This window comes from Ochotona curzoniae, unplaced genomic scaffold (assembly GCF_017591425.1).
Source record: "Ochotona curzoniae isolate NIBS_2020 unplaced genomic scaffold, NIBS_Ocur_1.0 contig_3520, whole genome shotgun sequence".
Lineage (NCBI taxonomy): Eukaryota > Metazoa > Chordata > Mammalia > Lagomorpha > Ochotonidae > Ochotona > Ochotona curzoniae.
In genome coordinates, this window is record NW_024465894.1 from 12281901 (window position 1) to 12351774 (window position 69874).

The window sequence follows — 69874 nt, forward strand, 5'->3', positions numbered from 1 at the left end:
ATCATCAACATTCTCTCAGATCTCGGTAGGATGCAGAGATGTTTGCGTTGTGGCTGAGTCCTCAGCCTGCCCTCAATGATGCTTCTGTGTATTCAGCCATGTCTTAGTAGGAGGATAAGCTACCCCATGAGTAAAGTCTACTGTGGACCCAGCCCCAAAGTGATTCAAAAAAGACTCAAGATGACCAAAGTAATTACCAGGAAGTGCAACTGCAGAAAATCACAAAAACTCAAACAGCCAACAACAAAATCTACCCAATGTCCAGCATCCAATCAAAAATTTTTAGACAGTCCAAAAAAACAGAAGATTGTGACCCATAATTAGGAGAACAATCAATATAAATCCAAAAATGACAGAGATGCTAGAACAGGGAATCAATACATTAAGGTAAAACATTTATAGCCCTATATTTAAAAGAGAGAGATAATCCTTCTAAGCAGAGGCAGCCATAACCATGACTTGGAAAACAAGACAAGGATTGTGTCATGGCCCCCATTGCCGCCTCCTAATGGGAGTGCTTATGCCAGATGCATCCTGAGCAACTGTGGGTGACAGAGACAATGCTTTCTGTTCAAGGAGCACACAGGAGGCCAGTGTTATTGGAGCAGTATGAGCAAGGGCCAAAGGGGAGAAGTGAGAGAAAGGTAATAGCCAGACAGACTACATGAGCCCTGAGGGTCTGGAGGAGGAAGGTCACTTTGATTCTGATTTGAGCTAAGAAAACTCATGGTTCTTCCAGACGTTGATGGAAGATGAAGAGGATATTATGAGCATGGAATTGGAAGACCAAGCAGAAAACCTGTTCAGTTGTCCAGACACAAGATGCTAAGAAGCCTGAGCAGAGACAGGGCCTGAAAGTCTGGGGTTAGAAGCTTTCAGAGTGGCCTCTTGCAGGAAACATGGCAGAAGTGGAGATAGATAAGACTAAGGTCCACAGGAGTAGGAGGACTCCAGCCTCCTGCTGCAGGCCCAGGAAAGTGCCGAGGAGAAGGTGTAGAGAATCAGAGTGGGGGCATGGAGACACCACAGTGGATCTGACGCACCTGTGGGGGATATAGCCAATGGTGGCTCAGGGTCTGTGACTCCTGGGAAAGGGAACAGGAGGCATGTCTGGACTGCAGCAGGTACATGGACGGCACACAGAATGCAGAAGATGAAGCTCAGGAAGGAGTGTGAAGAATGAGAGGGAGGAAGGAGAGGAAGAAGGATGACAGAGATGGAAAACCCTGTCCCCAGAGTTAACAAGCATGCCATGGAAAGCCAGCGAGATGGGTATCAGGTGCAGAGTCCACAGAAGTAATAGCAAGGATGTAAGCCATCCATGACTACCCCCCACCTGCCAAACACACACACACAGAGAACAGGGGCAGATACACAGATACACACAGATACACAAGCCAAGCAAATTGACTATGTCTTCTCTGGAAAGCTGGAGAGAGCACGGCAGAGCAAGATGAAGACAGAGGCGAGTGGGGACACTGAGAAAGGAGCTCAGCAAGAGTCACAGCCTGGCAGCAGCCCCTGCCCTGCACACAGCCTCATGAGAGTGAGCCAGCCCAGTCCCAAACGCTGGAGGAGGATCAGCATCTTAAATGGAAGGCAGAAGAAGGGTGGGCCCCAGGCATAAGAGTTAAAAGCCATCCACTCTTTGTAGACGAGTGAAAATGGAGGAAAACTCCAAGTAAGAGGTGCTCACGCGAGTCCCAGGATGAGACCCAGATGCATACACAACTGTAACAGGAGTCGATCTAGAGGCAGATTAGGCAGTGATCTCAGGGGCAGCCTGGAACTGCATCACAGAGGCAAGAACTTGCCTGCATCCTGGCTGAGCAGGTGAAAGGCCCTTGCCACTGCAGCCAGGGCCAGCTCAGGCAAAGGCCGGGAGGACACAGGAGCCTGAGCCTGCCTGCCCTGCTAGGTGGTGGGGAGGGGAGTACGCCATGGCTGTTGTGGGGTCAGAGGAGCCTCTGGGAGTGTGAGGTTTTGGCACGATCTAGAAAGCCTCGCAGCCGTACCCATGGGCTTGAACTTCACCAGAAGGTCAGGGAATAAGGCCAGCAAAGGCTCCACCAGAGTGAACGGGAGGCGGGGGAGAGGGACAAGCCTGGGAATGGAGATGCAGAGCCTGAGGGGGGGGGCAGGAGCTCCAGGCGAGGTGGGAAGGCAGAGCAGGGTGGCATGGAACCTGATCCGTTCACTTGGGGTTAGAGAAGAGACAACCCACTTGAGAAGGTGGTGGGAGTCTGCAGATGTGCACAGAAGCTCCTGTCCCCTAGTGCTGGGGTGGGGTGGGGGGACACTAACATATAAATCCCAGGTCAGGAAAGAGCTTTGTGTCCAAGAAGGTCGCTGGCTGGCACCAGATATCCTGGAAGGAAGACTGAGCCTCAGGAGCACCAATCCTGCTGCATGGAGGAGGCTGCAGCGAGGCCACCCAAGGGTTGGGAAGAAAGTCAGAAGCTCCCATGTCCTGGGAGAAGACAGGGTCCTGAAGCAAGGTGGGCACCCACAACCAGGACTCCCGTCAAGCCAGGGGAAGTGAAGAGGAAAAGAAGCCATTGGGACAAGCTCAGATGCCATTGGTTCCCTCCCATCCCCTCTCTATCCACCGCCTGCCTTGACTCGTTGGCAGGAAGCAGAAATAAGGAGCCATGGATGGCAACCCAGGTCCTTGGCCACCTGCAGCCCATGAAAGAATCTGCAATTGAGTTCTGGGTTCCTGGTTCCCACCTAGCCCCACTCTGGCTGTTGCAGCCATTTGCAGAGGGAACCAGCACCTGGAAACTCTCTTTCTTTCCTCTGCCTTCCAAATAAAAATGAATAAATAAGAAAACAAAACCTTGAAACCCCCAGCGCGATGGCGCAGTGGTTAAGGTCCTTGCCTTGCACGCCCGGGATCCCATATGAGTGCCGGTTCTAATCCTGGCAGCCCCGCTTCCCATCCAGCTCCCTGCTTGTGGCCTGGGAAAGCAGTCAAGGACGGCCCAAAGCTTTGGGACCCTGCACCCGCGTGGGAGACTCAGAAGAGGTTCCTGGCTTCAGATCGGCATAGCATCGGCCGTTGTGCTCACTTGGGGAGTGAATCATTGGACGGAAGATCTTCCTCTTTGTCTCTCCTCTCCATATATCCGCCTTTCCAATAAAAATAAAATAAATCTTAAAAAAAAAAAAACCTTGAAACCAGAAAGGGCTGTGGGAGACTGATGTGGGGCATCCCTGAGGTCCAGATGAGCTGGGGCAGCCAGATCAGCTGCTGGGCATGGATGGGCTGGGGCTGAGTGAATACAGCAGCAACTGAGCCCAGAGGTCATGCCCAGCTGCTCCATGGGTGGACAGAGAGGACACAGCTAGAGAGGGGCACCTGACATCATCTCCCACACTGGGGAGAAGGGATGGGATGGCTGTCCTTGGCGCTCACAGTCTGCCATGGGAAGAGAGAGCAGTGCAAAGGAGAGGTGGTAGAGCCATATCAGCCAAGTCAGCAGCAGTGTGAGGCAGAGTTGGGGGCAGGAGGGGAGAGCGGGGCTGGAGGTAGAGGGTCAGCAGGGCTCAGAAGAGAACAGGGATGCACCTGGCTGCAAGGCCTGGAGGATCCAGAGGTTGAGGCAAGTGGATACCTGGAGTGGGTACCTGACAGGAGGCCAAGAGGCTCATGGGAAGAGGGGGTGAGAGGGACAGCCCTGAGTAACACTGGTAGGAGAGGTGGAGCGAAGAGGCAGGAGCCTGATCAGGAGGTCAATCAGACCACACACCTGCACGTGCAGTGTACACTCACGTGATGCACACTGGGAAGCTTTGGGAGTCCCCATCATCCTCATCCCATGGACAAAGACAGAGGATTCTCCTCCCCACAGCCCCAAGGAAGCAGCTATGGACTGGCAGTAGCTGCCCACGATACTGCCGGGCACCCCATGGATGTCGGTCGGTTGGCTGGGTGGATGGATGGATGGCGAATGGAGGGATGGAGGCAGTGGGCTCCTCCAGCCACACTGTGTTTGCAGCAGGGGCTGAGGCAATGGGGGCTCCAGCAGCCCCTCTGAGGGAAAAGCTGGTAGGAAGGGGAACAGATGGACTGTGGGTGGTTACTCAGGAGTAGTCAGAGACTACCCAGGGCTCCTGGCATTGGCACCGCCCCGGGAAGGCAGTGACAGCCCTGGGAAGACAGTGACATCGCACGTTAATGAGAACAGGAAGGGGGAGTGGAGAGGATGCGTGGAGTTGGAGGCACCTGGCAGGGGGTACTTGATTCCCCAGGCTCCAAACGTGCGGCTTGCAACAGAATGTGGTGGTGGGTGTTTTGTGGAGCGGAATGGGCCTGGAGTGTCCTGGCAGTCAACAGATGAACCTGTGCAGGGAGCAGGTGTCAAGAAGGACAAGGGGAGAGGGGACAGATGGACAGATACTGGCCCTGGAGTCGGCAGGGCATTATGTGGTGGGACTCAGGCCATGCCGCAGAGAGACGTGACTCCTGTACACACTGATACACAGAGAGAGAGAGATTGAGACTCTATTAGCACCAGACAGAGAAAGAGAGAGCCAAAGGGGAAAGAGCAGGTGCACGCGCACACACACACACACGCGCCGGGAGCAGGAGTGACGCACAAACTCACAGCCAAATTCAATAAGACTCCTCTGGAGAGCAGGAGGGTGTGTGGCTGAGCGAGATGAAGGCAGAGGCAGGGTTGGAGGAAATCAATAGCAAAGTTAAGAAATAAACTGAAGAGAAGCAGGCGGGTCCTTGAGGGAGGGGAGAGGGTAGCCAGTGCGCAGAAGCAGGCACTGCCGGAAGCTGGGGCACAGAAGGGAGGACAAAACTACCTTGGAACCCAAAACAGGGGGCACAACCATGACCCACATGTCCACCCAGAGGCAGACACGACCCATAGCCCTCGGAACAGAGGCTGCATCTGCAGAGGGGGAGGAGAACAGAGGATGCAACGAGCAAGGCAAAGACGGAGTCAGGAGAGGATGCTCAGACGGACAGAGAAGCCAGTATCTAGGCACCACCACAGGGCCCGGAAGGAAAGGCTGAGGCAGAGTGGGTGCTGGGCATGTGGGTCCATGGTAATTTGGCCTGTCCTGATGGAAGTGAGGGATTGACCCGGCATCCGCCCACAGTCACTGTGCAACTCTGCCCCGAAACAGGGTGGGGCCGGCTGAAAAGCAGGTGTATCCTGTGAGGGGCTGGGCAGCTGGAGCTCTGGGGATAGCACCCCGCTGGTCGTTTGTGTGGGATGCATGCTATTGCCAAGGTCCGTTTCAGGCTGCCCGTGGGGGACCTTAGCCCTCCCCGCCAGCCTGGACCCCACCTGCCTTAGATGTACCACAGGGGACAGGGTACCAGGACCCCACAAAAGCTGGTGGAAATAAGGCAATGCCCCAGGGAAAGCAGAGACGTACCCCCCTGCCCCTGGATGGTTCAGGAAACCAGGGGCTGAGTGTCTGGAAGCTGTCCCTGGCTCCAGCATCGGGGGCAGCTCGCTGGAGGGCCAAGAGAAGGGTCACTGAGATGCCTCAGGGACAGACTCTTGTCCCCCACACACAGGCACACACATGTGCACACATAGACATGCCCTGAACACACACAACACAGTGATGTGCAGGTGACAGAGCAGGTGCAGTGGGAAGTGGGCAGACCTGTCACATGGCCAGCAGTGCAGTGAGAATGGGGCTGTCTTCCCACGGACCCTGAGGCCCAGGTCAGATGGATGGTCCAGGCATTAGAAATCTGATGACAGAGCTGACAGGAACTAGCAATCAGTGTGGGCAGGGGCTACTGAGCAGCTCCTTGGAGGGAGACTTTCCAGGAAGGGGGACAGATGGGTAGTGGGTGGCAGGAGTGAGGGGAATGAGAGATGACTCGGGCCCCTGGCTGCGAGGCCCAAGTGGTGGTGATGCTTGGTGCTAATGAGAGTGATGGGAGAGGAGGTCCAGGGCTGTGTGCAGGAACCCCGCCCATGGGAGCCCACAGGCAATGGCAGGAGGGGAGAAATGAGAGGAATCTGCAATGGGAGGACTCTGGGTGTGGGCACAGAGAAGGACCCAGGATCTCATGCAGGGAGCTGGTGAAGATGCCAGAAGACCTGAGCACGAGGAGTCAGGAAGAGGGAGTGGGTGGGACAGACACGGAGAGCCCAGGACCAGCTCAGGGAGAGCAAGGTGAGGATGGACAGACAGGAGGTGGCTACAGAATCGCTGAGGACTGCACAGAGCCTGGAGCCCGTTCAGGACTGATACATGAGCGCCTGTACATGCACACACAAACACACAGTAGGACCTGGAAAAGGGAAAGACTCTACAAGCCTGAGAAAAAGAGGAGGCGGAGGGGTGGCTTTGTGTGCGCAAGCACACACGCGCAAGCACACACACGCAAACACACACACACACACACACAAAGCAAGGATGACACAGAGACTCAGAGCAAAATTAAATAATGCTTCTCAGGAGAGTTGGGACAAGCACGACTAAGCGGACGATCCAGACAGCAGCGAGACGCTGTGTAAATTAAAGTCAGAATATTAGAAAGAGGGGGAAGGGCAGATAGAGAATTGGGTCCCAGGCCGACAGGCACACAGTCTAACACACAGTCAGTTCTGCCAGCATGAGCGGTGCCTGACGGGATGGGGGAAGGAGAGAGGAAAGGCCACCCAAGAGAAAGTCCCCTGAAATGATCCTGCTTGGTGGGCAGCATCAACACCTGATGGGGTCATGATGCCCACCCAGGGGGAAGAACGTGCCAGATACACCCAAGAGCTGGGGACAAGTACAGCAAGAAGGGGCTGGGAGAGACGGAGGAGAAAGCCAGAGAATGAGGCAAGGACAGAGAGTCAGATAAACCCACAAGTGGATATAGGTGCCTCTGGACCCCGGAGAAGGGAGCCAGAGGATGAGGGGCAGGTGCACACTGCAATGTCATCTGTGATGGCGAAAGTAGAGATAACCAGGCGCCCCCCACACGCACACTAGGGAGAGAGAGCTCAATAAATACCCCTCATCCTCTCTGAAGACCCTCCCAACAGCAGAGGGAAAAGCTAAGAGCCATGGGGGGCGTTGGGGGAGAAAAGGAGACCCTCAGACAGCAGTGGGAGGAGGAAGTCCACTGGAGAACACCACACTGTGCCACACGCTGTTTCCTTTAACAGCAAGAGTAACACTACTCCCACATCAAGCCCCCCCAAGCATATACTGCGCAAGTGCCCCCATTTCCGATGGCTCGCTTGTGAATGTTTGCATCTCGACTTTTTATTTTGCAGCCTCGCCGAACTCAATAGTGCCAGGAGGCATTTCTGCAGATTCTTTAGCAGTTTCAATGTAGACAATCATGCCACCTGCTAATGGAGACAGTTTCTTTCTTTCCAGTCTGTATTTTCACTCCCTCCTTTCTCTCGCCTTCCTGCACCAGTTCAGACTCCAGCATGATGCTGAACGGTGACAATGGATCTCCAGGCCATGCACTTCCTGATTCCTAGGGAAGCAGTCTTTCAACAGGAGGAAATGTTCTCCGCCATTGTATAGAGTGTGTATGCTGTGTGTGTGTGTGTGCGTGAGTGCATATGCCATGTGTGTGGGAGATGGGCTAATTTTCTCCACTAATTCAATAACTAATTTCCCTGTTGGAAAAGCGAAGAATGGATGGAAGGAAGGAGTGAGCAGAAGCGACTTCAGTCTTACCTCACATATGATGTTTGAATCTTTTAACAAGGTAATATTTTTGTATGTCAGAGGTGAGATTAAAGTCATGTTTTGTAGGAAAAAAAAAGAGAGAGGATAGAAAGGGGCAATAGAAAACTCAGAAGAAGAGGGATCAAATGACAGCTACATCATACACCTGTCCATCTCAATAGTTCTTAAGAGGCCTGGGAGGGGCTGGGAAGCAGCCATGTGTTCCACAGCGAGTAGAAGCTGGTGAAACATTCCCTCTGCAGGGAGCCAAAGGTGGACAGAGGACAAAGATGAAGTCGGGCATCACGGTGGGTACTGAGGATGTGAGGGCACCAGGGCTAAGGCAAAGCTTCCCCAACCAGCTCTTCTGGGAGTGGAGGGAGGGAAGAGACCAGAGGGGTGGGGGTGAGGACATTTCCAAGCTGGGAGGAACAGGGGAAGGAGGGCCAGGGGGACCATTGCAAAGCAATGATATTGACCATGAGGATGGAGAGGATCTAGCCGGAAAGCTCGAGAGACATGGAAGGGAGAATCGGCAGGAAGGATTTGGAATTTCTGATCTTGCATGAACTAAGCCTGTTATGGGACATCTGAAGTGTTGCCAGGCATCCAGAGCGAGGGTTGCAAGGGGTGGCAGATCTATACGAGAGGTCACATGCATGGCGCAAGGAGGGGTTGGAAGCCCCTAATTCAGGCAGTGTGGTTGGCGAGTTGATGGAAGAAGGGTAGGAGCAAAAGGGCAGAGCAGTTCTGGAAGGCTGGAAGGTAAAAGAAAGCATGACATGGTGGCTTAGGCAGATAACACGGATGTACCTCCCCAAGCACATGTCAGCATGGTGGTGCAAGGGATGCAGAACTGTACGGAGCCCCTGGCCCCCATCTTTCAGGGCAGCAGTAGCCTGGTCTGGACTCAGTGGCTACAGGATGCAACCTGGGATTTGGGGCCCATGTCCTCCACAGCGTCTCAGTGCTCAAGGAGGGTTTGTTCATGGATACGTAAGTAAGTGGATGGGTGGTGAAAGAATGAATGGATGAGTGGACAGGTGTATGGATGGATGATAATGGACAGGTGGATGCGATGATCTGGGTTTCCATCTAGCTCTGAGCTGATACCAGGGTGAATAAGACAGCAAGAATAGGAAAACTGCTAAGCAGCTTCTGCAGAAAGCTTCTACAGGCAGAACAGATGGACTGGAGGCGGCAGGAGAATGAGGACTAGGGGCTGACTCGGGGCTCCTGGCTGCAGACCCAAGCAGGCAGTGACACTCAACGCTAATGAGAACAAGGAAAAAGAAAAAAACACATTAAAGGTGCGGAAAGGAAGTGGTGAGCTTGTTATATATTCTGGGTTTACAGTGCCAAGGCCTGCTCGGGCCTTTGAGTTGCCAGCTTATGAGCTTGAAGGCAGGCTGGCCTGCAGAGCTGGCAGCAGCTAGGGTGTGGAGAGCAGATTCCATAAAAGAGGACTGGAGGATGCACACGGGGGCCCCAAGGTGTGAGCTCGCAGGCACTCTCTCTCTCTTACACACACACACACACACTCTGGACCAGTCCAGGGCCTTCAGGAAGTAGGTGTTTAATCAGCCTCATGTGGGTAAATCAACAAAGAGATGGACAAAGTATGAATGACAGTGACCCAAAGACCGGGAGCTGCCTCAGCCCAAACCCCAGAGAAAAGATGCAAGAGACCATCAAATGCACAAACACACACACACGGAGTGTGTAAGGCTCAGAGACGCACAATGAAAACTCCCCAAGGCCCTCTGGGGCTCAGCACAACGGTTCAATTGACTAATCCTCCCCTTTCAAGCACTGGGATCCCATATGGGCACCAGTTCACATCCTGGCCACTCCACCTCTCACCCACCTCCCTGCTTGTGGCCTGGGAAAGCAGTAGAGATTGGCCTTAGGACCCTGCACCCACATGGAAGACTTTGAAGAAGTTCCTGAGCCCACCCCCAGCCATTACAAGCCATTTTGGGGAGAGAATCAGCAGATGAAAGATTCTCTCCCTCTCTCTCTCCCCCAAACTCCCTATCTCTCTCTGTAACTCAGGCTGTTAAAATACTGGCTGAGGCAGGTGTTCAGGACATAGTTAAGATGCCACTTAGGATCCTTGAAGTGCATGTTGGAGTGCCTGGGTTCAAGTCCCAGCTCCATCCATTCCAGCTTCCCACACTCTGGGAGGCAACACCCTGGGAAGCAGCAGGTACTAGCTCAAGTATGTGGGTCCTTGCTAGCCATATGGGAGACCCAGACTGAGTTTCGGGCTCGCAGCTTCAGTCTGGCCCAGCTCCAGCTCTTATAAGCATTTGGGGAATAAACCCACTAATAAGAAAATTGTGTGTGTGTGAGTGTGTGTGTGTCCACGTGCACAAATGTGTGTTTCTCTATGCCTTTCAAAACAACTTTTTTAGAGCAACTCTAAAATTAATTTTCAGCTCCTGATATGGACACTTCTTTTAACACACACACACATAGAGGAAGTGAGAGATGAGAAATGGGACCCATAGGTAAGTAGCAAAGACATGGATACCACACACACAAAACATAAAACACCTTACTGAGTGGGCCAGAACCGTCTATGAAGGATGGGTAGATGGTTGGATGGGTGGATTCATAGATGGCTAAAAGTTGGGCTAGTGGATGGGTGAATGGGTGGGTGTGGCTGAGTGGCTGGCTAGATGGATAGATGGATGAGTAGGTGGATGGATGAATGGATGGAAGGAAGGAAGGAAGGAAGGGTAGGTTGTAGTAGAAGGAAATGAAAACAAAACCTGATAAGGACACATACTCATGCATATCACACACCTGCACATCTGACAATCACATCCACCAGAAGATATTTAAAGATGCAATAATTTAATAAAATAATATATTAACAAATAAATGAGTGAGTGAAGTAAACCAGAAATCACACCAAAACCCAGTGAGAGACAGAAATCTGACCATCAGTGAGGGAGAGGAATTGGCCCAGCAGTTTGGACACCTGTGCTCCACATCAAAGCACCTGGACCAACACCCGGTTCCTCTCCGGACACCAGCTTCCTGCCAACACGGACTCCAGTGGCAATACTGGGAAGCCTAGACTGCAATTCCACCTGCCTGTTGAGCCCTAGCCATTGCAGGTATTTGGGGAGTAAATTAGAGGTTGAGGGCAAGCACTCTCTCTCTCCTTCATAAATAAATAAAGGAAAAATTTGAAAAGGAAAAGAAATATGAGCCACATCGGAATGGCCCACTCACAAACAGCAGGCCTAACTCAGGAGAGCTATAGGGGACAACCAAGAGCTGGAAACAAATGAAAAAGGAAGCAGAAAAGCAACTGGATGCCAGTTCTAGTCCTGGTTGGTCCACTTCTGATTAAGCTTTCTGATTATGACCTGAGAAAGCAGCAGAGGATGCCCCCAAAGCCTTGGGTGCCTGCACCTGTAAGGGAGAACCAGAAGAAACTCCTGGTTCTTGGCTCCAGCCATTGCAGGGAGCGGGAGTTGGGGGTGTCATGACCAAGAGCACACAAGAGAGGCTAGAAGTCAGCCCAGGACATCTAACGCCAGAGCACGAAGGGAGTGATGGCACTAAGGAGACAGGGCTACCCGAGGGCAGGAAGAACCTCAGGGCCCCTTGGGACATGGGCAGGAGCCCACGCAGCTCTCCAGAAGGAGGGCTCCGGGCAAAGGGCCTGGCAGGTGCCAAGGCCCCAAGCTGAGAGCAGCATGTGGCACTTAAGGAAAGCTAGAGCAGAGAGCCAGGAGGTGAGGAGGTTGCAGATGCGGGTACCAGTGAAGTGAGTGCTTGGGATATGGTCTCCGCCATCGGATACCCCTAGAGAATTGGGACACAGGGAGGACAGCGGGAGGGGAAGGAACAGAAGAGCAGGTTAGGCATGCCAGCCCTGTCCCCCTACAGGTTCACTGATGGAAGAAAAGCCACCCCACAGCTCCCCCATGAAGTCAGCACAGGCAGAAAAGCCACGAGGAGCTGGGCGGAGGAGTTCCAGGAACACGTACACACAGACGCAAGCTTGCCACAAGCTCTTACGCATGCACACACCAAAGCAGCGGAAGAAAGCTCGAGAAAGATTCCCAGGCAAAGAGGGAGGGAGCTGAGGAGAGCAGGAGCAGCAAGGCGAGACCCCGACACCTCCCAGGGGTTCTAGGGTGACATTCGCACCACCACATCCTCGTGGAAAACCAGAGCCAGGGCTACAGCACACACACGTGCCTGCTCACGACAAGCACAGACCCTGACAGAAGCCCCAGGAGAGGGGATGCAAAGAAGGCAGAGGAGCGGGAGGGGCGGATGTGAGCCCAGCAACAGGTGCAAGTGGTGGCCAGAGGGAAGAGGAGACTGGGACAGCCCTAGGGTGCCCTGGGAGAGCAAGAAGCACATAGGGTCCCTCAGACCAAGCTCAGCATGCAGAGAGATGCAGCCAGTCCGGTACCACCTCACACATACCCCTATGAAGTACTGCACGTAGGACAAACCCACAGACAGGCACGCACCCAGACAGATACACTGAGGGCCAGACAGACAGCTGCCTCACAGCAAGAAGGTGCGGCAGGGCCCAAGCCACAGGGCACCAGCAGCCAGGGCCAAGAGCAGAGGGACCATTTGCCACAGCACTCAGGGGGCCCAGGGGAGTGGCCTAGGAGAGAAAGTCACGTGGGGAGTCTGAGCTGGGCAGTGGGGCTCTGAGGAGGCTTGCTTGTGGCTTGCAGCAGAAAGGAGGCCCCTGGTGTGTTCCTGCACTGTGTCCCAGAGACAGGTGTGCAGGGAGACCTGGAACTCAGGCCTGGGAAACCCCATCAGACCCCTCCAAAAGGAGAGGTCCAGAGGCAGGGTTGCCAGGCTTGGGTGGAAAGGGAGATGAGGTTGAGGCAGAAGGAGTCTCCAGGCAGATGCCAAGAGCTGGTGACTTAGAACAATGGTTGAGGTCGTGATGACGGGCACTGCAGGGGCCCCACACAAGATGCAGTTGGACACAGAGCGAGGAGGTTCAGACATGTGGACAACTCAGGGACCTGGAGGGTGCTGGTGGGGAGGGTGGTCCTGGTGGTGGGTGGGCTCAGCCCCAGGATGTGGGCTGAAGTGCTCAAGGCTGACGGCTTGTCTGGGAGGCAGCATCCCTGCAAAGGGGGTAGGTAGAGACTAGGAGAGGGCAGGAGGAGGGAGCAAGGCCAGACAGGGCTGGGGTGGCCAGGCCCCACCCACCCTCCGAGATAGCAGTGACATGGGTGGGGGGCAGAGAGAAACAGGGCTGGGTTCACCTGCAAACTTCAGATGGAAGCTCCCAGGATGGGAGAGAGAAGGAGGCAGACAGAGGTGGGCGAGCAGGGGAGACACACACACACACACAGAGCACTGCAGTGACGCAGAGAACAGAAGCAGAATTCAATAAGGACTCGGAGAGGGAGCGGGAGAGGAGAGAGTAGAGGGATGGGGTGGGAGCCAGGCACACACAGAGAGCACACACACCGTCTTAAGGAGGAATTCACTCATGGTTGCCGGAGGGAACAAAGAGCAGGGGCTGACAGGAGCCAAGCGCGGCTGAGCAAGGCCTGGGACCGACAGACAGACCGTTCATTGGCTGGATACAAAACAATGATCATACACAGGGCTGGGGGCTGCGGAGGTGCAGTGAAGGCAGACAGCACTCAGGGAGGCCTCCACTTCAGCCTATGTGTCCTGTGCCATTCACATGATGTGCACACACACCTGTGTGTGTGTGTGTGTGTGTGTGTGTGTGTGCGCACGCTGCACTGTGTACATCATCCTCCCACATGTAAAATAAAACAGAAGAGGAAAGGCAAGATGACAGGGCTGGAAATGGGCACCTGCCGAAGGCACCCAGGTAACAGGTGACCCTGACAAACACCTAAAGGAAAAAAAAACTTGGCCAGGAGCAAAAGGCAACTTCTGGGGTTGAGGGCAGGATGGGGTGAGCCCCAGGGAGACCGAACAAGCTGGGGATTCACAGGGCAGGGCCACCTGCGGCAGATGGAGGTAAACTCACAGGCAAGGGGCTGGAGTCTAGGGTGGGACTGGGCACTGAGAGAGCCCAGCAGGAGAGGGGCGATGGGGATGCTCAGGGAAGAGCTGGGGGTGAGGGTGACAAAAGGACCCAGTGAGAATTCGGGTGGATAGACGGATGGATGGACAGATGCTCAGACAGCCCCGTGGTCATCCACACATGAGCAATGGTGTGTGCGGCCTCAGAGGCAGCACAGGGAGAGACAGGGTCAAGCAGGCCTGGAAAACTCCAGATGAAGCCAGGGAGGGAATGGGAAGTAGAGGTTAGGGAGTAAGAAGGCCTCTCTGTCTCCCTCCCCCTGTGAATCCCTCTATCTCCCTGTCTCTCCCCATCCCCTTCCTCTCTCTCTCTCTCTCTCTCTCACATGCACCACTCACATGGCTCACACTCCCCTGCAGGTTATCGACCAAAGTACGGAGGCGAGAAGCCCAGGGCAGGAGCCGAGGTCTGGGTGAAGTGGCAGAAAGGCGGAGCCCTGACAGAGACAGTGGCCACCCTCAAAGCTACCCACACAGAGCCAGGGGAGCCCTCAGCAACGCCTAGAGGCGGGAAACTGCAGCCAAGAAGGAGGGAGAGGTGCACACACGTGACACACAAACATGCCTGCACACACACATGTGCAAGCACAGGCAGGTAACACACACATGCACTCAACACACTCAAGCATGCACACACAGGGGATTGAATGAAAGAAGGGGCAGGCCCAGGGTCTCAGAGTGAATACAAAAGCCAAGGCCAGCAGGGAGCTGTGCCACCTGTGCTTCTATCCCCCTGCCACTGCCCGCCCACCAGCCACACACACACACAGAGGCCTGCAGGAGCAGCTAACTGCTTGGTGGTGAGTGTTTTCAGAGCAGGCATGGGAGGGGAAAGCAAACAATTCCACAGCCAGCGGTAGTGACCCTGAAAGCTGGAGGTGGTGCTGCCCACCCCCTGCGATCACTGAGGCATGGAGGGGGATAGCACAAACGCTGGGTGAGGGTGAGTGGGAGGTGGAGTGACGGCCAAGTACCCTGGAACCACAAGAGACACATGGGGCACGCACGTGCACACACACATGTCTTAACGGGGAAAACTAATGAATGCCTGGGTAGAGGCACACGGGCTATAACACGCTGGAGACAGAAAGCAAATGACAGCACGAAACACCAGACACAGAAACACGGACAAAGAAAGGCAGGAAAATAGAGGACCAGAGAGATTGCACAGGCCGGCCAGGGCTGCCTCACAAAAACGGCTCCTCCAGGCAAAGCCGGCAGGGGAATGTGGGCTCCCCTGCTGGACAACCACTCCCATTGGAGAGCATGAGTTGGGATGGGGGCAGACCAGGCAGGGTTACAACACCTGTGGGCCTCATGTGAGCTAGATTAGAGAAGGGCCAGGCTGGGCTGACTGTTCTGGCTGGTGGAAGCAAAAATTAGAGTGGGTGAGGGTTGGTTGGGCTTTGCCACATCATCAGATGGCAGAGGCTGGCACTGGGGGCTAATTCTGTCAAGTTCAATGCCAGAACCACCTGGAGAGTGCATAATCTGGGAGTAGGAGTGGCCTAGTAGGGAGATAGTGGGCACCTCCCTCGTGGGTTACCACTCCCACTGGAGAACATGAAAACCAGGACAGGGGCAGGGGTGGCTAGACAGAAAGGCACCTGCCAGTATGTGTGTGGGCTGGATAGTAGGTTGGATGGGTTGAACTAGACGACTTCAATGCCCATTGACAAGTACGAGAGCTAAATGGAATGGGGAAACACTGAGCAGGCCTGTAGTACATACTGGCAAGCATGGGAACCAGGGTAGGGAGCAGGCCTGGCGGGGGTTGTGGTGAGTTGCCCCAACTAGGCTGCAGCTCCCATTGGGTTTGCGTGAGGACCGAGTATGAAGTGGGTAGGATCGAGCTGGACTACAACACCCATTGGTTCAAGTGGATGACAGGGCTGACCAAGAACTGACCAAGCAATTGCAATGACCAACATGTGCAGAAGCTGATTGGGGCGACGGACAGTGCGGGCCCTGTACTGGCAAACTCACACAAGAATCAGGTTTGGGATTATCTCGGATGAAGTTTCTTTGGAGATCCCTCAAACTGCTGGTCTCGGAGCCCCAACCATGGAGAGACTATGTGAGCCAGTGGATTCCGAGTGGGTTTCATCGCGATTGGAATGGCGAGACTGGCAGCAATTCAGAACTGTTGAACTACCAAAACTGCTTGAGCAGGACCCTCGGAGCATGCTCCATATTGGGTACCTGGGATGGGTGGCAGGCTGGGTGGGGCTTTTCCCTTTGTTTCTCCCCTGACCCCAGATACAGGGGGAAAAATTATATTAGTGTGGAAACAATGGTATTACCCACTTTCCTATAGCCCTTGACCCTTTGTACCTAGTAAGATTATTTAAAAAAAGAAAAAGAAAAAGAAAAAAAATGGCTCCTCCTAGTTTTAGGAAAGAATGAGTAGATGGATGGATGGATGGATGGATGGAGAAGCCCCTGTGGAAGTGACCAGCAGCATAGCCCACAGCAGGGGCCACATGTTAACACACAGCACACAGCACCCCATGCAGCACACACACACACCAGGGCAGCAAGAAGAGGAAGAAGGGCAGGCATGTGGCACAGAGTTCAAGACCCTACTCGGGAAGCCAACATCCCATATCAAAGCAGCAGGTGGTGACTCTGGTCCCCGGGTCCCTGCCAGCTGTGTGGGAGACCCAGCTGGCACAGCCGTTGCCTTCAGCCTAACCCAGGCCATGGCTCTCGGGGGCTTCAGAGAGTCAGTCAGTGAATGAAAGGTCTCTTCCCATCTATCTACTACTCTGCCTTTCAAATAAAATGAAAACAGTTTGTTTGTTAGTTTATAAGAAAGAACAGGAGGGGAAAAGAAGAAAGGGAGGCCAGGAGAAGGTAGAGGCGCACTCACCAGCACAGGGGTCCAGCCATCTGTGCAGAAACACACAATACACACACACACACAGACACCTACATGCACACACACCACCCTGAGGATGAGACAGTACGAAAATGAGAGGTAGTCCGAAGCAGAGGCTGACACCCAGAGGGACAAACAGCAGGGCCCATGAGACCTCCTCTGAGGGCACAAGCTGTCCCAGCCCGTGGTGGGCAGAGTCTCAGGGAAGGGAGGGCTAGGAAGGGCAGGACTCAGGATGGAGTTGGCAGAATGGTGGCTGGACAGAGCTCCACCCCTTCGCCGCCCACCACCCCGCTCCCACCCTGCCCACAGCACCTGCCTCTGCCCTCTTGCTTTTCCTGGCCCATCTCCCTCAGCATTTTTCTCACTGCTGTCTGCCCCTCAGTCTCCTTTGCTCTCTGTAAACCACAGCTTCTTGGAGCTTTGGAGAGAAAAATCAAAGAGAGAGATGAGAGGAAATACGGACAAGGGGGTCACAGAACTCCAGGAGGCAGGGACAGGAGGGACAGGCTTTGCCCAAGCCCATGGGCAGCCCCAGCCTGGGTTGGAGGTCATGGACATGGCATGCCTGGCACACGAGGGAAGTGCATGGCCTGGGGGACCAAGGGCCATGAGTGAAAACATTAGAAGGGGAGGATAGGGGGTGCTGCAGTGACAGGTCAGGGGTGTTCTCTCCTCCCGATGCAGACAGTCTGGACACAGGTTTGGAGGTCTGGGGAGGATATGGGAGGAGAAGGGACCCAGAGCCTGGTGTGGAAGCACAGAGACCCAGAGAAGAAGAGCCTGGAAGTCAGGGGCCAGGGACTGCACAGATGGTTCGCCCTAAAGGGCTGAGGTTGCCTAGGCGAGAGGTAAACATAGAAACAGACATGTGTACTACCGAGGACAGGGAGGGTAGAGCCACACCACGCAGGCGCTCTCCTGCTGCTGCAGCGGATTGGTCAAATGCTTTGTCCCCAATACGATGCACGTCCCCACCTCAGCAGGCGCACTCGCCAGCACTCCTGCATCCTTGCAGAGTACACCTGAGCTCTCTCCCCAAGCTCACACACACCAGCACATCCACGAGGATCCACACCACGTAGATCTATGTCCAGGCAGCATCTCACACAGCTGCTAAGGCAAACCGACTTGTCCTCTGCTGAGCCCACCTCTACAGGTGACGGGTACTCCCACCAGCCCAGACACATACTCCAACCGCATCCCTGAGAGTACATACATTCCTCAACACAGGGGCAAAACACCTGCCCCTGCCATCTTCCACATTCCTGGAAGCTGAGAGCGTGGCTGAGATCCAAATGTGTTAGCACCCAGCTTGCCATAGCTCTGCACCCTGTTTTCAAGGAGGCCAGAGGTGATGCACAGCATAGGTGTGCCTTGCCCCATGAAATGAACACCTCTGCATGGACAGTGGCCGGCCAAGGTTGTGGTCTCCAGGGGTGGGCTTTTCCTGATCTGCTCCCCCACCCCAAAGGTTCAGAAAGCCCACAGACAGCCCCCACATCACTCTATCTTGGGATCTTGGGGTTACCACAGCCCACCACAGCTGGCCGAGTCGGACCACACAGGACAGCCCCTACTCTGTCCCCTCCTTACCTCCTGGCCAGAAGCCCAAACCGGTTTACACTGGCTTCCTTCCTGCCCCCGCCGCCCTCACCCACCGCAGATGCTCAAGAAAGCCTTGGGGCAAAGCTGAGGTCTGCTCGTGTTTAATCAGACAGTATGCAAAGTATTTACAACCAATTGTGGGTGCCACCCTCCCATCCCCCAAGCCTGGGCGGTGGAATACAGGACTCCCAAGCCAGGGATGACCCCCTCGAGGCCTCTGCATAGTCTTCTGAAATCTACAAAACACTGGTGGTTGGTCTTTTGTTGTTGGGTTTTTTTGGGGGGTCTGTTTTTTTGTTTTGTTTTGTTTTGTTTTTTTAAAAAAAGGACAGTCTCGGGACACCACTAGCAAGGGCCTGGAGTGGTTTGTCATTGGAGGGCCAAGGTGGATGGGGATGGACGGGAGAAGACTTAGGGAAAAAACACGGACAAAGGGAAAAGTTGAGATTTCCTAGGCAGGCACGGCCTCCCAACCGTGCTGCACGGCCCGGCTGGCTGGGGGGTGGAGGGTGCTCCCCCAGTGGACATTATTGCTCTGATGGGGCCAGGGTCAGGGTGAAATGTATGACAGGTTCAAGGGATGGAGTGGGGGTGTGTTTACATGTTAAATACAGACACACGTGGACACACACACACACAGAGGGGCCCTGGGCAAGATGCTGCCCACCAATGAAGAGAAGCCACCACGCACCCCAAGGCTGGACAGCAATGCCAGGGCAGTCTCCCATAGCAGCAGGGCTGGGATCACCCCGCCTGCCCTGCCAACAGGGCCCAGATGAGGACTGCAGGGCTGCAGAGGCTACAACCACCTGTGGGGCAGACCCTGCTGCCTAGCGAGTAAGCGAGAGGATACAGAGCCAGGGTGGTGGCCAGGCCCAGCACACAGCAGTGGATGGACAGCACCTGTACCTGCATCCCAGCTGAGGCCCTGCCCACCCCCCACCCTCTCCCGGAAAGGGACCAGAGGCTGAAATGCCCACACAGGACTGGGGCACGAGGGCCCAGCACTCCCTCTGGAGGCCACACAGTGCCCAGAGAACATGCTGGCAAAGCCTTGGGTCCACGTCCAGCAGCCCTTGGCCACTCCCCTTACCCAAGCCTGCCAGGTTCCAGCTCCACCCTGCCTTGCCCCACCTGGGGCTCCCAGCTCTTGCCCACCCCACCAAGGACCATGCCTGCCAGTTTCCGAGACAGAGGAGCACCGGCCGACCTCACCTCCCACACAAAGCTGCTCTATGGCCTAGGGCAGCTCACAGCCCCTCTCTGGACATGGTGGTCGCAGGGGGGGGAAAGGGACATGGAATGGGTGCTCCTTGAAGGGTCCCTGGCATCTGTGAGGGCAGGGCAGGCTCACCCCACCCTCATCGAGTCCAGCCAGTCCTGGGCTGGCCAGCTTAGGACTACTGGGGCGGTAGGATGGGGAATATGGTGGCCCTGACCTCCACAGCCCGACCAGACATGGATGGCAAGAGGCAGGGTGATAGGCAAGCTTGGCCAAGGGCCCTCCATCCTCTTTGGAAAGGCTCTTTCACCAGCTCTGGGGCCACGTGGGCAGTGGAGAGGAGCCAGAAATGAGGAGGAGGCTGAGGTGGCACACAGGGCACCCGGGCCCCGCCCTTCTGCCTGGTTCTTCCCGCAGGAGCCAGCAGAGACAATGAAGAGCAAGGGCAGGTTCAGGACAGAGCAGCCCTGACTTCACAGGCCACCTCAGGCCTCCACGTCACCCTACCAGGCCACAAAAGATGGAGAGGCCTCTTCCCAAGCAACACAGCCCCACAGAGAGGCCCGACACTGGGCAGGAGACTACCCAGCCCAGGGTCCGAGCCAAGACCCTGGTCCGGCCCTGCCTGCTCCTATAAGTTCTCCCCGGGCTGGTACTGGGGCTCCGTGGCCGTGAAGTAGTCCTCCAGGAAGGCCTGCAGGTACTCGAAGGTGGGCCGCTCCTCCGGCTCCTTCCTCCAGCACTGGCACATGAGGTCATGCAGCGACTCAGGGCACTCAGGCGGGCAGGGCATCCGGTAGCCCCGTTCCACTTGGTCCAGCACCTCGCGGTTCACCATCCCTGCAGGTGGGGGTAGGCATGAGCAGCCAGGCTCCAGAGGGGAAAGCCAGGAAGTGGCAAGGGGTGAGGAGTGAAAGGGCTGCTGGCAACAAGAGGACTCCTTGCATAGGACAGGTGGGGAGTGAGTCCCACCCCCACAAGGTGGACAGCCCTGACCACAGAGTCCACATTGAGATGCTCAATCCCTGTGGTCTACAGGTGGGGAGACTGAGGCACCAAAAGGAGGGTGGCTTGCCCGGGGCCTTCTCACCAGGGTAGGGCACGCGTCCCTTTGTCGTGAGCTCCGTCAGCAGGATGCCAAAGGACCACACGTCTGACTTGATGGTGAACCGGCCATACAGCGCAGCTTCCGGAGCTGTCCATTTGATGGGGAACTTGGCACCTGCAAGAACAAGGAAGGTCAGCGAGGCCCAGGGGAAGGAAGAGGGTTCCCCAGACATCCTGCCAGATGTGCCCCATGGATTTGCATCTCCTGGGACCCAAAGTGGGGGAGGAACTGCTCAAGGCCGCCTGCTGCTGTCGCTGCCACCTCTGCCAGATCCCACACACCTTGCCGGGCCGTGTATTCATTGTCTTCAATGAGCCGTGCCAGCCCGAAGTCTGCCACCTTACACGACAAGTTCTCCCCAACCAGGATGTTAGCTGCCCGGAGGTCTCGGTGCACGTAGTTCATGCGCTCCACATAGGCCATGCCTGAGGCGATCTGCAAGGCAGAGGGTCCCAGGCACGAGTTCAGGGACAGGGCCACCCCTGCGGTGGAGAGCCAGCCTGGCTCCCTGGCCTGCCTTACTTCTTCAGGCAAGCCAAGCCTGAAGGGCAGGAACCACAATCGGCAGCAGGTGCAGGGCACAGGGAGGAGGGGAGGTGACCGTGAAAGGGAGGCCTCCACAGACCCTGACACAGGGAAGCACCAAATTCCACCTGCTGTCTGGGGCCCCTCTCCGAGCCTCCGTGTTTCCATCAATCAAATGGAAACAATAGCTCTACCTCTCCTGGTCACAGGGAGAGATGGTTGTTGAGCACAAACATTTGGTGAGTGACTAGGGCTGACCTTTACACGGAAGAAAATTGACATCCAAGGAAGGGTCCCCTCTGCCCAGGGTGGCAGGGTCAGTGAGGATGGGGACAATCCAGGCAGCCTTCCCAGAGGGGAATTGAGAGGTCAAGAGAGGAGACTGACTCACCTGAGCAGCCATGTCCACCAGCTGAGGCAGCCGCAGGTACTTGCCCGTTTCCCCCTTGAGGAGGTCCAGCAAGCTCCCTGGCAAAGAGAGACGTGTTCCAGTCCCTGCCCCGTGCCCTTCCAGGGGCAGCAGGCAGCACCACCCAGTCCCTGTGCAGCCAGAGGGCTGGCCTCGCCCTGCCAACGCAGAGAGACAGGCGGCTTGGGAGGCAGCTGCAGGCCCTCCAGGCAGGGATTGCAAGGAGTGGGTCCCCAGGCTGGCGTGCATAGAGAAGGAGCAGCCAGGCCAGACCTCGCATGTGAAGCCAACATCAACAGCACAGCTCCCCGTAAGGGACTGCAGACCAGCGGCTGCTAGGTTTGGGAATCCCTTGGCTAAAATTCAGGGAACTGGATGCTCACGCTGGGGCTATCTCATCCCATGGCCATCAAATAGGGAATTTTTGAAAACTAGCTAGTCAACTTCAAAGTGGGGTCTAGGTCAAGCCAGATGCTGCACCCCCACACGGTTCAGCGTGTAGAAGTGGGGATTTGGCCCACAGTCCTGAGGGGTGGGGGCAGCCGGCTTCAAAAAGCCAGCACTCTGAGGACACAGACACCTTGCAGGAATTCATTAAACACAAGGCCAGCACTGCAATGCAATGGGTAAAGCCGCCTACCAAACAGGTACCACTTCATTTCCCAGCTGCTCCATTTTTGATCCAGCTCCCAGCTAGTGGCCTGGGAAAGCGGCAGAGGACGGCCCAAGTACTGCACTCATATAGGAGACCTGGAAGAAGCTCTTGGCTCCTGGTTTTGGCCTGGCCCAGCTCTGACCACTGCAGCCATTTGGGGATTGAATCAGTGAAAGAATTCTCTCTCCTATCTCTCTCTCTCTCTGTAACTCTGCCTTTGAAATAAATAAATCTTTAAAAACCAAAACAAACAAATGCAACGAGGAAGGCGGCATCCGGCCTAAGAGCCCATCCGTGTGAGGGTGGATGGGACGGGGCCCCCCCTTGGGTGTGCGGCAGGGCCTGGGTGGGGCGCCAAGCTCACCCTTGCTCATGTACTCTGTGACAATGTAGATGGGCTCCTCAGAGACCACTGCGTACAGCTGCACCAGCTTCTCATTCCGTAGCTTCTTCATGACCTGCGCCTCCTGCAGGAAGGCCTCCGGAGACATCGTACCTGGCTTCAGGGTTTTGATGGCCACCCTGGTGGTACCATTCCAGGTCCCTGTGGGAGGAGACACACACAGGCTGGTCTCAGGCAAAAAAAAAAAGGCCCCATTCCATGGCGCAGTGTCGTGCGAGTCGGCCCCCGCAAGCCTCGTCGTGACACTAGCCCACAAAGGCTTGGGCCCTGAGCCTTAGCACACCCTTCTGGAAAACGGGTACAAGGGACAGAGCCCACCTCATGGGGCTGTTACAGCGGTGAATCTCAGTGGCTGCTGTCAGGGCTGTGGCTGAACAGAATGTCTGTCCCTCTCCGCCACGGGCAGGTGGTGACTGGAGGGAAGGAGGGGAGCTGCCACACAGGCCTGCCCACAGTGTGCGCAAGGGCCCAGGCTCTCCCGCGGCCAGGGACAAGGCCTTACCCATCCACACCTCGCCGAAGCAGCCCTGGCCCAGCTTCACCTCCAGCCGCAGCGACTCTCGCGGGATCTCCCAGGCATCCTTGGCCAGGCCCTGAGTCTGTGGCTTGGATGTGGGGCATACAGTGGTGAGGCGGTGACACAGGCCGTCGGCGTGCTCTGCAGGTGGGGCAGGGGAAAGCGGCTCAGACAGGACCCACCCTGGCCTTCCACCCCTGTGCCTTCGAAGCCAGGAGCCTACACACCTGTGTGAGTTTATCCCCCTACCCCACACAAGCCCAATCTTGCCTGGCACTTTTGGCAATTGCCTGTGCACCTGCTTGCTAAATTGCTCATGAGACTGAAGGGTACCGAGAACAAAGAGGGAAGCAGTGCAGGCCCCTGCCCTTGAGTTTTCACAGCCCAGGGAGGTGAATGAGATGGAGAACAGCTGTGTGTGCAACAGCAGGTGGGTCTGCTCGGGTCCCAGAAGACTTCCCACGGTGGTGGCTAGGCTCAGATCTGCAGAAGGGTGAGGGATGAGCTGGGGAGCGGCTGCACTGTAAGCCAAGGCAAAGGCCCCGAGAGAGGAGCTACAAAAAGCACCATGGGAGACAGGAGAAGCTGTGAAGGGCAGCAGGCAAAGGCCTGCAGGTGGCCAGGCTCAGACATCCAGCTCATGTTGACCCCTGGGAGCTGGGGGAGGGCAGCAGGGTTCAGAGTGAGCCCTGCCATGCCAGCCAACCCTCACCAGAAGCTTGGTGGAAGAGGAGGTGCTGACAAGGAGTGGCCAACTAGAGGCCCCCCGACACTGTGGTTCCCAGGAAAGCTGGGGCATCCTGGATTGGGGATGAGCCTCTGGAACTTCTGACTTCCCCCCATCCCCAATGCGCCGCTCCTTCACCCACTAGGCTAGAATCAATCTAGCCACCCTTTTCCTCTCCCAGGAACCCATTCAGAGCAGATCAAGCCCTGGAGAGACAAGGGGTACCAGTGAACGTCCCCTCCCCTCCAGTTCACACATTGCAGCTCCATCCTCACAGCGGGGCCAGCTGAACAGAGCTGGGAGATGGGGAGGAGAGAAGGGAAAAAAGGAGGAGGAGGGAAGGGAGAAGAAGAGGGCACAGGAAGAAAGATTCTGGGGGCCTTCCTGCAGGAGGGGACTGCACTCACTGGAGTAGTAGGCCACGAGCTGCTGCAGGCTGCTGAACTGCGTGCGGGAGGTGATGTAGAAGCCACCACTGTCCAGCTTGCGGATCTTGTAGTGCTTTACATTGAGGCCCTTGGCATTGTCAAAGTCAGACACCGACAGGCAGTAGGCACCTGCAGGGTGGGCCAGAGGGGAGGTCCAGCCATGACCACCAGGCCTGCCACCACCTTCCCCGGGCCCCAGCACTGGCCCTGTGGACAGGGAGCCTAGCCCCTAGCTCCTCCTGTCTCTTGGCACCAGCTCTGGAGCACCCAACAAAGCTAGGCACACCTGACCTTCACCTTGGCAAGACCTCCCCAGTGCCAGGTGCACGACCCCCATGTGTGACCCTGATACGCTGCTGGTCCTCGCTGGTCTCAGGATCTCCCTGCACACTATCCTTTGGGCTGCTGGCAAAAGTCAAGGAGACCACACAGGAGAGAGGCTGGCCCTCAGAGGGCCCTCCCACGCATGGTGGCTGGGAGCCTGTGGACAACTCATATGGACTGACAGCTAACCCTCCCTGGGTCTGCCCTTGACCCCTTCCTGAGGCAGGTGCAGTGGCCACTGGGAACTCTACAGCCCTGAGGAGGAACCTACATGCCAGCTAGATGACGCTTGACAGTGACCAGGTCAAGCTGGGCCAGCCCAGGCATCCCCTTTGCTGCTCCCCTTAGAAAAGGTTTTGGTTGGGAAAGTTTCCTGTCACCCCACCTGGCCAGGGGCCTGAGCTACCCCATGCCCAGGCACTGAGGGCAGGACTGGGCCCTGGTAATGGCATAGGAGGCCCTTCTCAGGGGCCTGGCAGGCAGGGCAGGAGTGGGCATGGGGACGAGACCTCAGTGCCCGGCCACACCTCCTGGAAAATCTTTGGTGGGAGACAGTAGCCTCAGCATCAGAGAGGGGAAGTGGCCTCCCATGGCCACTCAACAGCTCAGGACAGAGCTGGGCCCTCGAATCGAGTCTGAGTGTCTCGTGGCTATCTGCAGGTGGCCCAGGCCAAGTGCAGGTAGGAGCAGAGGTGCAAGGCTGAGGTTGGCAGCCACACGCACATCCCAACATGCCACGCCTCACAACCACCTGCTCCCCAGGCCCCCAGGCATGAGGACAAACCCACAATTCCACCTTCATGTGAACACACACACAGGTAGGCACACATGTACACAGCCACATGAGGGCTCCGACAGGTGTGTGTACACACACACACACACACACATGCACATGACATGGATGCTCCACACTCCACCTCCTGCTCAACTCCAGGCCCACACAGGGAGGTGAAGCGCTGGGTCCCAGCACTTAGAGTAGCCCCAGAGAAGGGGAATGGAGGGGGTTGTATCCGCGCCCATTCTGGAGACAAGCCTGTTACATGGCACGTGTGTTCTGCTTGGACGGAACCAAGGCCACAGAGGTTCAACCTCATCTTTGCTGAGCCAGAAACGTGCCTCCTTGACTTTGACCTTGCAGTTTCATTCCGTTCCCCATTCCATCCTGTGTACCAAACTCCTACTCACTCTGTAGCACCCAGCCCCAGCAACCCCTATGAGACTCGGCCTCTGCTGGTCAACAGAAGCATCTGTACCTTTCGTGGTCTCGCTTTCTCGCACCAGGAAGGTCCCTCTTGGGTTTTCTGCGTTGAGCAGTAACCGCTCGGACTCCCGCCTAGTAATCTTGCCAAAGTACCACCTGGGGAGGGAGGGACGAGCCCGTGAACAGCTCCAGGTGCTGACCAGACAACAGCACCAGAGCCCCCAGAGCTGCCCCTGCAGCCCAGGAGCACCACGGGGCCCACAGCAGCAGTAACAAAGGGACACAGAAAAAGATACTCACTCCTCAGCCTGGATGGAGTCGGAGGGGGCCACGTAGTTGCTGGGGATGTAGCCTGTCTGTCCCGTACTGAGCGAGTGTGCCAGCCACCAGTCTCCCTCCCTGCACAGAGGAGAGGATGAGGCCCAGGGAGCCATCAGCAGCCAGCAGCCAGCCCGGGCCCCAAGGCGAGTGAGGCCCATGGGACCAGCAGAGCTCTCTCTCCTGGTGTGCCCGGGCAGCAGATGGCTGCCGAGTGAGCTCAGGGTCAGAGGGGCTGAGGTGACAGCCCATGGTCCCAGAGCCCAGGGGCAGGCAGAGGCCAGGCTTTTGAGGAGAAAGCTCCTTGCTCCTGGGGGACAAATAGAGAGAAGACCCCAGCCCCAACCAAAGAGGGACATCAATTCTGATCCTCCCGGGTCTCCCCAAGCCATGGGGTGCAGAAGCCAGATGCTAGGAGCTGCTGAGACCCAGGGAAGAGGCCAGGAGGGGCCTACAGGTGACTCGGGCCCCAACCCTGCTGACCAGAGCACAAAGCATGGCCTCCACCTGCAGCCTACCCACCTGCTGGGGAAACTGAGGCCAGAGGGGGTGGAGACTTGCCTAAAGTCACACAGCGATCACGTCAGTGGGGTCAAGTGCCAAAGCCCCATTGGCCAGGACACTTCTGCACTAACTGTCCCACAAGAAGGAGGAAGAGGAAGAGGAAAAGAAGGGGGGCGGGGGATGGGGGTGGGAGGAGCTCCCAGCGTGGTGGGGTCTAGGTGGAGGTGGGGAGGGGCAGTAGTACCTTTGCAGCCATCTGAATGTGAACCAGGTCTGGCTGGAGCGGGGGTCCAGAGACAGAGGAGAGAGGAGAAAGCGAGAGCCCACCGGGAGAGAAGAGGCAGAGATGGGGGTGGTGAGAGGCAGCGAGTGGCAGAAAAGAACAAGGGAAGGAGCAGGAGAGCCAGGCGGTGCCAGGGACAGAGACCGGGGACAGCCACAAAGTCCTCGCATCCAAAGCAACCAACAGAGAATGAGGGGAGGTCAGTGGGTAGGGGAGGCTGGGAACCAGGGTTCAGCTCCCACCCCCAAACCCACTTCCCACTGCACAGATGACAAGACTGAGGCCACGGAAGCAAAGATCTCTGCTCAAGGTCACACAGCCAGTCACAGGCTCCTGATTCCCCGCGAAGTGTGGAGGGAGCTGAGAGCCTGGGGAGTTCTTCCCAGTCCAAGGCCACCTGGGATATCACCACGTACCCAGAAAGACGCAGAACATGCAGGCTTGGGCCCTGGCCTCACAGAGCAAGGCCCTGTCCCACCTCACAATGGAGCAACTGGCCCCACATCCCTGGCTTGTCTGAGCTGTTTCTGGCCAGATTATTCAACCCATATTGAAGATGGAGACGCTGACAGTCAGATGCACAGGGCACTCAGCGTAGGGAAGACAAGGTTCAGGGCTGTCCACCACACCCAAGTCATCAGACGCCCTGTATTCTAGTCCCAGCTCCACTTGCAGATCCAGCTTCTTGCTCAAGTACAGCCCAGAAGGTGGCAGTGCATGGCTCGGCGGATCAGGCCCACCCGCATAGGAGACCCAGATGCAGTGCCCAGGCCAGCTCTGGCTGCTGTGGGCATCTTGGGAGTGAAGCAGCAGATCAAAGACCTCTGTCTTAGCCTTCCAAGTAAACAAAATAATAGGACTTCTTAAAGAGATGACCTGGGCTGGGCAAACTCTCTGAGGACTCACATCCCAGGAGCCCCGCACGAGGAGCAGAACACACGGGCAAGGCAGCCTAGAATCCCCCATGAGGAAAGTTTGGGGCTGCCCAGTCCAGGGCGAGGCAGAGACCTCAGCCACAGAGTCAGAGCCTCATCTGCAGGACGGCACGGCCACTCCCTTCTACACGGGCACCAGCAGATGCTTCACAGGCCTCAGCTGTCTGGATTTGGGCAAAAACATGATGAAAAGCACTAAATCCGTACCTTTGGGGTGCCCCACCCTGAGCTTCAAAGCAGCACGGTGGGCAGCAGGGACTGACTGTGTGACCTTGGGCAAGTGCCTGGCCGTCTCTGTGTCCCTATCGTATCTGCAGCACCCCCCAGGCAGGTGGGGTATGTCAAAAGTCAGCATCGAGAAGGAACTCAATAAAGTAAGCTCTCGGCCTGCTGACACCAACCCAGATCCCCATATGGGTGGCACCGAGCCCCAAGCTGGGTCTCAGATAGGCAATCGAGGGAAAGGGGGTGGGGAGGGGCAGAGGCCAGGCACAGTGGTCCCTGAAAGAGACCGGAACACCTCCATGGTGGCTGTTCCCCCTACCTCTTTCTCCTCCTCTCCTTGGAACACCAGCCCCCAAACTCAATTCCCTGATGACTCTGAAGCAGAGGGGAGGCTGGGCACTCAGTCAGGAGGAAGCCACTGGAGGAAGGCTCCTGATCCATCCCACCCTGCATCGTGGGGGAGGGGGTGGGGCAGGGTTCTCCTCCATCACTCCCACCATGGAAAGCCCCAGGGAGGACCTGGGCACAGGAAGGAGGAGCTGCCGCTGGTTCCTCCCCTTCGTACCAGCCATGACTCCGCCCCTTGCATTCTCCTCCCAGCTCTGCCTCTGCTCACTGTGTGACCTTGAGCTTCAGTCTCCTCATCTGTAAAACGGTACAAACACGTGCTGTCTGTGCTCAGGGCCCTAGAGGCCCACGGAGATGCGTGTGGTCCCATGTGGCTTCAGGTGTTAGGCCCTGCACCCCCCTCGATCCCCAGAGTACACTTCCCACTGTGGGGGGAGGGGAGAGGCAGACAGCTGCTCCACTGACAGCATACCACCCACCAGCAACCCAGTGAGGGGAAGGGAGCCAGGGAGGTTGGGGATTCTCTCCCCCTAAAGGACAGTGGCCCCAAAGTCCCAGTCCTGGCTTGTCTAACCGGCAGCTGTGTGACCTTGGACAAGAGCCTTCACCTCTCGGAGCCCCAGTGTTGGCAGTCCCTCCCTCCAAGGCTGCAGCCCAGGGCTGGGGTCCTAGAAGGTCACAGGTCAGGAGCACGGGCACCTGTGCTTGGCACCTGTGTTCCCACCCGCCCCACTGGGAGAGCCTCCTGCCCAGGACCTTCCAGGATGAAGAGGAGCTAGCCCGGCAGATATGAGAGGCAGGGTACTTCCTCTAGGATCTCAGCATGCACAGGGGAGGGAGGGCAGAACCAAGGAGGTGAGCACCAAACCCCAAGGCCTTGCGCAGCCAGGCAGGGGTGGACGGCCAGAGCCCAGGGCTGGATCAACGGGATATGGACCAGGTCTTCTCAGCACCAGGCCCTATATGCAGCAGGCTGTCAAGGTAGTCTCGCAGCCAGAGAGGGCAGGGGAGTGAATAGGAAAGTGGGTGGGGAGGAGGCATGTGACGTGGGATCCATGGGGTGGAGGACAGCGGGGCAAGGTGGGCCAGCTGGGACCTGGGTGCAGGCCAAGCGCATGCAGGGAGCTGCCCACCTGCCCGCCCGGCCATCAAGCGTACACACCTGACATCCACCTTCCTCCTGAGGTCAGCGAGAGAGAAGCAGAGAGAGAGGGAGAGGCTGAGAGTGCGCTGGGGGCCGGAGGACAGCAGGGGGACCCTTGTGTACGTGTAGTCAGCAGGGAGTTGGGGGGATCCTCCCATCTCCCTGCCCGGGGAAGCCCCTGGGGCCTGCGGGCGGGCAAGGGAGCACTCACGTGTTGTTGACAATCTGCAGCCGCTCCCCCTTCTTGAACGACAGGTCGGTTTCCGTCCTGGACTCATAGTCATAGAGAGCCACAAAGGTGGTCACACCACCTGCAAAGGAGCCAGCCCAGGCACGGTCACACAGGTACCGGAACGCCCATGAGTCTGTTGCAAGTGTGCCCCCTGGTGGTGCCGCCTCATACAGCAAGGAGCCCGGAGGACAAGCCCCTTTATCCCTAGAGTCAGACACGCAGCAGGGAACAAAGGGGCCAGCCCCTAGAGCTGGTCACTTGCTGCTCCCCGATGTAACTCTGGTGATTCTGAGGGGTCTGGGAGGACTCCACCCTCCTGGCTGTGGCTCCTGATTCCAGCTCAAGTAGCTAGGTCCCTGGCACCTGCAGGGGAGACCAAGTTCCCACCTTCAGCCCAGCCCTGGCCACTGCAGCCACTGTGAAGTAACCCAGCAACAGGCAGCTCTGTCTTCCTAAACCTTACAAATACATTCATTATTAAAATTCTCTTAAGATCTTTTTGTGAAAAGTGTTTGAAATTTATACGTAAGAAGGGTCTTTTTTAAAGCGTATGAGAAATACGTGTCATGAAGAAACTCCACACTGATTTCAAAATCTTGGAAATTCTAGTTTCCAGGACTTCTTGGAAGTCATCCCCTCCGGCTTGGGGCTGCCGTATCCACCAAGTGCCAGCAGAGGGCGCAGGGGCGCACCTGGGCACCCTTGGGAACTGGGCCCTGGCGGCTGCCTCGCCACCTGCTGGGCTCCATGGTGCCTGGCCAGTGGCGGGCCCGGGGTCCCCTGAGTGCCCCCAATGGTCTTTCTGCAGGGGACCCAGACCTTGAGGCCACTGCGCTTTACAAATCCCACCGCTCCAGGAAGCCCTCGACCCAAGGGGGGGCCGTCCCCATTCCCATCCCGGGCGCACTGACCGGCCAGCGGCCCGGCCCTCTGCGGGGAGGTGATGGTGTCCGAGGAGTTGAAACCACCGAACAGCTTGGGCTCGGCGGCGGGGGTGAAGGCTGTGCTGGGGCCGCGGTGGCCATCAACCGAGGCCGGCTTGCTGGGGGTCTGTGCGCTGGGGAAGGCACCCCCAGCCCCACAGAGTGTGCTCTCGGTCTGCTCCAGGCTGCGGCGCCGCTGGCTGGCATCCTTGGGCTTGCTCTTGCTGCTGCCCATGGTCCTGGCTGGACGAGAGAGGTCAAAGTGAGCCTGTGGCGGGGGTTGCCGGGTAGGAGGGTGGGTGGGAGGTGGCGGGGGCAGCGGACTGTCTCCACCCTATTCCATCTTCAGCGGGGAAACAAACGCAGAGAGAAATCCCAGGCTTGGGGACATGGGTGCAAAGGCGGCTCCTGCCAGAAGCCTCAGCCTGCCCCCACCTCCTCCGCAGCCCTTGCTCAGTCCCTCCCACGCAGGGACAGTATGTGGATCACATCTCCGTCCCCAGCATCGGGCACAGGGGAGACGAACCATTGCAGGAGTGTTGAGTGACTATTTAAGATGGCCCAACACTGGGGGAGAGGTGCTAAGAGTAACATATAGGAGGGCACGCCTGAGAGGGAGCAGGGCACTGCCAGGGCCTGGCACACAGCAGGTGCTGGGCAGATGGCTGAATGGATGAATGGCCAGAGCTTGAGTTAAGATACCTGTCAGAGGTCTGGGAGGTGCAGACACTGACCCACTCCCACCATAGCCCCTGGCTGGGCTCAGAGCTCCCACCCAACCCACAGCGCCCAGCTGAACCAATGCAGAGGCTGCCCCAACCACACCTCACCTGTCCCAGAGGCTCTGGGGTCCTGGCCTCAGGCTAGAGGCCCGTTCCACCTCTCCCAGCTGTGTGTCACCTGGGGCAAGTCACTCCGCTGCCGTCCTCATCTGCTGGGCAAGGAGAAGGCCAAGCTCTAGGGCTCTTCCGTGAGGCTGCCAGGCCACCACACCGCGGGACTCTGCAGGCCCAGACCCCAGACAGCCTCCACCCTCACAGCGCACTCACGGGGTGGGAGGCGGGCAGCAGCCTGGGGACCCTGGGCACCCCAGCCAGGGGACGTCCAAGGGTTCTCCAGGAGCTACTGCAGGCCTGGCATGCATCTGGAATATCCTCGGAGCCCCTTGAACGGAGATCCAGGTAAGGCTGTTTGCATGGACATGAAGTGTGGCTCATACCCACCACATACTCGTAGAGCTCAGGTCCTGCCCTGGGCCCTGCTGAGCTCTGTGCAAATCTTGACTCGGCAAGCCCTCCCATCTGCGCGGGTGGGGACACCTCAGACTGTCCTTGTTCAGCTGAAGCAGCTGAGATCCAGAGAGGTAGGGGAACCTGCCTGAGGTGGCACAGCAGGCCTGATAGTGAAGAGCAATGCCCACAGGGCATGGGAGACTCAGGGATGCTCTTAGGGTCCCAGGAGAATGTCGCGGCCTTTCTCCTCCATGGAGTAGCCAGCTGTCCCCGGCAGCCTGACCTTGCTCCTGGAGAAAATCCCGGGAAGTGAGTCCCCTGGAGGGTGAGTTGGGTCTCAGTAGGGCTGCTGCAATACCCGGTGAGCTTGGGGGAGACCAGGGGTTTCCTAGAGCATAAACACTGAGTCACCGTGAGTTGCCCATCTGAGAAGGGCCAGCCTCCGGCATCTTTTCCACCACTCGCACGCCCCCACGGTGGGGGCAGAAGGGAAGCAGGGAGGCTCTGTCCTGGGTGTGCCCCTTTTCTCTAGGGAGCCCCCCTCAGCAGAGGCTCTTTGACTCCCCCAGAGCCCGGCTGTGCTCACAGTACACGCCCCAAGAAGCAGCACAGTAACTTGAGTGTCTCCTAAGCCCCAACCTATCCTCACACCTCCAAACCCCTGCCATCCAGCGCCTCCCAGCTGCCCCTCACTCACCAACAATGCACCTGCTGCAGGCCGGGTTCTGCCCCTTCCAGCCCTGACCCAGCTCCACCTGCCTCCATTCCCTCTCCTGGACAAACTGCTGGACCCCACAGACCCCAGGGGCCTCCCCTGCCCAACCTCCCCAGCAACTAGCTCTGTGCTCCCTTGGTTTCCTCATCTGAGACAGTGAGGCTCTGACCACGAGGGGACTGGGGTTAAATGGGAAATGCACACCAGGGTACATGGCACGCAGCAAGCACGAACCACCACAATCTCTGAGGAAAGCTGTTGTCTTATTGAAGAGACAGAAAGAGAGATGCAACGGCCACTGGGGTGCTACTTAACTGCCCACAGCAGTCTGGGCGGGGCCAGCCTGAAATCAGGAGCCAGGAACTCCATCCAGTCTCCCACGTGGGGCACAAGCACCTGCTGCCTCTCAGGTCCATTAGCGGGAAGCTGGGTTGGAAACAGAGCCAGACTCAAACCCAGGCACTCCTCACATAGGGAATGCACCTGTGTGTTCAGGAGATTGAAAGTTCTGGAAGGATTCCTAGTTCTCTGTGCCTCATCCAAAAGGCATGGGGCAGGGAGAGAAGATCCTTTCTTTGCTTTCCGTTTGGTGTCAGTTGCCCTGTGGGTGATGCCGCCACCTCTCCCTGTCCTCAACCATCACTCCTGGGTCCAGCAGCCCACAGCCTGCCCTGCCTCTCTCCTCACGCACACAAATACTCACGGTCCCTCAGCAGCCACTGTCCGGCCTCCTGGCCTCAGCCCAGGGTGAGGGCGACAGGCGCCTGGGACCTGGAGCAAGCAGGTACTCCAGCAAGCAAAATCGCCCTGGGTAGGCCATTTTGCCTCTCAGTTTCTCTGTCTTTGAAATGGGCACGTAGGTGGGCACTGGGCTCAGCTGTTAGGGGCCAGGTTCAGACCCACCCCCCATCCTAATCCCTGGCTCCATTTACTTTCTGATCCCAGCTTCCTCCCAGCACGGACCCTGAGAGGCAGCAGTGAGGACTCTGTCCCCACCCTCAAGGGAGATAAGCAGCTGGACGGCGAGCTGGACAGTGTTCCGGCTGTCAGTTTCAACCCCAGCTGTTGTGGCCACTCGGGAAGAGACTGGGTGGACAGGAGCTCCACCTGCCTGCCACTTGCTCTATTTTGTCTCCCTGCCTTTCAAAATGACGAATCTGACAACAGGGACGGAAGAGCGTCCACCTGCCAGGCAGGAGGAAGTGCCCGACAGACTGAACACAGCACCGTCTCCTGTTGAAGCTGTCGCCGTGGGCAGCCACGTGCGAGCATGCATGGTGATACCAAGCACACAGCCGAGCCCTTCGCCTGCCTAGGTACAGGTGCCAGATGGCCACTCGTTGGCTGCCTAGCCCGGTGTAGGCTCACTCAGCTTCCCCCTCATCTGGGACTATCCAGGGGTACACACAGCGAAGAGGAGGGTACCTGGTAACAGGTGCTACAATCAGTTCGGGTGGAGGGAGACCTCTGTCGACCCCTGTCCTTTTTGCTGGCCACTCTCACCTTTGGGCAGAGTAGGCCTCCAAAAGCCCTACTAGGTACCTTCCCTGCACAGGTCAGCAGTGGAGCCCATCCACGCCATCCCTTGGAAGGGAGGGGAGTCCAGGAAAGACCACACTGCCTGGATGAACCATGTGTCCCCACTAGGTTCCTACACTGGAAGCCTCGTGCCCAGGTGCTGGGTAGAGGATGAGGCCTGGGGAAGGTGCCCGGGCTTGCATGAGAGCCTTGCTCACTCTGGCACATAAAGATACAGCAGGAAGGAGGCAGAGAGCAGGACCTAGCACCTGGATCCTGGACTTGAAGCCTCAGGGCAGAAAACACTACTTTGTGGGCTTGGCATTGTGGCCTAGCAGCTAAAGTCCTCGCCTTGAATGTGCCGGGATCCCATATGGGTGCCGGTTCTAATCCCGGGTGCTCCACTTCCCATCCAGCTCCCTGCTTGTGGCCTGGGAAGGCAGTCAAAGACAGCCCAAAGACTTGGGACCCTGCACCCACATGGGAGACCTGGAGGAAGTTCCTGGCTCCTGGCTTCGGATCGGCGCAGCACTGGCCATTGCGCTCACTTGGGGAGTAAATCATTGGATGGAGGATCTTCCTCTCTGTCTCTCCTCCTCTCTGTATATCTGACTTATAAAAATAAAATAAATCTTAAAAAAAAAAAAAGCACTACTTGTGCTGCCCACTCCCCAGCATCGCACTACAGCGGCTGCAGGGGAAGGCACCTGCCAGCCCTTGCCCCACAAGTTCACCTTGTTCTGGGACACCTGCTGATGCTGCCAGCCTCCAGACAGAAAGGGAAAGAATAACACAAGAGTCGGAAACAGGCAGAGCATCATCTGTAGTCAGTGTGGATGTGAAGCTGGGAGACCCATGAGACTCCACTGGGAAGCGGTCCAGTAAAGAAGAGAGATGTTAACATTGCTGTTTCAAAAATCAATCACGCATCCATCTAGGAACAGCCCGCCTGAGACGCAACAAAAGAAAACAGTATTATAAAAGTATCAGCTGGGGTGGCAGTGTGGAGTAGCAGGTAAAGCCGCCACCTCTGACATCAGCATCCCTTCTAGGCGCCACATTGAGTCCCAGCTATTTCACTTTTGATCCAGCTCCCTGCTAATGCCCCTTGGAAGTCAGAAGAATCAAGTGCCCGGGCTCCTGCACACACACGAGAGACACAGAAGAGGCTCCTGGCTCCTTGCCTTCAGCTCGGCTCGGCTCCAGCCATTGCGGCTACCTGGGGAGTGAACCAGCATATGGAAGATCTCTGTCTCTCCTCTCTCTCTAAAATCTTCTTTCAAATAATTAATCCTTAAAAACTAATCCTTTAAATGTAAGTAGATAAATAAATACACAAGTTATTCTTAGTTCTATCTAAAAGTTGAATGGGAGCCCAATAAGAAACTCAGAAGGATTTTCTTTAAACCAGGCAAGCGAAGTTTTAAATTTAGAAGTAAAAGTCTACAGATGAGAATAGCCAGGAAAATCCCAAAATGAAGAGTGCCGAGGAAGAAATAGACCAACCAGAGAGAATTTAAAGTCACAGCTTTAGTGCTATTGGTTCACAAATACAGCAGCACAACAGGAGAGACTGCAAACGTGTGGGAAATAAATGTGTAATGAAGGCGGCATTTCATCCTAGTGAGGAAAAGGTGGAAGAGTTTTAAGATGCAGTTGGAGGGTCTGGCGCCTTGGCTAAACAGGATAATCCCCCACCTCCAAGCGCAGACATCCCATATGTGCGCTGCCTTGTGTCCCGGCTGTTCTACTTCCCATCCAGCTCCCTGCTTGTGACCTGGGAAAGCAGTAGAAGACGGCCCAAAGCCTTGGGACCCTGCACCCACAAGGGAGATGTGGAAGAAGTTCCTGGCTCCTGGTTTTGGGTTGGCTTAGCTCCGGCCACTGCAGCCACTTGGGGAGTGAACAAGTGGATGAAAGATCTTTTTGTCTCTCCTCTCTGTAAATCTGCCTTTCAAAAAAAAAAAAATAAATAAATCTTTAACAAAAGAGAAAACAACATCAGGAAGAAATCTGGGCAATCACAAATAAGTGAAAATTAAACCTTGTTTTTTTTAATAACCAATGAGTTGGTGAGGAAATCATAAGAAGAAAAATCAACTAAAAAACCACTTGCTAGGAAGGGAAATGAACGTACGACTCATCAGAACAGATAGACCGAGCAAAACAAAACTGAAAGGGGGAGCACTGCGAGTGATTTTAGTTAAGAAAGGAGCGGGCAACATGGCACAGTGGGTTGAGCTGTCTGTGGATGCACTCACATCCCAGGTCAGGGTGTCTGCGATGGAGTCACACTTCTGCTTCCCACCCAGCTTTCTGCTCACCCACATCAATGCGACAGATGATGGGCCGAGTACTCCACCCTGATGGAGCTGCCGGCTCCTGGCTGCAGCCTAGCCCAGCCCCAGCTGGTGAGGGCATTTGGGAAGTGAAACCCGAAAATGAAAACAAAAAGCCTCTCTCTCTCTCTGTTTTCCCTTGATATGTCCTTCTGCATTTCAAAAAGCAAAAATAAATAAATAAGCTTTAAAAATTAAAAAAAAAAAATCTCAATCCAATAACCTAACCTTCCACTTTGATTAATATTAGCAAAATCAGAGCCAAACAAACCGAAAAGCATGTGAAAGGGAATAATGAAGATCGGAGCGAAAATTAACGAACAACAACAGCCCAACAATACACAAAATCAACAAAACCAATAGTTGGCTCTCGGAAGAGATCGCGACATCAGCAAACCTTTAGCTAGACTGGACGTGGCCGGAAGGGACGAGGCAGCCCTGCATCGCGAGGTAAGCGGGAACACGCAAGAGTGAAGAGGATCCTAGGGGGGACATGGCCACCACTGTCCCCCAGCAAAGGATGCAGTGCCAGGAAAATGGCTGCATTCCTATGAAAACCACCAGAACCAAGAGCAGAGGGTTGGAATGAACCGCCAAGGAAGGAGACCCCGTCACCACTGAGGGAAGCACTTCACCCCAGGCCACGTCACCATAACCACACCATGACATCCTGAGGGAACCACAGACGGTTCTCCCTTCTGAACAGCAAAGTCAAAATCTTCTGTAAGGGGCCAGCTCCGTGGCCTAGTGTGCTAAGCCTTCACATGCAAGGCAAGCATCCAATATGTGCGCTGGTTCATGACCCGGCTGCTCCACTGCCTATGCAGTTCCCTGCTAGTGGCCTGGGGAAGCAGCAGAGGACGACCCACTTGAGAGACTCAGATGAAGCTCTAAGGCTTCAGCCTGGCCCAACCCCAGCCATGCGGCTATGTGGGGAGTGAACCAGCAGATGGAAGATCTCTCTTCTCTCTCATTTTCTCTGGAACTCTTTCAAATTAAAAAAAATAATAATTATATACGTATTTTAAATAAGAATAAAATCTGCAAAATCCAGAACACTGGAGCCAGCCATACATGAAAGGATAGAGCAAATGACCATGTCCTGTCAGCCCTCCCCCCATGGGCCCACATCTTTTACAACCAACCAACCGTGGTTCAAAATAGTTGGAGCAAAACAAAACAAAATAAAAAGCATTTATGCTGAAATACTTAGACTTTTCCCTGTTGCCATTAATCCCCCACCCCCACAACACACCCCAATTATTATTTATGGAGTGTGGACACTGCCTGAGGTGTTCTGGGTAGCCTGGAGCTGCAAACCCAGTGGGGAGAGACTGGAACCCCCGGGGGTTCCCAGCACTACATTCCTCCATCTGGGGAACACAAGGCCGGTTTAACTTCTGCAAATCAACTCACACAATGCCCCATCCCCGTTAGCCAAATAAAGAACAGAAACCATAGATTCATCCCAGGATGTGCAGCCACGGCGTCCGGCCACGTCCGACCCCCACATCCCCACAGGAGCACGCCATGGGAGGGGATTTCCTGCACTCGGTCAAGGGCCCAGATGAGAACCACTTGCAAACATCACCCCCACGGGTGGAGGGCTGGACGCGGCCACCCCTGCGGCCGGTTGAGGACACAGGGACAGGCGCTCTCACTGCCCCTGGTTGAGGCTGTGTGGGGGAGGCGCTCACCAGTGCGATTCGGGAAGAAAACAAAATGAAAGCATCCACACTGAGAAGGAAGAGTGCAAGGACCTCCATTTTCAGATAACATGATCTTTCTTAAAGGTCTATTTATTTAAAAGTCAAAGTTACAGAGAGAGAGATCTTCCATGGGCTGGTTTGCTCCACAGATGACCACAGTGGCTGGGGCTGGGCCATGCAGAAGCCAGAAGCCAGGAGCTTCTTCTGGATCTCCCACATGGGTGGCAAGGGAGGTCCGAGGACTTGAGGCATCCTCCACTGTTTTCCCAGGTACGTTAGCAGGGAACTGGATCAGAAGTGGAGCAACCAGGATTCAAACTGGCACCTACATGAGATGCCAGTGCTGCAGGTAGACAGTAGTTTAATCCGCTGCACCACAGTACCAGTATGGATAACATGCTTTGTACACAGAAAATCCTAAGGATCCTATTTAAAAATCTGAAAACTAATAAACAACTTCAGCAATGCTGAAAAAGTATCGGATAAACAAAAATGAGGGTGCAAGGTGCAGCAGATTGGTTTGGTCTGGTCCCACCTTGGCCATTGCAACCATTTGGGGGTAAACAATGGAGAGATCTCTCTCTTTTTTTCTCTCTCTCCCTTCCTCCCTCTCTTTCTTTATTTTGTCTTTCAAATAAAATAAATAATTTTTTTTAAAAAGAAAAAATGGTGCCCAGCGCAGTAGTCTAGTGGTTAAAGTCTTCGTCTCGAACTCACTGGGATCCCAAGTGGGCACTGGTTTGTGTCCCAGGCACTTCACTTCCCATCCAGCTCTCTGCTTGTGGCCTAGGAAAGCAGTCGAGGACAACCTAAAGCCATGGGACCCTGCACCCGGGTGGGAGACCCGGAAGAGGCTCCTGGCTTCAGATCAGTTCAGCACAGGCTATTGCGCTCACTTGGGGAGTGAATCATTGGACAGAGGATCTTCCTCTCTGTATATCTGACTTGCCAATAAAAAAACAAATAAATCTTAAGAAAGAAACAAACAAAAAGAAAAGCTCACTTCCAAGATGCGCACAAACCAGAAGGCAAGGGATCAAACTAGCCAAACTCATAAGAAAATAAAGGCATAAATGTCATGACCTTTGATCACAATGGTTTCTTAGATATGACACCTTGGGCCCAAAGCAAAAATAACAAAGAGAAAAACTGGACCTCATCAACATCAAGAGCTTCTGTGTCCCAAATGACACCATTTAAAACACACCATAAGGAGGTAGTGCTGCTGTGGCACAGCATGCTAAGCCACTGCTTGCCATAAGGGCATCCTGTATCTGAGTGCCAGCACCAGTGCCTTTTCCAATCCCCTAGGACTGCAAGAACAATTCTGTACCCTGCGTGTGTGCCACGTGTGTGCACAAGTGTGTGTGCATACACATGTGTGTGTGTGTGTTTATGCTTCGCTCTCTCCTGTTTCAGAAGAAATGCAGGCTTACCTGGCTTCAACACCTGGCTCTGCCTCTCATCGCTGGGCGAATGAGTCCACCTCTCGGAGCCCTCACGTGCTGCTCTGCAAAGAGGAGTTGGAGACTGTCAAACCTGGGGCTGATGTTGGGGTACAGTGGGTGAAGTCTCCATCTATCAACCCTGGCATCCCATAGCACAGCACCTGTTGCAATCCCACCAGCTCCCTACTTACGGCCTAGGATAAACAGCATAAGACAACCTGAGTCCCTGAGCCCCTGCACCTACGGGGGAGATCCAAATGGAGCTCCTGCCTTGCCACAGCCCCAGCTGTTGCAAACATTTGGGGAGTAAACCAACATATGGAAAAGCAATATCTCTTCTCTCTCTCTCTCTCTCTGTGTTCCTCTGTCACTCTGCTTTTCCAACATATGAGATCAATGTTTAAAAATTCATTATCCTCATGCCTCCTGGGCACAGCTGAGGGGGAGCAAGGGAACAGGGGTACAGGCCTCCTAGTCATGACTTGGTCGTGGTGGACACTGGGGGGTGGGTGGTCAAACCAGAGAGCCTCCAGTCAAGTGTGCAGAGGATCAGCCATCTTCTCCAGTTGGGAGAGCTCCCTGGAGGAGGCAGCATATGACAAGGGTCAAGCGACAAGGATTTCCACAAGTAGGGATGGGTGTGGCCAGCATTCCTAAGGAAGAAAGCAAGGGAGGCAGAGACATGGCTGCCACAAAGTCCCAGGTGGCCACTCTGGCTTCTTCAGCAGAGCCCCGGAAAAGCCAAAAAGGCTGGACCAGTCAATTACAGAAAGGCAGCAATTACAGAAAGCTCAGGGACAAGCAGCAGCCGGGACACAGTTCTACCCACGGCCAGGCAGGAAAATGCAGGCACAGAAAGGAACCTGACTTTCACTCACCCCCAGATTCCAGGTCCCAACTGACCCATCACAAGGAGAACCCAGGTGCAGTGACACTAGGGGTCCCACAGGGAGCAATCACGGGTTCACAGGTGGGCAGACCTGTGTACAGCGGGAACCGTGCTGGCAGCAGCAGCACACACAGTCTGACAAGCCCACCTGAGTCCTGGGGGTTCGGAGATAGGAGGAGACCCAAACTTCCACAGCTCACAAGGAAGCAAACATACACTGGCTGGGTACCCACCCTCACAGTCCAGGGCCCAGTCCCACAGCAGGCACCCAAGCTTCAGCGGGCACTGTCACCCTTGCCCAAGAGTCCGGGGCAGGAGCCAGCTGGTGCAGGAATGTCTCCTGATAACAGTGACCCCACAGGATGCAGAGGGCCGGCTCTCACAGGCTCACGCTGTCTGGAATGTGGGGGGTGGAGCAGAGAGGAGGACTGGGTGGCAAACTAGCCCTAGGCGAAAAGCCCCCTCCCCCACCCCACCCAGCCCCTGGCGACCAGGCACCTACACCAAGTGGAGGTGAGGCACTGTGGTTGGGGGGTGGGGAAGGGTGGTGCTTTCTTCGGGGCCAAGAAGACGCCCACATTTTGCAGGCAGCAGTAAAAATTAATGACCCAGAGTAGCAAAGCAGGGCACTGGGACATCCCCGCCCCCCCTCAAAGACACAGGGGGCTGCCACAGCCCAGACACCCGCACCCGAGTGTCAATGAGGCCCTGCCTCTCTCCACTGGACCTGCAAGGCACGCTCAGGCTCGGGCAGAGGAACACCACAGAACTGGAGGGGCGGGCAATGGGAGGTATGGCTTAACCAGGTCACTCTTGGCCACAGTCCAGGCCCAGGGGTGACTCCGCGGGAAAAATGGGCCCATCCGTTCAGGTCTGGGAGGCGGACACGGCTGCCCCGGGGTGGGGTAAGGGTAGTTCCTAAACCATGGCGGGCTTCCCAGAAGAAGGGATCCCTCAGTCAGAGCCCATAAATGGGGCATTCTGTGGCAGGAGCGTGGCAGGCATGGTCCAGTCAGCTGTGCCTGGAGACAGGGCCTCTTCGAGAAAGGCAAGCAAGCCTTAAGGGGAGTCCCGTGGCCTTACGGACCTCAGTAGCTAAGCAGAGGACAGGTGGGTAACGGGCCTGGGGTCTCATCATTGCCCCCCTACTCCCATCCACCATCACGCCCTCCTCCCCAGGCCCTGCCCAAGGCCAGGGTCACTGAAGACAAAGCTGCTGGGTGTATCGCCAGCTAGGGAACTGGCAGCACTGGGCAGTGTCAATACTGCCCCACCCTTGCCCAGCATAGCCAGGCAACCTCAAGCAGGCTGGCCAGGGTAACCGGCGAGGGCAAGAGGTTCCAGCGCTGACCTTGACTTCAGAGCCACCTGCCTATGCAGAGGAGGCTGAGGTTCAGACAAGGGCAGGCCTTCCCCCAGGGCACACAGCTGGGCTGGGCCAAGCCTTGCACTTGCAATCCACTGCACTATGTCCCTCACCTGGCCCTGGCCTCACCTCTGCACGCCCAGCAGTAGGTCTGAGGCCCTAGGTTCTGCCCTCCCCCAGCTGCCCCATCCGTACAAGGCCTGGGGGGGGTGCGGCTGCCAGGCGGCCCCAGCCCACGGGTGCCGGCTGTTCGCCGCCAGCAGCTCAGGCTGCTTCTGGGCTCTGGGAACACACAGTGCCCCCTCCTGCCCGCCCACGCCCAGGCAGCAGCTCCCTCCAGGGACACTGGTGGGTAGGAGTACATAATGGCGAGCCCCCGCCACGTGGTCAGCCTTGAGCTGCAGCCCACCCCATCCCACCCCTACCGAAAGCCCACGGGGGAGGGGGGGCGTGGCTTCTCCTAGCTGTGTGAGCTCAGGGAGGCACAGGCCTCCCTTTACTCATCCATAAAATGGGTTCCGGCAGATGGAAGTGACAAGGTATCTGACCCTGACAGTGGTCAGCAAGTCACAGCCCTGCCTGTCCCCTCCTGTCTTACATCTTCACTCTCCTCTTGAACTCCTGACCAGTCTTTAGGCTGGGCTCACCCTGTTCACCAGCCCCCTGCCCCTTTCATCCAGGAACTCCAGCACCTCCTTCAGGGCCGCCTGCCCTCACCTGCCCCCAGACTCAGAGATGCACCTGCTTGTCCAAGCTCTGGAAATCCCACCACCTGGGGGCAGAGCGCCGGCCACGGGCTGCGCCCAGAAACAGCCTCTGGACACAGGCACTGGCCTAGCAGCCAAGGTGTTAAGGACAGCCAGGTCACCCACCAGAAGGCGTGCTTGGGATTTCCACCCCAGCTCCCTGCCTGTGGTCTGGTAAAGCAGTGGAAGACGGCCCAAAGCCTCGGGACCCTGTACGCACATGGGAGACCCAGAAAAAGCTCAGCTCTGGCCATTGCAGCCACTGGGGGGATGAACCAGCAGATGGGAAGATCTTTGTCTCTGTCTCTCCTCTCTGTAAATCTGCCTTTCCAAGAAAAATAAATAAATCTTGGGGAAAAAAAATAGCTCCGGTGCTTCCTCACCTTGGGAAAGTGACTCCACCTGTCGGTGACACAGACCCCTCCCCTAACAAGGATGAACACACAACCTGGGATGAACCACCCCAACCCCAGAAGGCTTCTCTTCTCCCACACTGACTGTCTCTTCCAATAAAATGCCAGTTCAACCAAAGCAGGAGGTTGGGTCTGATGGGTTACTGGCTGTGTCAAGCCTTTAGAACGCTGTCCAGCACATAGTACAGTGTTCAGTAACTACTGAATGGTCAGGCACATGGGCTCGACCCAGGCCTCCATGGTGGGGAGAGACGTAGCTGGTTCCAGCCCTCCAGTCCACTCGGCCCATGCCCCTCCCCCCACACACACTGTGGTGTCCTCCTGCACCTGCCCAGCACGCGTCCTCTAACCCCTCATGACTCAGGTAGGGCAGGGGGCAAGTCTGGGACCATGCTAAGCCCAGGCATCGCCCAGCACAGGCCTGACTCAGACTTTGGGGTCGGGGATGATTGCCAAAAGAAGCTGGGGGAGCTGACCACAGGCTGGGGCCGCTGGGCGAGTCTGGTCCCGTGTTCCCGGTATGAGCATGCTTAGAGCTGGCAGGCCTCAAACCTGCTCGGCCAGTGTAACCGGGGTGGGGCAGTGGCAGGCCGGGGCTGGCTCCAGCTGTGAGAGGGGGTGCTCCCAGAGCAGGCCTACAGCTATGTGCAAACCTAGATACCCTTCTGGACTCAGTTTCCCCACCTGGACCCATAAATGCCACAGTGCTGTTACCTGACAGGGGCCACTGGACCACTGCACTTCTACCCCAAGGGCCATCCCTGCCAGTGGACAGAGTCAGAGCCCAGTGGACATAGCCACTCACCTGTATGCCCTGATTCCTGCCAGTCCAAGAACGACAAAAACACCTGCCATCAATGTGCGCGCACACACACACACACACACACACACACCCCACAGTGGCCCCAGCTCTCACAATCTCTGCTGGTCCTGCCAGCACCAATGGCTGTACCCATTTCACAACAGGACAAACGGAGACCCACTCCTATGGCTAGCTGGAGTCCAGGCATTTAGATGGCACCTCTACATCACACTGGGCAACCTCTAATTCCCTAGGACAAGAAAGCAATCCTACCACGCTTCAGGGCTGTTACTTGGAACTCGGGATGGGGGGGAGGAAAGAAGTAGGCAGAGTTTCTAGGATTCTCTAGGCTGCAGGAGATGGCTCAAGTGCTTGGGACCCTGCCACCCACACAGGGGGACCTGGCTGGAGGTCTGGGCTCCTGGCTGCAGCCTGGCCTCAGGGAAGGAACAGACGTGCTCTCTCTCCATCTCTGTCTTTCCATCAGATGGAGGAAAATAAGACAACTCAAATCTAACAAATTGGTGATCGGCTGGGAAGCCTGGGAATCCTCAGGTCAGAAGGGTCAAAATCAAAGGCCAGGGGCTCCTGGGAACTGCTGAGTGAATGAGTCAGTGAGCAGAGTACCCACTGGGGCCTCCCAGACCCCCAGCCCAGCTGAGCAGCCAGAGCACAGCCAGGGCAGCCACAAGCCCGCACTGCAACCTCACTTTTGCCCCACTTTTGCTTCCCGGGGGACTGAGGGAAGAGGAGGGGCCCGTGCCTGCTCCCCTGGGGGCTCGCAGCTAGCTTCTGTCCCACCACAAAGGGGCTTTGTCCTCTGAGCTGAGAGCCTGGGCAGACAGGAAGCCACCCCTCTGCAGCCCCCAGGCCCCGGCACCCTGCCAGCTGGGGCCACAGTGCCGTCTGCCTCCACCCTCTTGTGCCTGAGGAGGGTTCCAGGGGGACCCTCCCTCCACCTTGCACATGAGGAAACAGGCTCAGAAGGCGGAGACCCCAGAGACAACAAAGCAGGTTGACAAACAAACAGGGACAAACGGGGACAGGGTATCCACCAGGGCCCTGCAACAGGGGGTGGCTCACTAGCCATGAGATTCACAGGGCCATCAGGCTAGAACACATCCTGGCTACTTCCTGCCAGGCAAGCAGCTGCAAGGAAGGGAGGTGTGGGCAGCCAGGTGACAAGACAGTGGTCCCCCCTTCACACTGTGGCTGCCCTGCCACTTGACCCCTGCTCTCTGGGGCCATCAGCTCTCGGCGGAGCTTCCAGGACTATCTCACTGAAGCCAATGGGCCATGCCCACCTGAATGGGGCAGTGGCCACAGGGCTGTACCTGTCACTCTCCAGGGGCCTCGATGGCCGAGTCAGGCTCCTAGGTCAGACCCCAGCACATGAGGGGAGCTCCTGCAGCAAGAACCACACACCCCAACACATAACCACTAACAGGTGAGTCACAGCATGTCCTCCTCCAGGGAGGCCCCTCAAACACTCCCTTCCAAGCTCCAGAGCTGCTGCTTAGCAATGAGCCCAGTCCAGCTGTCCCTCTCCATAACTCAGCAAGAAGCCACCTATACACTGTCCTGCTCCTGTGGGGTCCCAGGTCAAAGCTGAGTGCTGGGCAAGACTGATCCACAGAGCAACCTTCTAGCCTCAGGCATGACCACAGGCTCCCAACACGTGCTCACACAGATACGCATGTGCACACACACCAAGCTGCTTCCTAGCTCCAGGCCTTTGCACATGCTGTCCCTCCTTCCCAGCACACCGTCATCCTTCCCTTTTTCTCAAGAGTTATTCAGCCTTTAAGATCCACCCTCTGCCTACTTCCTGCACACTTCCTCCAGGAAGCACTCCTAGTACTGTGCTGGGCTGCCATGGTTCACCTGGAACGCACTCCATGGCAGGGTAATGCCAGGGCTGTGCCTGGCTCCCCTACAGTATAGGTTCTGCCCCTGCTCAGAAAACCCCAGGGCAGAACTTGGGAGCAATGTCCCATGGCAGTGCCACGTCCTGCTGTGCCCACGATGTCCACAGATCTGAGAGAGGGTGGACAGGGTGGAGGGGAGCTCTCTGCCAATGGCCAACTGGTAACCAACCCACATCGTTTCTAAAACTAGGGCAAGGAGAAATGGGAACAGCAGAATGGTCCCCAAATAGAATTGTGGCTCATCTGGTTCCGGGGCCTTCGGGAACACCTGGCAAGGACCGGGGGTGGGGCAGCCGAGCGCCTACCGTGCTGACTTCGAAAGGAAGAGGTCACATTACCCACATCATCGTGCGCAGGACTCAACCCCTGCACCCTCCCCACTCAGGGCCAGTCCAAACTCCTGCGGTGACCCCTGGCTAGAGGGCTCCCCCATGCCTGTCCCACTCCAGGTCCTCACCGCCACTCCACTTCCTGTCCATCCCTGCAGCTTTGACCACTGATGATTAACCATGGCACTTCCTGGAGGCCCAGCAGCATGAGCTGGCCAAGTCTTCCCCACGGGAAAGACTCCTCCCCCATCTCTCAGACCAGAGCCCCGGAAGAGGAGCCTTCTGCCTGGTGCAGCTCAGGGTACCCAGAAGCTCTGCACAATCGAGTTCAACCTCCTAACTAGGCTCAGCCTGAGGGATCTGGCAGGTCACAGGAACCAGCCACCCACCCTCATCACTCAGTCCCCCTCACCCAATGTGGCCACTAAGCCCGGGGGAGCCGCTGGAGTGGGTGGGGACAGTCATGTCTCCCTCCGTGGCATTCCAGACCCATTGTTGAGATGGGAAAGCACAGTCGGACACACTGGCCTGGAGTGGAACCTCCACCACGAGCCCAAAGCGGGCACATCCACACCCACGTCACCCAGAGAGGAGCTGGGGTTCAGCAGGGGAAGATCAGCTGCCCCGAGCAAGGAAATGGACGAGGAGCTTCCGCCCAGGCCAAAGGCAACTAAACAGAATCCTGGGTGAGTCTCTTCCCGGGTACTGAGCCTCAGGCTTCCCATCTGGAAAGCGGGATGTGACACTCCCTGCAGTGGCTACAGCTTCCTTGCATTGTACCTCTATTTTCTCATCTGAGGAATGGAGCAGTCATTCCCTCCCTCTCCGGGTTGGTAGAAGATACATACTCACTTAACAGCTGGTAGTTACAGAGCACCTACTGCGTGCAGGGCTACCAGGCCTATCGTGCACAATCACACACTCAGAACCCAGACAAGGCAGGCCAGGCCCTGGAAGCTCTAGGTTCAAATCCACACATGGGAGACTCTCAGGCAAGTCCCTGTGCTTCTCCAGCCATCCTGGGGAGGAGTGGGCAGCAGCAGGCTCTTATCGAGCTGCCGTCCTGGCCACCTGCTGTGGAAACCAAGGAGCCAGCCCCATGGTGGCACGCTGGAGCCTTTGGATACCCTGCCAGAAGTCACCCCACTCTCCCAGACTAGGGGTGCGTGGCCCCAGGCAGTCACTCCGCCTCTCTGAAGCTCCAGGTCCTCCCTGGAGTGGTGAGTGCTAGGGAGAGGGGCTCTGCGGAGTCTGCAGAGAGAGAAGCAGGGGCAGGGAGCCCGGTCTGAGACCACAGCATCCTCATCTGGCAAACGAGGGCTGTTAGCACATCACTCTGTCTCTCCCAGCCCTGCTACAGATGCTCTGAGGTGACTACAGACAGTGCTTCATAAACTCATGGAGAGTGGCAATCATCCCAAAAATAACACTAAGAAAAAAAAAAATCCCAAGAATCACCAGCTGGGTTAGTGAGATGGCTCAACTGGCTAATCCTCTTGCAAGTGCCAGGATCCCATATGGGCGCCAGTTCATGTCCCAGCTGCCCTATTTCCCATTCAGCTCCCTGCCTATAACCTGGAATGCAAAGTCTTGGGCTCCTGCACCCACATGGGAGAATCAGAGGGAGCTCCTGGCTCCCAGCTTTGGATCAGCTTAGCTCCGGCCACTGCAGCCATTTGGGAAGTAAACCTACCAAGGCAGAATATGTCAGAGCCACAAGGGAGGGCAAAGAGGGAGCAAGGGGGGTACCGAAGAGGGAAGTGTGGATGCAGGAGTGCAGGGGAGACAGTGAGAGCTGGGGTCTGAGCCCCTGGAAGGGTTTGGCAAGGAGGGCACACCAGGCGCCAGGACCTGCAATGGCTAAAGCATGGTGGACATACACACCAGGGCAGACAGGAAGAGAGCCAACATTTCACAAAGGCAACAGGTACAGACGGCCAAGGAGATGTGGGGAGGACCAGCAATGGGCAGAGGGAAATGGCGTCTCCAACGGCACTTCCACAGTCCCTGGCCATGGGACCTGACTGCTCCCTGGTACTCTCTCAGTCACCTCCCCCAAAGCCAAGGGCAGCGGCAAGCAGGGCAGGGGAGGGTACACAGCACCTGACGCTGCCCCTTTCAGGAAGGGACCCCAAAGGCTACGAGGACACACAGGGCTCTGGAAAGCAAGGGAAGGGGGCCAGAGCTGGGCCGGGGGTAGAACCCAGACTCGGAACACTGGCTGTGCCTGGTTACAACCTTCCCAGCTCTCTGTCCAGACTGAGGCACCAGCCCCCAGGCCTGAGCATTCCCAGATTCCCAGGCCGCCGGAGGCCCACCACTCCTGCCTCATCATGACATGGTACATATCGTGCACAGGCCAGCATCCCGGGCACTGGTCAAAAACACACAACACTCTCCATGCTGGCACTGGCACTGCTGTGCCCATTTCCCTGAGGCAGAGACTAAAGGTTCAGTGACTGAAGCACGGTTTGAAGCAAGAACCAACAGGTTTCAAAGACTTTGCTACTCTCTCTCCTCTTGGCTACCCTTCCCAGCTTCCTGGCACTCCTCTAAGTGTCGTGCGGTTCCAGCAGCCTGAGCCAGGGTCCTGTCGCTAGCACACGGCACTGCCCGGACCTGGCACACACACCCCTGGCAGCAGTGCTAGGCCCGCAGACTCAGCCGAAAGCCCAGGATCCAGCCTGACGCCTCACTCTGCTGGGTGGCGGCAGCCCTTGACCTCTCTCAGTCTCAGTCTCCTCCTCCAGGCAATGGGAGCAAATGCCCTGGTCTTCCTCGGAGGTGTGAGGCAAGGGCCAGACAACCTGAGGGTGCCCCAGCTCAGCAGGATGCAGCGTGAGGCTGTGAGCTGCAGACAGGAGCCAAGGCCAGGCCTGGGTCAAAGGCAGTCAGGCCCTGCTGGACACCACAACCTCCCAGCCATCTCCATCCACCACACCTGAGTGCCATGGGTCCCACACAGCCCAGAGGCTCTGGGCTCTGACTGTCTCTCAGCAGCTTAGTATCTCACATCTCCTCCTAGTGCAAGGTTGGGGTCATGAGAGAAGAACCCTTACAGGACAGCCCAGAAGCCCAAGCCAAGCAAGGAAAGGCTTGGGACAGCAGCATTCAATATCTCCCTTCTTGTTCCTCTTTCTCCTGGAAATTCCTAGAACGCTATGGGGATGGAGGGTGGGGACTTGGAGAGGGGGGATGGGGAGAGGCAAAGAGCAAGACACGAGTCTTAACTTTCTATCCTGGGATCCAACCCCCGCCCCCATTACCCACCACAGACTCAGCTCCATCACACTGGACTTCAGCAAACAGCCTGGACCCAAATACAAGAGGCCTGGGCCTTCCCACCAGCTTCCAGGAGCTGCCCTGGCTCTCTATGGCCTCATTTCCTCCATCTGTGAGAAAAAGAAGGTCAGAATGGATGAGGAATGACAACTCAACAGCACACAGGCGGTACTTCCTCCACGCTCTGCCCACAGCAGACATTACTAATCTATCACAGCACTCTGACCTCAGAATGCTTCTATTTGAACCCCTAGGCCAACCCTACCCTGGTTGGAGGATGAGGGCGGGGAAGGAGCAGCCAGGAGACTGAAGACTGTGGGAGCAGGTGAGTGGACTGGGTCAAGGGAGGTGCACAAGCTGACCTGCTGTGAACATCGAAGGAAGGAGCGGACAGCTCCTTGCACACAAGGATATGGGGTCTCCCTCCCCCAGCAGCTGTGACACAGATAACACCAGGCTACCACTACAGGCTCAAGCTGCCCGCTCCATCCACAAGTTCATAAAGTAAACCCCAGCTTGGGACGGCCCCACCCCTAGTCACAGAGCACTTTCCTACTGCCTCCCTGCCCCTGCCCCCCACAGGCCACCCTGGAAACCCTGAGTGGAGGAAGTACCCCCGCCCCTGCAGAGGTCGGGGGAAACCAGAAGAGTTTGCCATGGCGATAGGGCACAGCCGGTAGGGGCTGCGCGGGGGCCCTGCAGGAGCCAGGGCTCACCAAGCAGGCAGAAAGTGCTGCTGCTCTGGGAAGCCCTGGCAACGCAAATGCCCAGCCCTGATACCTGGTAACCAGAACAACAAGGCAGGTGGCTTCTCCTCTCAGAGTTTCAATGTTCTCATCTGGAAAATGGAACCAAGTGCCTCCCAAGGCAGACTCTCCAGAAGCCGAGCTCCCGAGACCAGCCCCCTCACACCCAGAGACGGGGCACAGACAGGGAAGTTCAGGGATTATGGCCACCCAGCCCAGTGGTGCCCTCAGCTGCCAACATCCACTCCCAGGCCAACCCTACCCACATGGGCACCTTCAGATGTGTGAGTTTATCCACTCGAAGCCAGACCCCAGACACCTGCCAAACTGTCCAAGGCACCATGGGGTTCCAGGCCCCTGGTGCCAGACCCCAGAGAACCAACCCTCCCTGGGAGACAGTTACCACTTGTATTCTCACTGCAACCAAGAACACACACACAGTGGGGACAGTAGGAACTTGAACCAGGCCTGCGGACACATGAGCCCACTCTGCTCCCCAGTTTACCCCTGGCCACCCACCTCCTCCTGGGCAGACCTGAATCAGTTGCTCACAGGAGACCTGTTTCCACCAGGTGCCCTCCAGCTCAGGACTGGTTTCCACAGGGGACTCCAATCAGCCAGCTGGGTACAGACCTGCCCACCATCCCTTCAAACAACACCTGCTCCCCTCCCCCACCCCAGGGCCTTTGCACACACACACACACACACACACACACACACACACACACACACATCCCAGCCCTGCCTGGCAAGCCCTTCCCCTAGCTCCATGCCTAGCCAACTCCCACACGCTTCCTTCAAGGCGCCTCTGTATCCTAGGCCTCCCAGCTCAGACCTTATCGCACCCAAGATTATATATTAATTCATCTGGCAACTTGTTTGCCGCTGGGTTCACCTTCCAGAGCCAGGTCTCCTGGAGGCCAAGGACCTGATCCTGACTCCCCAGCCAGGCTGGCCACACCCCACCACCCCAAGGGCCCAGAGAAGTGCCCTCCTTTTCTCCCTTCTTTCTTGGGCAAACGGCTGCTCCCTACTTGGCTCCAGCAACATCACCTCCTGGAAGCCTTCCAAGGCCTCCTCCAGCACCCACGGCCAACACTGTTACAGCCCTGTTCAGCCTGAGTTGAGGGCTCTTAGCACACAGTAGGAGCTCAGCACAGGATAGGGGAAAGAGAGGGGTGTCCCAGAGCTTGTGCCAGGCAGGTACCCTGTACCAGGGTCAGCTGAGAGCCAGGCAGACGAGTTGGGGATGGGGATTCGGTGGGTGGCCGAGCGATCTCCTCCCTACCCTCACTCAGGTCACAGTCAAGTTAGAAGCCCAAGCAGGAGGCAACACAGGAGGGAGATGGGCTGGGGGCGGGGGGGAGGCCAGAGCTGGACGAGGGCCTCTCCTCCAGGCAGAGGTGGGCCTGGGTTCCAGGAGCTGATAAGCAGCTCAGGCAAGAGCGGGTACTCCTGGCAGGACGGCGGGCAGGCAGTCAGCTGAGGGAGGTGACACATTGTGGAAAGAGCACATCACCAGCAGGCCCCGTGGCTCCCAGCCCAGGGCTCGGCAGGGGCCGCTTTTCCGACAGATCGCGTGCCCGGGGTCCACACTGGGCCATCACTGGAGGGCCCCAGAAGTCAGCTGCAAACTGAGCAGCCCTGGTCTGGTCACTTCCCCATCAGCACATGGAGGATCGACAAGAAGCATTCGAGTGTGGGCCCATTTTCCATTTGGTTAAGACTGAGACCAGAAGAAGGAGCCATGGGCAGCCTTGGGTCAAGCCACAGGCACTGCTGCTCCTGCTGCTGCTGGGTGCCAGAAATGGTGCTTTCTCAAGGGGCCAGGAGACACCCACCCCGGGCCCAGGCCATCTTCTGAGGCTGAGCACTCACTCAGGTCAGCAGCCATAGAACCCCCAACACTCTTGAATCATCCTGAGAGGACGCACTCCCAGAGCACCTGCTACATGCCGAGCCCCTAAACACCAAGGCACACTGAATGTCCACCCACTCTGAAGACCCCATGGCATAGACTGAGTTGAGGTTAGATGTCCTGACCAGGGGGAGGACAAGTCCCATCTCAGGCACAGGGATGCCAGATCTGGCTTCAGCCCAGGGGACCTGGGGCCACTCTCGCCCCAAAAGGCAGGAAACCCTGACCCAGAGCCACACAGATGAGCCCCATCTGTTACCCCCATCCTTCCCCCAAGCCTGGCAACCCTGGCCAGGCCCACCTGCTGATGCTGAGGCACCCAGCTCAGAGACGGCTGGCAGTCGCAGGCGGACACACAGCAAGTGGGGACTCCAACCCACCCTAAGTCCCAGGCAGGACAGGCAAGTGGACTGGAACCAGTGGTGAAACCCCAAACTTTTGCCAACTTCTAAGCCCGCCCAGGCTGGGCCTGGCATGAGGCTGGGGGTACCAAGTCCCTTAGAGGCCAGCAGCACCAGGCCTTACCTGTGGCCCCAAGAGAGCAGCCAGGTCCCAGTGGCCTGACTCTGGGCCTCTTGCTGCCCCGCAGGCTCTCACCTCCCACTGGGACCGGGGGCGCTGGGCCGTGGTAGGGGGGGAACCAGGGGCGGCGCTGATTGGCTCAGATTTCAGATTTGGCCTAGACCTGGCCCCAGGGCCGGCCAGGCTAGCCGGCTGGGGAGGAGGAGGGGTCCTCAGGCAGAGGGGAGCATATGGGGTTCCCAAGCCGACAGGACCCCCGCGCCCCCACGCGGTCCCCTCCCAGGGCCGCATCACAACAAAAGGCCGCGCTGGGCACATCCCGGTGCACTCGCCCAGCGCTTCTCGGGGGCCGCGGCGCGGCCGAGGGGTGCGGACCTGGGTTGGTATTACGGGGGACCTAGGGAGGGAGATCGAGCGCTGGGGGGTCCCGGGTAGGGCTCCCCGCGCCGCCGGGCCGGGCCTGCGAAGGGTGGGGGCGCTCACCTGGGCCTCGGGCGGGCGCACGGGCGGATGGACGGACGGAGGCGCGAGGACGGCCCGTGGGGCCGGGGCGAGTGGACTGACGGCGGCCTGGCCGCGCCGGCTCCCAGGCCGGAATGGAGTCGGGGCCCAGAGCGACCGAGAGAGAAAGGGAGGAGGGGGAGGAGGAGGCGGCGGCGGCCGGGAGGGGAAGAGGAGGGAGGGCGCGCGAGCGGGAGGAGGGGCCGGCGGGAGCCGGGAGGAGGAGGAGGAGGAGGAGGAAGGAGGAAGCGCGCGGAGACGGCTTCCCAGCCGTTGACCTGGGAGGCAGCCAAGCGCGGCCGGGCCAGGGTCCGCGCAGGGCGGGGCCCAGGCAGCAAGCTCCTCCTTGTCCGGGAGCGCGCCCCCCGGCCCTCTCCGTGCGCCCTGATCCACCTCTCCCGCAGTTGTTACTGGTGATAATATCAGCACTGGTGGGGTGCTCGCTGAGTGACCCGGGTTAGGATTTAACCCTAACCAGCAAACTAGGCTGAGTGTCCCGCAGTTACCCCATTGCACAGATGGGAACATTGAGGCACTGACCAAAACCCCTGCCTTTCTCCACATGGGGACTCAGGCCGGAGTCGCAACTTCTGCTTTTATAGGTCCTGGGTCATCTCAAAGGCGGAAGCCCAGACAAACCTAAATGGTCGCCCGTCCAAAGTGGAGGAGCTTCAAGCTCTAGGAGGATACTGAAACCCAGTTTAGGGGCAAGTATCCCCCAGCCCAAGTAAATGCAGAGGCTGAAACTTCGAGGTCCAGCAGAATACAGATCTGGGTGGGGAATCCTGCATAAAAGCATAAAGACCCCAGCCCAGCCCCCAGGCTCCAGGGCTGCCAAGTGAGGGCAGAGGGGTATCCCACGCCTCCTCTTCTTACAGCCAGGCCAGGAGTCTCCAAACCTGGACCCGGCACCTGCCTCGGCGTTTCTTCCTTGGAAGTTTCATGAAGGGGAAACAGGCCCTGCCAGGCCTAGGCTCTCTGGCCAGAGGGTCCCACCCAGAAGAGCTAGGAGAATCCCTCTAGAATGGGTGGGCAAGCTGGGCAATGAGCTCGAGGTAGAAGGGACCTTCCAGGAGGTTGGGAATGCGCCAGGTCTGAGCCAGATGGGTCTAGGGTCACAGCTTCGGAGGGCTCAAGTTCATCAGGGCCCCAACCCCGGGTTGGTGGGATGGAAGAGCACAAGGTGAGCTGCAGGAAGCAGAACTCAGGGCAGAGCAGACCTGAACTGTAGAAGAAGGCCTGGGTTGTGACTGAGGCTGGAGGAGCGAGAAGCTGCTCCGGGGACCCTGGAGAAGGCGGCAGCAGACGGGGCCCTCCTGGACTGGAGAACCCAGCATCCCTGTTTGCAAGGCTGGCTTAAAGATTAACCACAGCTGGCTGGAGGAGCAGGTTCCCTAGCCCTCCCTCCTGCAGACTGCTCAGGGCTGGATGTGTGTCTAAAGGCCACTGCTGGCCGCCAAGAGGTGGGACTCTTCCCCCAGGCTGGCTCCTCCCAGCTCGAGAGGCTGCACTGCTGCTCAGAGAACTGACACCTCAGACATCAGCTGTCACACAAGCTGTCTCTTCCAGAGAACTGCTGGGTCAGTGTTCCCCCAGCACATGGCTGAATCCATCCTTTGGAGGTTTAACAGAACATGCCAGGCTTTTCAAGAACAGGGGTGACAGCTGACAAGCATAGACTTAGGACCCAGGGACCTAGATTCAAGTCTCCACGGTGCCACTTCTTTGGATGTGTGACCTTGAGCTTGCCACCTCTCTCGGAGCCTCAATTTGCCAACCTGAAAAATGGGTTCCTTCAGGAGGGCTCCCCCACCTGTTCCCCAAGTGATGTCTGTTGAGGCCACATGAGCACTTGTTTTTCAGCTCTCTTGCGGGAATGGGCCACCTAAGCAAACGTTTGACTAGCCAGCATGGTTGTGGCTATTCACCTGGAGCCCCAGCTGGCACTGGAGGCCTGGCTCAGCCACCGAGGTTCCCAGGAGGATGTGGCTAGCATGTTTCATTATGAAGCATCCAAGCTGAGCTTTCTTTTTCTCTATGCTTCAAAATCTTGGCCGGGACTCTCACCCCTGCTCCACCACCAAGGAAGGCTCACCTCATCTCTAGCTGTCGCCACCTGCCTATCCTGGGAAGCCAGAGCCAATGTCACTTCCGCTAGAGCAGCTTTCCAAGGGAAGTCTCAAGGCTGGAGAACACTCCAGGATGCACAGATAGGACTTCAAGCTCTGACTCTCTGACTCTCCGGGCCTCAGTGTTGTCATCAGTGAAATGGGGGCAGCAGAAGGGCAAGTAGAGGGGTCCGATCCAATGCTTAAACTCTTGTTAGTGAAAGAGGAACTCATCGCTTTATGCCTGTAAGCCATTCATCGTTGGTAATGGACACGAGATTTTTTTTTAAGATCTTTAAAATTTTTTATTGGAAAGTCAGATTTACACACAGAAAGAGAAAAAGATCTTCCATCTGCTGGCTCACTCCCCCAAGTGACCACAATGGCCTGAGCTGAGCCAATCTGAAACCAGGAGCCAGGAGCCTCTTTTAGGTCTCTCCTGTGGGAGCAGGGTTCCAAGACTTTGGGCTATCTTTGACTGCTTTTCCAGGCCACAAGCAGGGAGTTGGATGGGAAGTGGAACACCAGGACAGAAGCCAGCGCCCAATGGAATCCTGGCACATGAAAGGCAAGAACTTTAGCCACTAGGCTACCGTGCTGGGTGCCAGGCTTTTTTTTTTTTTTTTAAGCCTGACTGAACATATAGCCTCAGGCCCAGCCTGAATTGCCTACAGGGACCGAGTCAGCGTCCAGAGGCCCAACAGGATACGTGCTATGGACAACACTGCAGGCATGGGAACTCTGGTTTACACAACTCTGTACTGCTTCTTCCCTCCTTCCCTGTGCCTCGGTCAAAGCCACTGGTCAGGACAGAATGGAGAGTGTGCAGTGAGGCCTGTCCCTGCCCTGTTACCAGCAGGGGCATCACAGGCCACGTCTGCCCCCAGGCTGTGTGATCAGGGCTGCTGCCCACAGCCGCGCCCACAGCCGCTCAGGGCTGTGACTTGGTGGTAGTGATAGCCAACCCACCATGCCGTGCCTGAGCCCAGCTTAACCTTCAGCAAGAAGGCACTTGGTGAAACTCGAACAGATTCTGTGCTGCAGCCCTCCAGTTGCCAGGCCACCTCCGCACACCCCAGGCTGGCTTTCCATCCTGCCAGGCCCTCTGCCTGACTGCTCCCTCCCGTCTCAGGTGCCAGGGACATACTGTGAATGACCCAGGTCTGCTGAGTTAGGGATGACCACAGTGAGGGACAAGGCCCACACCTGCGGCTGTGGGGAGCCGGGGGAAAGGGCAAGTCGGGGGGTGCTGTTTCTGTATGTGTGTGTCTGCGTATGTGTGGCTGTGTGTGTCTATGTGTCTCCGTGTACATGTCCTTATGAATATATGTGTCTCCATGTGCATATGTATATGTGTTGGAAGCCCAAGGAGATGGCTGCCAGGTGATAAGGGGTAGGACAGGTATACAGGCTGCAGGACAGCAGGAACCCTAAAGCTATGAGCATCACCCCCATGCCAAGGGAACTCAATGTGGGCATGGGCTGGGAGTGGGGAAGGCAGAGTGGGGTGATGGGAAGCTGAGGTGAAGACCCTTGAGTACTAGGGACAAGGGCCTGGCTTACATGTGTGGGGGGGAGGAGCACCTGCCAGGATCCATGCCCGAGGGAATGAGGCCTCACACCCAACACTCTAGAGAGAGGCAACCCCGGTGCTATGGAATCGGACAGGAGCCAGGAGCAGGTGCCCACACTCTCCAGGTTGCCCCCAACATCTGCACCTGACCCCAACCCTGAGCAGGTAGAGCCCAAGTGATTCTGGCCTCTGGGCTGCATGACCCATTCACAGATGGGAAAACTGAGACTCAAGTGCATTTCTGCCCAGTCCAGAATCTGGAGACGAACGCAGATATGAAAGACTGGCCCTTCACTGGCCCTTGTGAAGAATCAGGCCAAGTGGCAAGACTCCCCAACTGCTCATCATGTCACTCCCCTCAGGCCCAGAGAGGGACGGCCCCTCCCAGGGCCTCTCAGGGAACCACAGACAGGCAGGCCCATCCTCCCACCAAGCCCTCCCGCTGGCACACCCCAGCACATTTGCAGGAAAAGATGAAAGCAGCCAAGGTCCTTGATCCTCTGGGCTAACGGAAGGGCAGGGAGTGGGGTGGAAATCCACCTTGTGCTGCTGTGACCCTGCAGACTGGAATGGGCAGAAAAGAGACAATTGGAGACAGAGCTTGAAGGGTTGACTGTGAAAATAACAATTCTCCGGGCTGCCACTGTGGCCTAACAAAGCTGCTACCTGTGGTACATGAATACCACGTGGATGCCGATTCAAGTCCTGGTGCCTCCACTTCCCCACTCCTGCTAATGGCCTGGGAAACCAAATGGAGGATGACCCAAGTGCTTGGCCCTCTGCACCCCCATGAGGAATCCAAATAAAGCTCCTGGCTCCCAACTTTGGAACAGCCCAGCTCTGGTTGTTCCAGCTATTTGGGAAGAGAACTAGCAGATAAAAGAGCTCTTACTCTGTCTCCTTCACACTCCTTACCCTGTGATCACCGCCCTGAACCCAGAGTCCCTGTCTGGCCACACACAAGATCATCAGACAGGTTCCCCTAAAGCCTGAGCTGGTGGCCCAGAATCGCCCAAAAAAAGCTGAAGTGCCAAAAGAGGTGGTCCCAGCACAGAAGGGGTCTTTGGGGAAGCACAGCCTGTGGCTCCCAGCACTGGGTTGGTGTGTGACTGCAGCAGCGGTGCCACACTAATGCACATGGCAGCAGATGAGGGACACGGAGGGCAGCGGGCAGGCAGCATGGTGCAGCCAACTACACCACTATCCCAGCAGAGCGCCTGGCACGCAGTCCCACCTCTACTGCCAGGCCAGTCCCCTTGCAGTGTACACCCTGGGGGACAACAGGGATGTCTCAAGGGCTTAGGTTTTTGCCACTCAGGTGGGAGACCCAAATGGAGATCCTGGCGCCTGACTTTGGCCAAGCAGGCATTTGGGGAGTGAACCAGTGCATAGAAGATTCAGTCTCTCTCTGTCTCTCTCTCTCTCTCTCTCTCTCTCTTTCTCTCTCTCAGTAAATGATTTAAAGGGAGCCATCTCTACACATTTCCTTCCAAGGCTGGGGACACTGAGAGCTGAGCCTATGGAAAGGATCTGCCCAAAGTCACACTGCAAGTTCATGGCATCCAGGACCTCAGCTCACCAGCCCAGGAGGTTTCTCTGAGCCACCCATGCTCTCTGGTGTCAGCTTCCAGGTAGGCCATGAGGCCTGCGTGCTCCCTGCACGCCCCTCTAACAGTGCTGCTGTGGTGGTATTAAGTGTGAGCTGAGAGCTCCCCTTAGGAGCTGGGGCCGGCACCTGTCAGGCTGCCGCAGTGGGGACATCTTTGGGAGGGTCCTGACGATTGGGAAGAAGTTCACCAGGCAGGCAGGGGCAGGAACTGCAGCTCAATGAGGAGGAGGAGGAAGAGAAGGAGGCAACTCCCCCGCCTGCCGGGATCCCACATGGTAGTGGAACTTCCCACACCCTAGCCTTGGTGACTCTTGCCTGCCCACCCCGCCAACACACCTCCTCACCCCCATGCTTCACCAGCGCCTGAGTCAAGGGCAGAAGCAGTCGGGGACAGGCTGGTGGGGGCGGGGGGCAGGCTCCAGGGCCAGCTGGGAAAGGAAACCAAGCCCAGCCGAGTGGGAGTGTCGGTGGGATGGCTTCTCTTTTCTGTTTCTGCTCTGAATCACCCAGGCAGGGCTGGAGGTGGAGCAACCCGAAGCTGGGCCTGAATCCTCCTGGGGGCTGGTCATTCCCAGACCCTCAGCCCCAAGCCAGCCTTCCCTGCAGTCCCGCTCCAGTCTTGCTTTCCCATGTGCCCATCCTTTCTGCCTGCAATGCCTCGGCCCCTTCAGTATCGGGGCGCCTCCGCATGTGAACCCCACGCATCCTACCCATCCTACTCCAGGGCCCCACAGTCTCCCAGACACTGCACTCTGGCCTGTATCACAACTGCTGCGTCAGGCCCTGTGCCAGGGGTGGGGACAGACCCAGCCACGACCCCAGCCTTAGGTGCTGATGTGCCATTCTCATGCCCTCTGTGTCCTGTGCACCTTGCCTAGGGCATAGTGAGGGACTGGCACCAGGATCCCGGTCCTAGGCAGCCTCTGCCTGGTGAGGCCTTGAGTACATACCTGCCTGCTCTGGTCAGCATTGTTTCGCCAGCTGCTGAGAGAAGAGGTGGCCTGTCTAGGGGACCCAAAGGAGCAGGCCCAAGGGACGGCCAGGAGTGTCTCCCCCATGCCAACTGCCCCACCCCATCCACTTCAACATCACTTCCCCAGGCAAGCTTCCCTCCAGGTGAAACTGGAAGACTCGCATCCTGGGCTCTGATTGGTCAGAATTCCTGTGCAGAAAGAAACAGGGGGCCTGGCCCAGGTCTTTGGGCCCCTGAACCCAAGTGGGAGACCTGGATGGAGCTCCAGGCTCCAGCCCAGCCCCATCCATGCAGTTATTTGGGGATTCAACAGCTGACAGAAGATCTCTCTCTTTCTCCCTCTCCCTCTGCCTTTCAAATAAAGTAAATCTTTAGTTGAGCAAAAGAAAAAATGAAATAGGAGTGCTCTAGAAGGGAGAGCCACCAGCTGGCTGAGCAGCGTTAGCAAGATCAGCCACAGACTGCTGGGTTCAAATCCTATCTCGCTTGGGGCTAAGTGACTCTGGGCTAGTGATGTCATCCTCTGACCCTCCCTTCCCTCATCTGTGACCTGGGGACAATTGTACATGCCCCATCCGGCTGTTGAACACTGAACATCACACACACACACACACACACACACACACACACACTACACATTCAGTAAATGGAAGTTCTTATTTCTTGTTCAACTGACACATGATTCCACCAATAAAGTGGACAACTCTGCCAGCTTCAAGTCAGTGAGGTGAATCTAGTTATTTTGACATAGGCGAAATAGGCTGGATCATGTGAAGCCAGGAGCTTCATCCAGCCTCCCAGGTGGGTGGCAGGGTCCCAAGGACTTGGTATTTGCAGGAGCTGGATCAAAAATGGAGCAGCTGAAAATTAAAGAACTCAACCCAGTGCTCAGAGGTTACCAGCATTGCAATGCTACCCCTGAAAATATTACGGTGTAAATAACACAACCCCACGGATTATTTTTTTTTTTTAAGATTTATTTATGTATTTAAAAGACAGAGCAACTGAGAGGGAGAAAGAGTTGGAGAGAGATGGATTTGTCACCTCGCAGCTCTGGTGCTTTGCTTTCCAAACACATGTCTGGGCCCTCAGCAGCCCAGGCCCCAAGCCTCCCACCCAGCTCCATTTCCCCACTGGGCCTTTGCCTCTACTTCCCCTCTCATATGTGTGGGGAGAGAGTCCCTGCTCTAGTCCCCCCTCCCTGTTAGTTCCTGTTCCTTCTTTAATCCCATTCCTTCCCCCACTCCCCAAGTTGGTGCCAAAGCTTGCCGAGCCCACCTGGCTCGTCATGGTGAATGTACGTCATGGAAGCAGGCCAGTGAGTGGGCAGAGGTTCAAGCTGGGTCATCCAGCATTCCCGCACTGCTCAGAGCAGACTTGACATTGACCAGGCCCCAGCTTGTTGGGACTGGAATCTCAAGCCTGGATTTCCCAGGTTGGCTAGAGCCGTGCCAGGCAGGCCCAGCCCTTGCCCGAGGCCAGCACATTCATGGAAGCCCAACCAGCCAATCACCCTGCCCTGGGTCACACCTTGAGTCTGGCCTCCACCTTCTCTGGTACCCTTGTTAGCTCAGAGAAAGATTTAAGGGGCGGGGAATCCCCGGAAAAGTCCGGAAGGAGCCCAGCCCCACACCAGTGCGGACCTCTCTCCTCTGCTGCTGCAGCCCTCAAGGCCTCCTGTGCAGCTGATCAGGTGTGGGGGACCCAGAGCTGATGGGGAGACTCCACTCCACCGCCTCAGTTTGTTCCAGGCCTCCAGGGCCACCCCCCAAAACTCAGGCACCTAGAATCACCCAATTGTTACGTGAGTTCTCCAGCCTCCAGCTACCTCCCTGCAGTCTGTGAGTTCCTGGAGGGGCCGGGGCTGGGTGGCTTCTGTGTTCCCTGGGTCCCTGGGACAGGGCCAATTGCCTCAGCACACACACATTCACAGCAGTGTGGAAGTTGCCTCCCAGCTCAGCCAGGAAGCCCATGGGCTGGTGTGGGAGTGGTTAAGCCAAGGACAGAGCTATGGAAGCAGAGACATTCAAGCTCTGCGGCAGGGATGGGGTGGGATGGGGGAGGGGAGGGGCACTGAAGACAGGAGGAGAGGGCTCCTGGAGGACTGGGATGAGAGCTGCAGCATGAAGGGTGGGAAATAGTGATGGCACGGAGCCCAGGGTGGGGGTTTAAGACCGGGAGGTGGGACCTGATCTGGACAGCTCCACAGGTACTGTGGGTGGAGGAAGGGTGACGGGAGATGAAGCTGGAGGCCCTATTAGGTTGCTGGGGAAGGGCATGAGCTTCGCTTGAAGACCTTTTGGGCAAGCGCCTTGGACATAGAAGCTTGGGCCACCCACGTCCTGTAGCCGAGAGCCTGGCTCCAGCTGCTCCAATTCTGAAGCAACTTTCTGCTGATGCGCCCCTGGGAGGCTGCAGGTGACTGCCTGTGCACCTGGGCCCTTGCCATGCACCTGCCAGATCCAGATGGAGCTCTGCGCTCCTGGTGACGGCCCGACTCAGCCCTGGCTGCTGTGGGTATTTGGAGAATGAACCAACAAATGAGATGTTGCTCTCTTTCTATCATTCAAATGGAAACTAAAAATTTTAAATGCAGAGACTTAGGAGTTCACTGCAGATATTCAGTGCAGGGGCAGTGTCATGAGCTAATGTGTGTCTTTCTGAAATACTCCTTGGAGGGCGTGAAGGTGAAAATGCTCAGCCCGGACAAGAAAGGTGAGGGGGGAGGACATTTCAAGTCCATTCACAGGAAGCCCACTGACCCTGGTATGGACTAGAATTGCAAGGGTGGGATAGTTGGAGAGCAAAGCTCCCGGGAAAGGTGGGGAGGGTTGCTGTTTACTGAGCTGAAAAACCCAGTAGAAGCCCACACAGGGGCCACATTCAGACTTCAGTTTTGACCAGGACTTATGGGATGGCCTGTAATGCTAAAATCACAGTGTTTCCTGGTCCCTGCCTGGGATGTGGAAGGGGCTGATCGAAGGTCCCATTGCTCTTGGTCCTTACCTCCTTCCAGCAGATGCTGGCCCTGGGGTATCGTCACCTCCATCCAGGAGCTCCCTAGGATTACTTCCAGGCATGGATAGTACATCTCCTACATTCCCATGCCTACCCCCAACGGTCAGTTCACCAGTCTTTTCAATCCATCCATGAGTCCACCTGTCCCATAGATACACAACAGACGGCGTGCCCCCAGTGCCTGGCACAAGGTCTGGGCACATCTGCAGCCACTCCCTCCTCCCACCTGCCCTGACACTGAGCACCATGGCCCCTGCCGGGCTGGTATCCAGGACTTCCACCCTTCTCGTGGCAGGCTGAGGGTCACGTTCAGGGCGGCCTTTGGTTCTGAGCCACTGTGTAGGCACAAAGTCTCCAGGTCCCTGAATGGGCACCAGGCCTCCAGCTCTGGCGTTCCCAGGGGAGGAAAACAGGGCCCAGGCCCAAGGGATGACTCACCTTCGGTGCCGCAGCCCTCCTCCCAGACACCCTTTCCACAAATACTGAAGCTTGAGTCCCCTCCTCATCAGTGAGGCCAAAGTGCACCCCCGGGGGTCTAGAGAATCAGCTTCTGGCAAGTTCCAGGACCTCAAAGGTGCCCAGCCCTATGGGCAGAGGCTGGGAAGAAGCTGGCAGTTCCTGGCTGTGGCTGCCCCCACTGCAGCTCCCAAGAAGCAGGGTGACTCATGCCTGGTGCCTTGGCCAGCTCCAGGCCCAAGGCTGAGCCCAGGATCCACTCTGGGAGGAGAGAGGCTCCCTCCCCGCCCAAGGCCCATATGCAGCCTGCAGGGCAAACTCAAGATAAACTTGGTTCTGTCACAATTCAGGATGCTGCTCGCAGCCAGACACATGTGCTGGGTCTACTACAGGCCCTCCCCAGGAGCCCCAGGCATTCCTGGCATGAACGCATGTTGATCTGAGCTGGGCCCAAGAAGCAATGAAGCCATTGGGCAGGGCAAGGCCTGCCGAGATGAGGAGAGGCAGCAGGCCAGGCTGGGACATCCTGGGGGACAGAGTGGGTTGATTGCAGGGATGTACGGAAGGGTGGTGAATCCCAGCATTAACAGCAAACCGACCAAGGATGACACACAGTGGGAGGGGTAGCTCATGGCTCGCACTGAAGTTTCAGGTCATGTGTGGGCCTCCTGCCATGTGACCAGTATACTCAACTCTGTCCACATAAAACTTCAACTGCCAGCCACCAACTAGGCACAAGTGGAAGCAGGCCTGTGCTCTCGGCCAGAGTGTGACGCCATAAGGAAGCCCCAGGGGTGGGCATTAGGCACAGTGGTCAAGTGCAACTTGAGCCACCTGCATCCCACACTGGAGCCATCCAGCTTCCAGCCAACACACAGCCTGGAAGGTAACAGGTGGTTGGTCAAGTCTTGGATCCCTGCCAGCCACGTGGGAGTCCTGGATTGGGCTTCTGGCTTCTGGCTTCGGCCTAGTTCAGCCCTGGCTATTGTGGGCATTTGAGGAGCTCACCAGTAGATAAAAGATTCACTCTCTCTATTTTTATTCCAATTTAAAAAACAAAACAAAACAGGCTGGTGTAATGGGGTATTAGAGTAATCCTCTGGGACACCAGTATCCCATATGAGCACCAGTTCTAATCCCAGCTCCTCCACTTCCCAGTCAGCTCCCTGTTTGTGGCCTGGGAAAGCAGTTGAGGACAGCCCAAAGCTTTGGGACCTTGCACCCAAGTGGGAGACGCAGAAGAGGCTCCTGTCTCCTGGCTTCAGATCGGCTCAGCTCCAGCTGTTGCAGCCCCTTGGGGAGTGAACCAGCAGATGGGAGATGTCTCTGAGTCTCTCCTTCTCTCTCTGTCTAATTCCAACTTTCAAGGGAAATAAATAAATCTAAAGAAAAGAAAGAAGGAAAGAGGGAAGGAAGGAAGGAACAGAGGAAAAAAAAGAAAGGAAGGAAGAAAGGAAGGAAGGAAGGAAGGAAGGAAGGAAGGAAGGAAGGAAGGAAGGAAGAAAGAAAGAAAGAAAGAAAGAAAGAAAGAAAGAAAGAAAGAAAGAAAGAAAGAAAAAGAAAGAAAGAAAGAAAGAAAGAAAGAAAGAAAAAAAGAAAGGAAGGAAGAAAGGAAGAAAGAAAGTCAAACAGAAACAAGTCATAAAGATCTGGCTTCCAGTTCTGCACTGATCCAAAGGGCTAAGGGGCACTGAGTATGCCTGCTGCCCTCCGTGGGACTCGGTGAAATCTTGGTGAGAGTGTAGGGTGATCCTTGGGGCACAGGCTTTGAAGTTCTCCTGCCCGGGATCTGATATCATTTTCCTAGCTGTGTGTCTTCAGGCAAGTTGCTCAATCTTTCTGAGCTCCCATTTCCTCACCTACAAAGCAGGCACATGCTGTGTTGACTCTGCTGCTGAGTTCAAGGCACAGAGCTTCTCCTGGCCAACAGGAGAAGGTGCTGTTGTTTTCAAATAAAACTTCCTTATTTATTCGAAAGGCCAAGTTACAGAAAGGGTGAGGCAGAGACAGAAAGCTGCGCATGCACACACACACACACACACAGATCTTCCATCAGCTGGTTTACTCCCTAAAAGCCCCCAAGAGCCAGAGCTGGACCAGATGGAAGCCAGGAGCTTCATCTGGCTTTCCCACATGGTACAGGCGTCTAAGTCCTCAGATGCAGGGAGCTCAGTGGGAAGTAGAGCAGTCTGGACTCCAAGTGGCACCAGTGGGGGAAATGCCAGCACTGCAGGGGGCAGCTTAACCCACTGTGCCCTAAGAGAAGTTCTTCCAAATGCATAATTTACACAGAATGAAACGGTCAGGTCTTCAGCAGCTAGACAGCCTTTGCATCACCAAAATGTGGAGTATTTTACCGGCTCCAGAAATCACCTCCTGCAAGAAGCAACTCCCTGATTCCTGTCCCTGCAGGCTGGTTTTGTGTGTCTCAGGACTCTGAGGGGAGGCAGACAGCAGGCACTGTGCTTGTGGGCCTGGCCCCTGCCGCTCGCCTCATTCCAACCGAGGCTCACAATCAGTAGGTCATTTCTTCACTGCGCACAGCTTTTCACTGAGCATATGCTCTGCGTACCACGGTTATTTTTTTTTTATTTTATTTTTCATTTTCTTTTTAGTATTAACATAGTTGGGAGGGGCATATACCCATGTGGGTCTCTGATTAGGACAGGGAAGTTCAGGCACAGAGGAAGATGGGTAGGACAAATTCTTTTTTCTCCTGTGTCTGCAGGCAAGGAGGGGGAGAGGGCCACTCACTCCTTGCTGTCAAAGTACATCTGCACCCAGGGATGGGAAACAGTCCTTTGATGACACCCTAGCGATCCCGTTGTGAGCAACAATGTTCTGAGGATGTTACCTGAGTGGTTTTAACAGTTCTGAGAAGTTGCTGGTTTTGTTGTTCCAGGGTTGAGAGAATCTTTCCAGCTGTGTTGGTTGACAGAGTCCACCTTAATGCAAACACAGACCAGGGAGCATCGTCCTTGGCCAGGAGAATTGTCCAATCTGTTCTGCTTTCCATCCTCTGATAAAGCCTAGACGAGCTGGCCATCATGTTCTCCATGTGTATCTGGGCATGCTGTCCACTGCACAGCCATCAGCAACTGAGAACTCCAAAGTTAGACCACACATCCCGTGACTTTCCAGGGTGGCTGGGGTCTGAATCCAGCAACCCAGTTGAGGAGTCCCCAAGAAACCTCAGACTTGACCCCTACATTTGCCAGTCCATGCAGGGTGAGGTTCGGTCTGTCACTTGCACACCTGAGCTAATTTTGTTTTCTTTATGACGTCAAATAAAACTGCTATGAACTCTCCAACTAGGATTTAGTGTCTAAAAACCCACACGATTTCTGGCCAACACCTAGAAGGGGGATGCTGAGTGACAGGGCAGGTGTGTGTGTGTGTGTGTGTAACTTTCTAGAGACCTGCCCTTCGAGGCTTGTCCCCTGCAATGTGTGGGAGCCCTACTGCCCCACATCCTCCCAGCCTGCGGCGTGGTCAGTCTCCACTTCAGGCACTGTGTTGTGGCTTTGCTGGCATTTCCCTGCTGACTCACGATGTAGTCCTCTTTAGGCCTGTTTTTCCAATTGCTTTCCGGGGCCATTGCCTCCCTTGTGTGGCTGTGTCCCTTGCAACCACCATGATTAGATGGCAGAACTTGCAGAAATGTGACCAGCTCTGCAGATGGGGCACGGACACACCTGCCATACTGGAAGCTGAACTGCAGCTAACTGGAGTTTAAAGCATTTCATGATCCAAGTGTCCTTGGCTGAACAAGCATCTCCTCTACTGCCACTTATAAACTACCTGCTACACTGGCAGCCCACAGGGTGGTGGCTTGCTCTCCACTGGGTGGCTTCTGAAACTTGCAGGTGCCCCAGCCTCCCGACAGCTACGTCTTCATGGTGTCCACATCCGAACTATCAGGCTCCCAAATCACAGACAGCACCTGATTACCTTCCCAGAGTCCCACCCTCTGTTGGTGGACGCCGGGTGACTCAGCTGGAAAGGAATGAAGCATGGACACGTGCTTGGCGTGGAGGAGCCTCGGATGCCACAGGCTGAGCACAAGCAGCTACGGTCAGCTATGCTGTTTGGTCCCGTTCGTGTGAAATGCCCCAAGCCATGGCAATAGCAGGAGTGGCGGTCGCCTGGGGTGGGGACAGTGTGTGATAGATTTCTTTACAGGGTGACAAAAATATTCTGGAATCAAATAGAGGTAGTGCTCCCATCACATCAAGTGTTCAAAATGGTTCTCTTCACAATGGTTCGTGTTAAGTGTGTGAATTCTACTTCGATCAAGTTAAAAAAAAATATTCTCTCCTCCCCCAGTGTGTTGATAAGCACAATTTTACTGTTTGCAACTAAGTGCTTTGGGAAGCAAAGGCCTGATCCTGACTCCTCCTTCCCACTCCCCCTTGAAAACTCCAGGGCAGAAAAACAAGAAACAGCAGCATGACTCACAGAGCAAGCCCTGGCGTGAGACAGTCACGGCCAGCACCAGCCACCAGCACCACCACGGCCAGCACCTGTGTCCCCCAAGTCATGGAGGTGAATGCCTGGTACCACTGCACTAGGCTGCACAGCCAGGGCAGGCCACCTCTTCCTTCCATCATTAACATCACTAACACTACATCAGGTGTACAGCACCTGCCACATGCCCATCACTGCTCTCCATCCCAGGACCTCACGTGCAAGCGAGAAGAGCGAGATTCCATTCCTCACGGCAACATTTCCATTACTGCTGGGGTGGACAGCAACAGATGAAAACGGATCAAATATCCAGTGCCAAGGGGGCTGGTGTACACTAGGAGGAAAGATTTTAGGGGTATCGATGGAAATGTTGGAGAAAGGTTAACATTTTAAATTGGGGAGGGGGCCCGGCGCGGTGGCGCAAGTGGTTAAAGGTCCTCGCCTTGCACGCCCGGGATCCCATATGGGTGCCGGTTCTAATCCCGGCAGCCCCGCTTCCCTTCCAGCTCCCTGCTTGTGGCCTGGGAAAGCAGTCGAGGACGGCCCAAGGCTTTGGGAACCTGCACCCGCGTGGGAGACCAGGAAGAGGCTCCTGGCTTCGGATCGGCGTAGTATCGACCCGTTGCGCTCACTTGGGGAGTGAATCATCGGATGGAAGATCTTCCTCTCTGTCTCTCCTCTCTGTATATCCGCCTTTCCAATAACAAAATAATAAAAATAAATCTTTAAATTGGGGAGGGCAGCACTGTGGCACAGTGGGATAAACCACTGCTTGGGACACCGGCCTCCCACGTCAGAGTGCCAGTTCAAGTCCTAGGTCCTCTGCTTTTGGTCCAGCTTCTGGCGCCACACATCCTGGGAAGCAACAAAAGATGACTTCAGGGACTACTTAGGTCCCTGCCTCACACATGGAGACCTAAAATAAACATTTTAAAATGTTTTAAGTAGGGTGGCAGAGAGTACTGCCCTGAGCAGCAGCCAAGGGCAGTGAAGTGTGTTACTATCACAAATGACCACAAAGTTGGTGTCGTCCCATTTTTGAGGTCAGAAGTCCCCAAGGGGTTTTTCAGAGCCATCAAGGTGCACACAGAGTCCTGGTCTCTCTGGCAGCTTGAAGGGACAGGCCCACCTCTCTGTCTTTCCCAGCTGTGGCTGCTCACGCGCCCTGGCTCATGCCTACCCCACTCCAAGCTCCAACATTAGCTTCCACCCTCACTTCCTCTCCAGCTCTGCCCCTTTTGTCCGCACTGGGCCCACCTGGATCTTGCAGCAAGATCTTGCTGTTCCAGACACCTAACTAGATCACGTCTGCCAAGTCCCTTGGCCGTTACACTGACTTTACTAAGAGCAGATAAGCTGGGCCTGGCACGACGGCCTAGTGGTTAAATCCTCACCTTACATGTGCCAGTTCACGTCCCAGTTGCTCCATTTCCCACCCAGCTCTCTGCTTGTGACTTGTAATCCAAAGCCAGGGACCAGGAGCCTCTTCCAGGGCCCGCATGTGGGTGCAAGGTCCCAAGGCTTCCGGCCATCCACTTTTGCCTTCCCAGGCCACAAGCAGGGGGCTGGATGGGAAGTGGAGCAGCTGGGACATGAACTGGCACTCATATGGGATGCTGGCATTGCAAGGTGAAGGATTAGCCAGTGAGCTATCACGCCAGCCCCAGGTGTACCACTTCTGATCCACCTTTGTTTATGGTCTGGGAAATCAGGGCAGGATGGTACAAGTGCTTGGGCCCCTGCACCCGCATGGGAGACCTGGAAGATCCTGGTCCAGCCCTGGTTGTTGTGGGTATTTGAAGAGTGTACCAGCAGATAGGAAATCTCTTGTCTCACCTTCTGTTACTCTGCCTTTCTAAAAAAACGACACAGGTGTAGGTGAGCACCCCCAGGACTAAGGCCTGAGGATGATTCTGTGCCCTAGGAGCCATCTTTCCTCCAGCAGCTGGTCCGGTCTGCCCCCTACTCTCCCAACAGTTTCCCTCTGGTCTCAGGACTTGGCTTGGCCACCTCTATCCCTCTGGGTGGCTATGCCAGCTCTTGACAAGGCTATGGCCTGTGCTCAGTGCTGCCCAGCACAGGCTGCCCCTCCCACTCTCAGTCAGTGCACATTGGAGCCCCTCAGCCTGGCAGAGGCAGCCTGGCTTCAGAGGAAGCTTTCTCCTGTTTGCATCTTCACTGCCTGGCTTTCAGGTACCTGGCATCTTAGCCTGAGCACAGGTTTGCAGAAGTGCTACTGGGTGCTGGCTCGTCCTATGCTGGTCTGGCCAGGAACATGCCCTTGGTCAGGCAGGACTGTGGCCTCAGAACTTCCTCTCCTGATCTTGTCAAGCCCCTCCACAGTCAGACAGGCCATCACGGAGGCCAGGTGCCAAGGAAAAGAGCTTCAGACTTGCACCCAAACGCCAGCTGTGGCTCCCTGGTGTCCCTGCTGTCCCTAATAAGGAGCTGACCGGTGCTCAGGCCCCTGGCCCCACAGAAGCCCCAACGGCACTTGTTTGGGAAAGTGTGTGGCTGCCTGTGAATGTCCCAGCAAGTCTGTCATCAGAGGCTGGGGCTTTTCCCAGGCAGCTGACTCAAGACACGCGACTGCCCCCATCTAGAGCCCCGTGA

At 56.4% G+C, this 69874-nt stretch overlaps 1 protein-coding gene across 2 annotated transcripts; it reads right to left on the reverse strand.

Moving 5' to 3' along the window:
- Window positions 1-18507: 18507 nt before the first annotated feature.
- On the reverse strand, window positions 18508-53151 carry SRC (SRC proto-oncogene, non-receptor tyrosine kinase). 2 transcript variants are annotated; one of them, XM_040981493.1, is made up of 15 exons: window positions 53040-53151; window positions 39604-39677; window positions 31485-31630; window positions 30643-30897; window positions 29711-29810; window positions 29518-29535; window positions 26043-26141; window positions 25795-25898; window positions 24197-24346; window positions 23048-23203; window positions 22507-22686; window positions 21470-21546; window positions 20835-20988; window positions 20536-20667; window positions 18508-20285 (listed from the first exon to the last, which is right to left on the reverse strand). In XM_040981493.1, exons 4-15 carry the CDS (start codon window positions 30887-30889, stop codon window positions 20077-20079), a joined length of 1626 nt encoding a protein of 541 aa, XP_040837427.1. In that variant the 5' UTR covers window positions 30890-30897; window positions 31485-31630; window positions 39604-39677; window positions 53040-53151; the 3' UTR covers window positions 18508-20076. The 2 variants fall into 2 exon arrangements, with proteins under 2 accessions (XP_040837427.1, XP_040837428.1); XM_040981494.1 differs by lacking the exon at window positions 29518-29535 and having other exon boundaries at window positions 53040-53149.
- Between the last annotated feature and the right edge of the window lie 16723 nt (window positions 53152-69874).

Excerpts from the sequence above, each read along its gene's own strand:
- SRC (XM_040981493.1), bottom strand. The coding sequence starts at position 30,889 with ATGGGCAGCAGCAAGAGCAAGCCCAAGGATGCCAGCCAGCGGCGCCGC. Across the intron at positions 22,687-23,047 it reads CTTCGGCGAGGTGTGGATGG|GGACCTGGAATGGTACCACC; the intron begins GTAAGGCCTTGT and ends CTCCTCCCACAG. Across the intron at positions 20,989-21,469 it reads TGGTGGACATGGCTGCTCAG|ATCGCCTCAGGCATGGCCTA; the intron begins GTGAGTCAGTCT and ends TCTGCCTTGCAG.